The sequence below is a fragment of the Oryctolagus cuniculus genome, chromosome 6 (assembly GCF_964237555.1).
Source record: "Oryctolagus cuniculus chromosome 6, mOryCun1.1, whole genome shotgun sequence".
Taxonomy (NCBI): domain Eukaryota; kingdom Metazoa; phylum Chordata; class Mammalia; order Lagomorpha; family Leporidae; genus Oryctolagus; species Oryctolagus cuniculus.
Genome location: NC_091437.1, coordinates 68,930,649 through 69,002,737, shown reverse-complemented (window position 1 = coordinate 69,002,737; position 72,089 = coordinate 68,930,649). Strand labels below are relative to the sequence as shown.

The window sequence follows — 72,089 nt, the reverse complement described above, 5'->3', positions numbered from 1 at the left end:
GAACTCTATTATCTATCTATCTATCTATCTACCTACCTACCTATCTATCTATGTCTGTCTTCTTCTGCCTCCCTGTAACACTGACTTGAAATTAAATAAATAAATCTTACAAATGTACCCAAATGACTCCTGGCCTCGTTCATGACTTTCTTAATTCCCCAGTCTTATCGCTTGAAGCAGGGAGGACTAGGGCTCTTCCTATTGCTTGGAGGACATGGAAAAGAAAGCAGCTCACCCAAAACTCTAGGGATTATAAGCTAAGTCTAATGCCAAGTCCCTCACTTGACTCCCTAGCGAGGAAAATGATTTCACCCATGTCCTCTGAGATTCTTTCATAAAACACCAAGCAAACCAGACCTGGAAGGAGTCTATTTCCTCAGGCATCCTTAGTATTGCACTCTTCTAAAGAGGCTGGACAATTTGAATGAGCTCAGACCTATTTTCAAATGGATGCCACTCTCTGTGGTCACAATGAAGCTTCCTAGCCAGTATTTGATCCCCCAGCCCTAGTGATTTTCTGTGAGGTCTTTTGCTCTATCGATAAGGTGGCCTGTTTCTGGGGCCCTGCATGCTGAAGATGGGAGATCTGATGCCAATTTGGGGGCATGGCTTTCAGGTGAGCTCTCTCACCTTCTCCTGGAGTTCATGGACATGGCTGCTATCATAGCCAGAGACACTGAACCCGTATTCGGGGAAGATGCGCTTTAAGCTGTGACCTCAACATCTCCCGAAGGGGCAGGATCCACGACTCAAGATGCAGTTTAGAGTCTGTTGGGTCCCTAACCTTGGCTTTTCATGGGTCTCCATACCTTGCTTGTTTCTTAGGGGTTTTCCCGAAGGAACATGCTAGAGTGTTTGGAAATGATACGAAAAGGAGGTTTGGGACCCAGCTGTCTGTCTGTCCGCAGGCTTAGGGCCCTGTCTACATTCAAGTCTCTTGAGGGAGCTGAGGAATGGCACTGTGTTTGTCTCCTTGTGTACAGTTAAGGGGATGATATTGTGGCAGCAGCCCAGAGGGGCCTTGGCATATCTTCTTAAGGGAAAGGCTCCACAGAATGGAACTTTGAAGATGTGACCTCACTTCCTTGGTGATAGAACTTACACTCTGATAGCAACAGTCCTTAGCGGCTCACTTGATGGGAGACGTTCAGGAGAAGACCATGTTCTCTCGTTGCTGCCAATCGTTGCCAGGCTCTGGCCTTTTCCGGCGCTTGAGACATTGGCTCCGCTCTCACACTGGGTGTCTGTGGCCTCTTACTGCAAGGCCACCCCAGGGAACAGAACAGCCCAGGAGGCAGCCACAGGTAGCGGAACAGTCCCGTCCTGGCAGGGGATCACCTGTGACCCCATCTGGGTCTTCTTTGCCCCTCCCTTCACTATGACAGTGGCAGAAGAAGAGGGGCTCTTGCTGCCCAGCAACACGATTCACGTGTTGGAGCCTCCTGTGTCTTGCGTGTTCATACCCTATTTTGTGGACAGCTGGTTGGGCAAGTGGGTGTTGGGGGACCTCCTCTTGTCTTCTGGAGACCTCTCTGGCTGCACAAGGGTACAGAGGCCCTTACTTTCCCGACCTGGGTAACAGAATGCCTCATGGGGGGAATTATTCTCTGTGGGGACAGCCAAGCACGACACTGATGCCTCTGGTCTGGGCTGCCACACACTCTCTTTGCAGAGCTCCACACTCGAGTCCACAGACAGAACACATGAGGAAGTCACAGGCATCGTCAATGGACACGTGAGTCAGGCCAACAACGTGGTTAATGCTGGTGTGGAGTGAACGAGGGGCCCAGGAGTACCCACGTGTTGGGGCACGAGATGACCACGGTGTGCCTAGAACCACATCCTGAAGGGAGGAACGCCCCTGGCTTTTGGCCTCGTGATCTCCCACTCAGTGACTGACCCCCATCCCACTCTCAAAGAAATCTCAGCCCCTTGGCAACTGGGTGTTGGGAAACTCCCTGTTCACACAAGCATCGTGTGTGGCCATGGTGCTGAATGTTTGCCCACCTAGTCCAAGAATCCTGTGCAGTCCTTAGTCAGCTCCACTGCCTTCCAGGTCTTCTCCAAGCTTTAGGACTCAGTGATCCTACCAGGAAGGTTTTCCCACACAAAAGGGCAGAGGGTTCAACCAAAAGGCTGAAGATACCACACAGGACTGGAGCCTGGCCCCCACCTGTTCTATTCCATGGGACGACATTGCCCCTGTGGCCACACTTGCATGGCTGCTGGGAAGCACTGGGATTCAGCTGCATTGCCACGGCAGCGGTGCTGTAGGACACAGACTCACTGTCTCTCACGGAGCACAGTCAGCTAGGCTGCTCAAAGCACAGGAGCCCAGGTTGGGCAGCTCTCCCAACAGGAGTCGCTTGTTCCCATTTCTGGTGGCTGCATGTCAGGGCATGGCCAAGGTGATTTCTCAGGAGGGCTCATTGCCATCTCCATCCCCAGTTTCATTTCCTATGCTCCCCTGGGCTTCTCTGTGCCCCCGTCGCATCTGCCAATGAGCACAGCAAGGTAATGGGATGGGGCCCACGCCATTTCTGGGGGTAAGGTCAATCACCTCCTTGCGGACTACTGGCCCAACTGCAGCAGTCACACTCAAGTGCTCTGGTGTCAGAACAACCCCACGTGTGTGTTGGGGATGGGGGCCACAATTTGGCTCTTAAAAGGCAGTGATGCCCTGCTGAGGACAAACTCCAAGGACCAGGCTGGCTGGGGACTGGCTCTACACATGTGTCGTTGTAATGCCTCAAGTCAGGTCACTTTGCAGAACGCCTGTGGTCATTACGCCACAGGCAGACACCTCTGACTATGGCTCTTTTCAGGATCTAGCCTCCCCTGGGGCTTCATATCCTACTCCGCCCACTTGTTTCCATTCTGCAGTCTGGTGGCAAAGCAAATCACACAGTTGCCCTCATTTCTAGCTCCCCCAAGGGGCACGGAATCATCTTTCACTGCTGGCCCCCTCGCAGGACTTTCTCATCCCTCAGTCCCTGTTCAGCCTCTTGGCCCCAACTGGGGTTTTCTCCCAACCCGGGTGTCTGCTCCCCTGTGCTCACTGGAACTGCCACTGACTCACATCCTTTCTGGTCCTCCCTAGTATGGAAATGGGTCCATGCTCTACTTGGCAGAGGTCTGTGCCATGCGGACCCTACAGCCAGACACTAAAGAGATGCTGCTGGATGCCCTGGTCCAGGGCCCCCTGGGAAAAAGGATCTGCTACTTCAACACCTTCCTGTGTACATACAGCGACTTCTCCACCATTCCGTATTACTTAGACCAGATATTCGACAGGTGGGTAGCTGCCTTTCAGCACTGCAGTGATGCAGAGATGAATCTTACATGTTTTAGATGACCTAAGCGACTTAAGACATGGCGGGCATGGAACGGGTGCCTTTCTCTGTGGACAGGGCTACTGGCACACTGCGTCACACCTCTTGATTTCCTTTCTCTGCACCCTCACGAACCAATGTCTCTACTCAGGTGGGAACCGGCCATGTGCCTCTATGGTTGGAAAACCTCCCAGATGGCGATCCTGCTTTCCCCTTTTTCAAGAATCAGAAATGTTTTCTTTCACAGGCAGAGTTAGACTGAGAGAAAGAGAGAATGCATCCTTCTATCTGCTGGGTCACTCCCCAAATGGCTGCAAAAAGCAGGGCTCTGGGAAGCCGGGCTGAGGAGCCTGAAGCTATATCTGGCCCCCTCAGGGGTGCCAGGGGTCCAACTACTTAGGCCATCATCCGGCACTTCCCCAGGCTCATTAGCAGGGAGCTGGACACCAAGGACAACAGCCAAGACTTGAACTGGCCAACCCTGATATGGCTTGCCAGCATCACATGTGGGCAGGGGCATTGGAAGCTGCTATGCCTTCGTACCGGCCACATTTCCTACTTGTTCCAGCTGCTCCTGTCCTCGATATATGCACAGAACAGCTGCCCTCAGGGTTGGTAGCAGTTGCCCAGACCCTTCATCGACCTGGCAGGTGTACAAGGAATCATTCACTCTACACATATATGGGAAGCCCTTCCCTTGTGCACTTTTCCAGACACTTGCCACAAATCCAGTGAACAAAGCATTCAAGGGCCTCACAGTTGTGGGGAATCAGACCCTCACAGCCGAGATCCTATACAAGTCCTGTCCTGCAGCGGCAGAGCTGAAGCTTGCCGACCTCCTCTGGGAGTAGCTGCAACGTCCCCTACTCTGATCACAAGGAGAATCCCATGTCCCACTAAGATGCGGGGAGATTGGGGTGCAGATGCGGCCTTCTGTCACTCGAAAGAGTGGCAGGAAAATGAGGGCTGAGGCAAGGCAGAGGCAGACAGTAGGTGCAACTCCAACTTCTGGCCCCACCACATGCAAAGGAAGTGCTGAAGAGCAGTGCTATGGATAGGAGCAGACACGTTCTGCAGAGGAGCGGGCATGTTGGGGCTCACAGACAACACCCACATAGCCATGCCCAGGGCAGTTGCTTCCAGCTTTGCCTACCCTCCCTGACCACCCAACCCAACCCACCATCCCAGGAGCAACCTACTCCCAAGTCTGCTCAGAGCCAGAGCCTAGGGGCCTCCACCTGAGAAAACCATGGGAATGAATGGGAAGGCACTGAAAGGAACATGAGAAGGAAGCCATCCAAAGGAAAGCTACTGCCGGCAATGCCAGAATCCCTTGTGGGTGTTGGTTGGTGTCCCTGTTGTTGCAGTCCAGATTCAGCACCCTGCTCGGGGTCTGGGAAAACCAGGGGAACATGGTCCAAGCATTTGGACCTCTGCCACCCATGTGGGAGACCTGGATGGAGCTCCTCACTCCCCGCATGAGCCTGGCCCAGTGCTGTCCACTGCCCATCCGGGGAGTCAAGCAGTGGATGCAAGACCTCTGTCCCGGTGTGTGTCTCTCCCTCTCTCTCTGTAACTCTTGGGATTCACAGTCAAGAAATCACCTTGGAAAACAGCAAAGCATGGCATTGTCTTTAAGAAGCTAGAGTTCACCGGCAGGCTCCGTGCCCCACCCCACACAGGGAGTCCTGGAAGGGCAGCAAGCAGGGTAAGGTCAAGTCTGACTCTGCTGCCCACTCTCCTTCCCCAGGAACATGGCTTCCTGTTTGCAAAGCTGCAAAGCCAAGTACAAGGCCGAATTCTGCGATCGCATGGACCTCCCGCTTCTAAAGATGAAGGTCGGATCCAAGCAGGTCCGCTTGCCCAGAGGAGACCTGCAGACCCATGCGTGCTTTCTGCGTGTCAGGATGGCCTACCCAAATCCCACACAGGCAGAAGCAGTCGGTAAGATGCACTGCACTCCGCGAGATTCTCTCGGTGGGCTTTGGGGCTGGAGCCCCTTTAGAGGCAATGGGATCGCTACTGGCTTTGGAGAGACCATTGGAAAGTGCTTGATGTTGCTGACCCTTTCTCTTCTCCCAGCTCCTGCTCTATTTGCCAGGCTGCAGTCATGCCAAACACTGGCTTTAGAGCCAGATCCCCCACTGCTCACAGAGCTAGAACCTCTTCTGGAGACAGGATCCATTTCAAAACTGAGGCTGCCACCATGCGCAGAATCAGCACCAAAGACAACTACCAAAGTCTCCTGCGCATGTCCGGGACCTGCAAACAACCAGCCTCGCAAGATGGCTAGCATCACCACATTCCCCGCCAAGCTGCTGGCGGAACAGTTCACACTGATGGACGCGGTGAGCAGCGGGCTTGTCTCGGCAGGGCCAGGCCCGAACACCCCTTTGGCACCAGCCTCCCCACAGCTGCCCCGACCAGAATCCAGTGGCCTGGCTGCAGTTCAGGCTTCAGGTCCCACCACCTATGTGACTGGACCAATGTCTTCACTCCCAAGGCTGCCTTTCTCCCATGGCTGGCAGAGAGGGCACCCAAACCACACCAGCTGCACAGTGACTCTCCAGATCAACTGACATGGGCCTGGCAGAAAGTAGGGCTGGATTTGACCCACAGGGTACTGGACAGGCCTAGGTGGAGGGCATCCAGGTCCACGCACTGCCTTCCCATCTGCCTGCGATGCCACAGCTGTCCTGGGTCCTAGCACACATATCCATATCAAACAGCAAGCACCTTGTTGGAGTTGCCACAGGGAGCAGCACTGGCACAGGGTCAAGGACTCCAGGGCAGATGCTGTGAGAGCAGAAGGATGAGATACTGGGCGGGATGCCTGGGAGCACACACCTCTGTCTCTTTCCTCAAGGCTTGGGAGGGTTGGGATCTGGGCTGGCAGGAGCGAGGCGACCTCAGTGGCAGAACACATAGCCCAGCTGCTCCCATGTTGGGGAGCTGCATGCCAAACTACCTGAGCTGCAGCTTCGAGCACTGTCACTTGCCGGGGTGGCTGGGCTTCACTGCATTCGAGCTACGCTGGCTGTGCCCATGGGATACCCTCTTGCCCCCAGGAGCTCTTCCAGAATGTGGTCCCCTATCAGTGCCACAGCTCCATCCGGATCCAGCAGAACAAGGAGGTCAATGCGCAGCTGCCCCCTACTGTTCTCGCTGTCATCATCCACTACCACCACGTGGCCCATTGTGTTACTACCACATGCTTGGGGGACCCCAGCATGAAGGCAGAGGACAGGGCCCGCGTGGTGGAACACTGGATCAAGGTGGCCAAGGTAAGCTGAGGCTGTCCCAGGGGCTCCCTCTCTGCACGGCAGGGACGTGCCACTTTGCTTCCTCAGCTCTCAGGTGTACAGTCTGTGGTCACAGATCCTGCCCAATCCCTGGGCTCTTGGGATCCACGAGGTGGCCTGATCTCACTCACTTGTCCCAGAACTACATGCTCACTTCCCGCCTAGGCCCCTGACATGGGTTGAAACCAATCTAGCCCATGTGAGCGTGGCTCAAGGGGGTCCCATCACTGACCTGCTCTGGCTCCCTGGCCAACTCTCTGATGCATGAGGGGGATGTCAGCACAGCTGGCTGAGCCTGGCTCAGGTGGGGCTCCAAGCCACCTACCTGCCATTCATCCGCTCCCTGCCCTAGGAGTGCCTGGCTCTCCGGAACTACTGCTCGGTCCACACCATCCTCTGCGCTCTGCACAGCCACCCGGTACGCCAGCTGAAAACAACGTGGGGAGAAGTCTCCAGGTGGGTGTGCATCCCTCAAAGCACCTGGTGGACCCGGGACTACCCTCAGGCCTAAGCACTAATCCTCCAAGACTCACAGAGGCTGGTATCCTGGGACACAGGGAGAGGCGTGGACTGCCGGGGGCAGGGGTGGGGAGCACCATCTTTCAGCGGCCCTGGGACATGAGGACTGGGTTTCTGCCTCAGGATGACATTTCCATTAGTCAGGCACATGTGGCTTCCAAACTACATACTTGTGCCTGTGCACCATGCAGCACTGGACCTGCCTGGGCACTCCAACTCTGTAAACACTCACACACACACAAACACACACACACACATACACACACACAATCGAAACAGAAGATACTACCAGGCAGGGTGGATCCTCTGATCTTTGTTCTTAAACCAAAGGGGTTTGATCCACCACCTCACCATTCCATCCAAATATCTCCTGGTTTTCCCCTCACAACAGAAAAAGTGCCAGGAAATTTCAGCGTCTTTGCACACAGGACAAAAAAGTCAACAGAGATGTGCCCATGAAGGTAAAGTGGGGGCTCAGGGACAGGGGTGAGGGCTTGGCAGGAGGGGAAGGGGTGTGGCTGTAAGGGCATCAGGGCAGAGGGGAGCTTTTGGTGTCACTGAAAGTGTGCTTGAAAAGAAAACCTGGGGTGTGCCTGCTAGGACAACAGGCCAAGAGAGGGCTGTCTTCACAGGTCGTGGCATGCAGTCGGGCTCAGAGGGCAATGGGAATGGGCTGCAGCAAGAGCAGCTTGGCTCTCAGAGGGGGCTGTGAGCACCCACAGGTCTCTGGCTCCCATGCTGTTCCTGCTTCCCCCAGGCTGTGAGGTGGATGCGGCAGCAAGGGCTTCCTTCCATCTGTGCTGGGGCCCTAGAGGTCCTTTGGAAACCAGGCCTGCTACAGTGTTCTCTGTAGCCTTCACTTCCCCTTCCATGGGGAGGGCTGCCAAGCCTGCCCCACACATTGCACAGCTTGGGAATGCCAGGGGCTGAGCAGTCGAGTGGGATGCCAAGCATTGGCTCTTACTGGCTGCCCTGGGAGCAGAACTTCTGTCTTCTCGAGGAGAGAAGCAAGCAGCATGAGCCTGTCTCTCAGTCTGCACAGGGAGCCTCATGTGCATCCAGGGAGGCAGGGTATGGGATGCAGGGCCTGGCTTCCTCTGAGGGACACGCTGAGGCACAGGTCAGTCAGAGGATCCTTAGCGCAAGGGGGACCTGAGGTGGGAGGGGAGGCCAGCACCCTCTCCAGCTGAGGAGCAGGCACAGGGAGGCGTGGTCAATCCCCCAAAGCCACCTTCCCAGTGGGAGCTGCATGAATCCATACAGAGCACGTTGTGGGAGGAGGGGAGTGCAGGGTGGGCATTATACCAATGGAAGTGAGCCAGACATGCAGGGCTCAAGGTGGTTTGCACAAATGTGGGCCGGTCAGGAAAGGACTATCTCCCTGAACGTGACCCTGACCCTGGCAGATGGCGATCTGCAGGTTGCCCGCCCGGGAGCAGAACCCCCAGCGAACACAGATGCGGCAGCGGCTGCAGAAGAAGGCAAGTGTGCCTGGGGAGGGGGGGGCAGGGGCTCCTGTCTCCCACTGGGGGCCCATGTCAAGGGAGCAGGGCCTTCTGCCTCCCTTGTTTGCCCACGCCCATCACCACAGTAGCTGAGAGACCCCAGTTGAGAGACCAGAGCTGAGGGCCTGAGCTGAAGGGCTCCCAGCAGACTTGGGCCTGAGCTGGGGCTGGCACCCCACAAGCTGACTTGTTATCATGCCATCAGGGCTCCCAGGGTTGTCCGATTCTAGAGGCAGTTGGCTGGATGCAGGGAGAATTGGGAAAGGCACTTTAGGGGCGGGGAGCTTCCCAATGGGGAATGTGGCCAGGGCTCCAGGAGCTGGGGTGGAGTGCATCTCAGGGGCCGGGCCTTGGTGGCACCTGAGAACAGCTGCTCACCACCACCACCACCTCTTGGCACAGGGAGCCGTCCCCTTCCTTGGCACTTTCATCATGTATCTGGATAGGCTGGACATCGCCATGAAGGACTTCGTAGATGTGAGTGAACTTGCCATGGGTGGGACAGGCTCCAGGACCCTGAGGCTTGGGGGGAGGGTCCTGGGCTGAGCTCTCAGCCCCCAGCTCCTTGCTGCCCATGTCTCCGGAGGCCTCACAAGCTGTCCCAGGGAGGAGGGCTCACCTGCATATCCCCTCTGAGTGCGGGAGCCTGCAACCAGGTGCCCATCCCTGCCCCCCAACGGTTGAAGCTGCATAGCCAGAGTCCCTGACTGCAAAGCTGCACAAGGTCTTGGCTGAGCCTGCTCAGCCTCTGAGTTGGGTGGCACCCAAGGGAAGGAGAGAAATTGGGCCCCTGTGAGGTCAGGCAGCACCCACATGCCTCAGTGCACCCATCCATTCCCAGGCCTCACTTTCCCTGCCTGCCATCAGACATGGTGGGGACAGCAGTTCCCTGAGCCTCAGCCACCATGTCCCCTTCTGCAGAGCTAACAGCCTGTCCCAGGGACACCTTCTTTTCCTTCCTCTTACCCAGAGGGGAGGGCCAGGGGCTAGTCACAGGCCAGGGGCTGTTCTGATGGACTCTGCCTTCCAGGGAAAAAACAACATGCTGAAAATGACAAAGGTGAGCAGCTCTGCCCTATCTTCCAGGCACAGAGGGGATGGAGGGGTCAGAGATGCCCTGGGCAGAAAGCCCAGGCTCCAGCCCATGCGTGTCTGTCTGCTCTCTCCACTGGGATGGATACACACAGAAGGAGGAGAGCATCCCTAGGGAGGCTGTGGCTAAGGGACTGGAATCCAGGAGAACTTCCTTCCTGGGCGAGGGGCTGTGTGTATGCTACTCAGAAGACAGCTTGGAGCCTGGAAGGGATGGCCAGGGAAGGCTTCTCTAGCTAAAAGACCCAGAGGCCAGCCCCCTGCCCCTGCCACAGTCTGCCCCTCCAGCAGTCCCAGTGCAGGCCTGTCAGCATCCTCTCTGCCCCTCTTGCCCCAGGAGATAAAAGTTCTCCAAGAAATGCAGCGGCTCCAGGTGGCAGCCAGTCAATATACTTTGCTGCGCGACGCAGAGTTTGCACTGTGGTTCCAATCCATGGAGAGGCTCAGTGACACTAAGAGGTGAGTGCTGGGCAGGGATTGCGGGATGTCCAGGGTGGCAGATGGGGAAGGTTCTCCTGTTGTGCACTGAGGAGAGGGCTACCCATGGCTCCTTGGTCAGCAGAGGGCCTTACCCATGGGCAGTGCGGGGCTCCAGGACTGCGGCTGCAGGGCGGGCCCTGGAGGGAGCCTGAGATGAGCAAGAGTGCACTCATGGCTGCTTCTGTGTCCTGCAGCTACAACCTGTCCTGCCTACTCCAGCCCCTCTGCTAGAATGTCCACCTCATCCTCAAGGCCAAGAACATCAGGCCTTGGAGAACATCAGCATGACTGAGTCCCCCATGCAGGCAGAGAGTGGGGGCTACAGAGTTCATCTGTGGGCTCGGGGACTGCACCGTGACACTCGCTCCGTTCCCCGCCGACCAAGCAACAACCCAGTGCCTGGGAGACTGGCCTCCCTCTCTCAGATGGGTGGTCACATCATCGCCAATTTCACGGATTCCTCCTAGATTTTCCTATGTATATAGTTCACCATGATTAGTACCAGTTGGTTAGGCCTTTCATTAAAGTAGTATACATGGTAGACCATGAGTGTCCTTCTTCCTCTTTATCCCTTCCCTGCCCTGCTAATTAGAGACCATTCTCTAGATCCACAGACAAAGACATTCATGCAGATTCGAGAGGGGTGTGTCTCCCCATGCAAGGATGCCACACCATGAGTGCTCTTTCAGTTCTGAGGCTCCTACATGGAGCCCCATGCTGTCTCGTGGAGAGAGTCCCTCAGGGTCTGTTCTGAAGCGCAATTCATACATCCATCGGTATCTGGCGAGAACAACGCTCTCACTGCTTCTACACTTGCTCCCACGAGCTTTGGGAGTTTGCTGCTTAGGGCCCTTTAGGCTCAGATGGTGGTCCCCTCTATACAGTGTTTTCCAAATGATGTGTGTCACCAGTGACCAGCAAAATGTCCCAAGAACACAACTCAGCCCTAGTCACTAGAGAGAATTCCCTGTGAGATTCAGTGGGAAATGCACATAATAAAAGTGCACAATCTTGGGAAGCCAACACTGACAAAAATTTCATCGATGTATACATATATATACACAGAGATTTGTATGTATTCAGGTGAAGTATCCACCTGCAGCAAAGGCATCCCACATGGGTGCCCGTTTGAGTCCCAGCTGCTCTGCTTCCTACCCAGTTCCCTGCTAATGGCCAGGGAAAGACATACAGCCTGGGAGACAGGAAGTGATATTTCAAACACCTGGGTCCCTGCCCCGCAGGTTGGAGACACATGCTGCATTGGAGACACTGTACTTGACTCAAGTATTTGGGGACCGAACCAGCAGCTGGAACATCTCTGTGTCTCTGCCTTCCAACCAATGAGTCAGAATTCTTTCAAACATGAAAGCACAGGGGCTGCCACTGTGGCATAGCAGGGAAAGGTGATGCCTACAGTGCCGACATCCCATGGGGCCGCCTGTTCGAGGCCCGGCTGCTCCTCTTCTGATCCAGTACTCTGCTATGGCCTGGGAAAGCAGTAGGGTTTGGCACAAATGGTTTGGCCCCTGCACACTTGTAGGCTTTCGATTGGCTCACTCCCAGCCATTGCAGCCATTTGCAGAGGAAACCTGCAGATTGGAGGTCGCTCTCTCACTCTCCCAGCCTCCCTGTAACTCTGCCTTTAATAAATATATCTTGAAAACAATTAAAATACAAATAATGTACTAAAGGAGTAACTTGAGCCAAGAAAACCAAAGATCGGTCTAGTGGTCATGGTAAAACACTACCACAGAAACCACAGGTGCTCTAAATATATGCCATGATCATGGGAAAGATATCTCATGTTCCTATTTAGACAAATGAACAGACATTGGACAATGTATGCCGAAACTGCGAAAATGTACAGTTTATACTGATATGGATTTGCCTTCTGGAAGCCTGGGATTCTAGGACAGGGTAGGAAGAAAGAACACCGAGTAGGAGCCCCAGTCAAAACCTGCCCATTGAATAGCTAGAGCTCTCCAAGAAGAGCACAACTTCCATAGCTTGTCCATGTTAGGTGAATCTACTGGGAGACGAGCATGGGGAATTGATGACACAGCTTCCTCTCCTTTCCCTATAGCCCTGAGATGCCTCTACACCACATCTCCAGTGTCCTACAGATGAGCAAACCTGGGGGTGGTCCTGGCGACACCTAGAACCCCACAGATCCAAAACACTTGACAAACGCTAAGCAGAAAAACATACCAAAGCACGTCCCAATTAACTGCTGAAAACCACTAGCAACACCAAAACCTTCAAAGATCAAAAATGAGAAGCTTCAGCCTGACTCACAAAATCCTTGAGCTGAAAGACAATGCATCAGTGCCTTCAGAACTTGGGAAAAACCATTTCCAACCTAAAAGTACATACATGTTTTCAATCCTACATTACAGGACAGTAAGATCAAAGCATAGTTAGAGATGCCAAGCATCAAAAACGCTTCTGTATGCCATTGCTCAGAACCTGCCAGAAGATGTGCTCCAGAAAATCAAGCGTGGAGGGGCCTGCACCCTAGCTCACTTGGTTATTCCTCTGCCTGCGGTGCCAGCTTCCCATATGTATGCTGGGTTCTAGTCCCGGTTGCCCTCTTCCAGTCCAGCTCTCTGCTGTGGCCCGGGAGGGCAGTGAAGAATGGCCCAAGTGCTTGGGCCCTGCACCCGCATGGGAGACCTGAAAGAAGCACCTGGCTCCTGGCTTCAGATCAGCACAGCGCAGGCCATGGGGGCCATTTGGGGAGTGAACCAACAGAAGGAAGACCTTTCTCTCTGTCTCTGTCTCTCTCACTGTCGATAACTCTACCTGTCAACTAAATAAATATAAATAAATACATAAAACTTTTTACAAAATCAAGCGTGGAAAAAAAAACTCTGAGGAAAACATGAAATGTAAGATCAAGGAGCACCATCAGCAAAAAAGTGAACACATTCCTAGAATGATGGGGAACAGAAACCCCAGGGTGACAACATCCACAAAGAGAAAAGCATCTTGAATCCACATTGGAGCAACTAGGAGGTGGTAGGGAAACATTCACCAAGAAAATGAAACTGAGAGAAAGTCTGTTAAGTATAGAAATGTTTATGAGACTGTAAGACAATGAAGAAATATGAGGATTCTATGAATGTTCAGCAAAATGACCTAAGAAAGGGTCAATATGGGGAGCAGGTGTTTCACGCATTGGTCAAGATGCCACTTGGGGATGCATACACCCCAGGGCAGAGGGCATGGGTCTGAGTCCTGGCTCCAATTCAGATTCCACCTTCTTGCTCATGTGCACCCAGAGAGGTGGTCAGAGAAGCCTCAAGTACCTGGAGCCCTGGCACACAAGTGCTAGACCCAAATGCAGTTTCAGGCTCCTGGATTCAGCTTGACCCAGCCCTTGGCTGCTGTGAGCTATCAGGGAATGAACCCAGCAGATGGACAATCTCTGGGCCCCACTGCCTTTCACACAAATACATTTTTTTAAAACAATCCAAGTAACACAACTCATTGTTCAAGAGCATCATGATAATTAGCACTGGTCTTGATGATCAAGATTCCTTATGGAATTACAATGATGTAAATGCTGCATACTCAACTAAGCAAACCCTGACATATCTGTACTAGGGCCCTGGAGGGACAACCAAAGTTCATTGCCTAGTTGGCAGTGGAGAGTCAGGGGGGAGAGAGCTCCATATTTCCCCATGTTGAGAAGCACAGCACCAGCATGTGAGTTAAGGACCAAGGTGTGGAGCTCAAAAGAAAGCTCTGAGAGTGAAAAGGATGATCCCTGAGAAGGAACGGTGGGAGAAACACCAAAAGGCCTTGATGAACATATGTTATAAAAGAATAGGAGTTTCTGAAAGGATCCATTCTTACCTTAGCAAACTCAGAGAGCCTGTCATCACTCGTCAAAGACTGCCGACTTGCACAAGAAGCACAGTCTGAGGGACCCACGGCACCCTTGCCATCTTCAAGTTCGTTACATTCACCAGCACCTTCCCTGTCCCTGTCGAGCTCCCAGTCAGGGAAATGCAATTCACCTAAAAAGGCACAAGTTGCAACTTACTTCATTTCAAATCATTAAATGGTTTACAACTATTTGTATTCTCAGTAGTTATTGTAGCCCTGTTCCTGAATAAAGGTTAAAACTACATTCAGACAGTGAAAAAGTTATCCCTGGCCTCTTTTCTAGTCACTTGGTTTCTCGCATCTCTTAACCCCACCCAATCAAAGTTAACCACATTTGTTAGCTCTTGGATACCCTTGCCGAGTCTCCATTGCCTGTGCAAGTAACTAGCTAACTGTGCATGTTGTATTTTGCCTCCTTTTGTACAAACCATGATCTTTTTCACTTCACATCATTAAGGTGATTTTCCTTACCACTAAACAGGGAATGCCCTCAGTCCCAAATGTCCTTGTAAAAGGAGGATATTTTCAGCTCAGAAGACCCAGCAGATATCAAAGGAAATAACTCAGCCAAGTGCAAAAGCAAAAAGAATATTGGCCATCTTCTAGAGAGGCTGTCTCTACAAACCTAACTTGTTCATATTAAGCGTAAGTCGCCAATAGGAACAGTGAGGATGAAAAGTTACCAGCTTACTTTGAGTGCATTAAGATGTCTAAATAGTCTAGTTAAGCTATCTCTTTTAAGATTTGGAAAAGTACATGATTTCTACAATTCTTGTCTGTGTCTATCAACTGGGGTGTGTCCTTCAGGGGATGCCTCACCTCAGAAGACCTCTTTGGGAGTGTCCACGGGGACTGATGCTGTCACTGTAATATACTGGGGAGATGTTGGAGAAACTCTAAAACTTTCTGCAACACACAGGAACGTCCTCCTCCTCACGACAGAGGTATCTGGACCCAAGCGATAACAGTGCCAAGACTGAGAAACGCTATTTTCAACTGTCTAAACCATGAGGCAACACAAACTACTCACAGCAAACAAAACTGGTGAAAGTTACACTCCCATCACACATGCACTGTTCTAGTCTTGTCCCAATAACCACAAGTTAGCCAGGCAGTAGTGTGGGTGTAGCATTCGGTAGGAGTTCAGAGAACTGGCTTTGAACTCAAGGGGATCTAACAATGAACCCCAACAGAGTTTACACATCCAAACTCAAGTTGTTACCAATAATACCAGTCCTAGCTCTTAGTCGTTACTGTAAGAAACATTACATCAGAAAGCATTTCGAAAGGCTTGGCACACAGGCTAAGCCTCACAAAAACATCAAAACCTATAATAACTTTGAGAATGAATTCTTCACCCAATAATGAATCCAATATGGAACAAAACCTGACTTTCTGACAACATTAGAAACTTACCATCATTGGCCCCATCTTCTGGACCCAAAATATCCCCGTTCCAAAGCCTCTACATTCTAGAACCGTGTCCATTATCCCTATGTGATTCAGAGTGTGTCTTCACTTCATTTGACACATCGCTTCCATTGGAACTCCAAGTTATGTCAGTCAACACACTGTTACTCTTCGAAGTGAGAGTTTCTGACAATGAAAAAAGAAAACACATCAGTATGTCAGCCACTGTGGTCATTTATCTAAAGGAAATTGTAAGCATGCTACTTGCCACAATCACAAAGATACAAAACTCTGACAATACTGAAAGCAATGTCTTATGTCCAATCCTCTTGCCTCAAGTTTGAAGAACAACCTAAGATTCTTTGAGTTAAGGCCAAGTTACAACAAGAAAAAAAAGGAAAACTGGCTGAGATAGATTATCAATTGATAGTAGAAATGAAAGATCTCCGTGAGTGAGATCCCAGGGGAAAGAAGGAGCCATCCAAGAAGGAGGTACCTTCTTTCTCTGAATGCTGGAGAGAAATTCCGCTTGAAGGATGGCCTTACCTAAACAAGGGCAGAGTTTGTGAACTCAAGAGGCATCCATACCCTTAGCAGCTCGTCACAAGAGCCTCGGCTGATCACTGACATCATAAATAAGAGTGTCAATTGTTAAATCAACAACAGAAGTCACTGTGCACTTGCTCCTCCTGTAGGAACTCTGTCCTTAATGTGGTGTACTATGAGAATTCACGGTAAAACTAGCCTTCAAACATTACTTTCCACTTTGCATGTCAGTGTGGGTGCAAGCTGTGAAAATCTTTACTGAGTATAGAGTTGGTCTCTATATAAAGATAATAAAAAATGAATCTTCATGAAGAATGGGATGCGAGAGGGAGTAGGGGCTGGGGTGGTTTGGGGGTGGGAGGGCAGGTAGGTGGGAAGAACAGCTACAATCTGAAAGCTGTACTTATGTAATTTATCTAGTAAATAAAAGCTTTCTATAAAAATAGATACTAGATATTAATAAATAGAGCACAGATATAATAACAATAATAATAACAATAATAATAATAGAAAGAATCAAAACAGACTGAATGCTCCAACATGGGAAGTATTGCATATAGCAGCCTCCCAGAATGACAATGACCTCAAATAACACCCTGGCTCAGAATCAACCCTGAAGACATTCTGATGTGGCTAAAACACCTATGAGAGCATGTCAGGCATGGGAAGACAAAACACTGTGGCACACAGGGTTCCCCATGAAGCACTTCTGTGGGTAGACCCCAAGAGAAAGAAGTGGTCATCCACAAAGGATACACTTTATTCAGAAGGCACAAAAGAACTTCCTCTTCCCCGTGGCCCTGTCTAAATATGGAAGGAGTCAGTGGATTCCACAGGCTTCCACAGCTGAGGCAGCTCAGGTCAAGATCCTCAGGTGTTCGCTGATGTGCTAATTCTGAAATTCTCAACAGGGGTCACTGTGCACTGACTTCCCATGCAGGACCTCTCTGCTCAAAGAGTTGAGGTATGTGAGTTAACAGTACCACTTGGTCACAAAGATCTACCACACTTTCACGTGAATGACACCATCTATGGATTATAAGCTAGAAGAATGTCTCATGCTCGCAAAAGTCACACCGCCCTTGGGTTCTTCTCCAAAGTTAACTCACTCCACCGCAACAGATACTATAGACATACGTAAGTCAAATCTCAGAAAGCCTTACTTTCATTGAAACAAAAGCACTTTCATCTCTTGTTTGTTGTAAAAACAAGCCTGCCGGTGTCCTAGTGCATAGTAGGGTAATAATACTTCACCAAACATACAGTCTTTTCTCAAAAGCTAGAAGAAAGACTTCTGAATGTACATACTACAAAGAAACCTTGAATCCTGATGTGGTGGATGCAAATGACCTATTATGATCATTTAAATGTATGCATGTAGGGCAATTTTACATTATACCACATCAATATGTACAGCTACTCTTTGTCAACAAATAGAGAAACACATCAAAAAGGAAATACATCATTGTTCAGTTAAATGCTTCTCCAAATGCTCACTCTTTTTCATAGAAGTATATGCCATTCCAAAGTTTCCAAATACGTATAGTATTCAGCCCGTCATGTTTTGTTAATAAGTTCTAGGTAAATTCTACTCCTGTCAGAGAAGATGCCCCTAAAGGAGACAGAGGAGGAAGAAAGGTGGGAGGGCTGCTGTGAAGTTAGGTATGGTGGGAGAATCACTATGTTCCGAAAGCCGTGTTTAGGAAATGCATCAAGTTGGTATAGCTTCCATAAAAGGTGTCTGGGAAAAACTGGAAATAAAATAATCCAGGATTCCATGGCTGGCTGTGCACTGTGTAGAGAAAATCAGTGTCTACAGGGGCTCTTTGCTGTACACCCAGGGCAACGCTCTTTCCGTCTTTTCTCTAAAAGATCCCACTTGGGAAGAAATTATGGACATCTAGTAGTCTATTTTCCTGTCTCGTCTAGTAGTAGAGGGTGCACTGCGCTTCCAACAAATCCAAGACTGATGCTTGCTTTCGTGGAGTGGGAAGTAAGGGTGTGACAGTCAAGGGATACTCTTAACAAAAGAAACATGGGTTGAGAAGGAATTTAGCCTAATGTTTAGATGCTTTGATGGTGAGTTCAGATGCCCATTTCTCATATCAGAGTACCTGGTTTTGATACTCATCTCTGGAGCCTGACTCCAGTTTCTTACTAAAATACCTCTGGGGAAACAATGGTTCCTATAACAAGTTCCATGCTATTCACATGGGCGACCTGGGTGGAATTGTCAGTTCCCAGTTGCAGTCTGGCACATCTCAAGGCACTTGCAGGACTGGGAAGTGAATTAGCAGTTGGGAGCTCCTCTCTTCTCTGTCTCTGTTCCTTTTTAATGTTATGATGGGAAGCGTGGCAAAGGCCCTGCCAACTCGGAAACAAAATGCGTTAGTTATAAATGAAAAGGCTGTTATATTCAGCCACACACAAACCTTAATTCATGCATGGCAAACCAAGATAAAGGAAAAACAAATACCAACTAGGAAAGTGTAGGTGGTCTGCCTAGTATATCAAAACGAAAGAAACCTAACGTACACATTGTTCTTGGAAACGAGGGAGAAATGGCCAACATTCCAACAGAAAGATGGGCAAAGGACAAGGACAGCTGACAGGAAAAGGGACACAAGTGGCTTTTCTTCCAATGGAAAGAGCGCCACCTTTCTCCTGTGCAGGGCAATGCAAATAGAAACTGCACATCTCTCATTTGGCTACAATTCAAGTACTTGGCAGCATATATTGGAATAAGAAGACACTCCTCGAGGAGTGGTAATGAACATGCGAAACCATGCAACCTCTATCAAAGGGGAATCTAGCAATAGAGTTCTACAGTAGATCTGCCATTTGCACTGGCACTGTCACTTCTGGGAGTTAACTCCACAAGTATAGGGGCATATGTGGTTTCTGTGTTTGTGTTGCTAACACTCAATGCCTGAGACTGGATAATCTGTGAAGACCAGAAATTTATAGTTCTCACACCTAGAGCGCCTGGGAAGTCCAACATCAGGGCATCAGCATTCCTTGTCTGATGAAGGTCTTACTATTGCATTGTCACATGGTGCAAGGCTGAAGGCAGAAGGGCCAGAGAGCAAATCAGCTGAATACCACATGAAGCCTGTTTTACAAGGGCTCCAATCCCTGGTGAACTATGGGTGGGGAATATTTTTACAACCAAGGGCCATTTAGATATTTATAATATCATTCTCAGTCTGTACAAAATCATCAGATTAAAATTAGTTGGCTGTATGTTTATTTAATTTCAATTATCCTAGATCTACCTTGGCAGGCCCAGGCCAAATGATTTCCTAGGCTGTTTCCCACCCATGCTAAACTAACAAATTGCACAATCACACAAATCCTTTTAGCCTTCCAAATCTGGTCTTCCATAGAGTATGCACTATCATAGGGAAATTTGCCTAAAAGTTCCTTTGGTAATTAAACACAGGTAGCAAATTATTTAGTGTTTCCTTCTCTTCCAAAGCTAAATTTACTATACTTACTTTAAATCTCCTAAAAATAGGAAACATCTTACCTATATACAGAAAAATAAAATGTTTTTGCCATATGTTATGAAGATTCACAAGTCAAAAGTAAGTTGATCCTTCAATTTCTGAGCATTTGCCATAAATAAGAAGAAAACTGAAAGTCTGCAATTCACCTGCTAGACTGGTATTACAAAAAGAAGTGTGCTCCCTTATGTTATAAAATAGTGTTTTATAAACTGAAAAAAACATTTTAGAAATTTGTTTTTCTTTTTTTTTAACTTTTATTTAATGAATATAAATTTCCAAAGTACGATTTAAGGATTACAATGGCTTCCCCCCCATACCGTCCCTCCCACCCACAACCCTCCCCTTTCCCACTCACTCTCCCCTTCCATTCACATCAAGATTCATTTTCAATTATCTTAATATACAAAAGATCAGCTTAGTATACATTAAGTAAGGATTTCAACAGTTTGCTCCCACACAGAAACATAAAGTGAAAAATAATAGATGATTTTTTTTAAATGATGATGAAATCAGATCAGACCTATTGTCATGTTTAATCCCAGTGAGAGTCAAGTTGGGAATTGATAATTTCTTTTTTTCTTTTTTACAGAGGATCAGTTTAGTATGCATTAAGTAAAGATTTCAACAGTTTGCACCCCCATAGAAACACAAAGTGAAATATATTGTTTGAGTACTCGTTGTAGCATTAAATCTCAATGCACAGCACATTAAGGACAGAGATCCTACATGAGGAGTAAGTGCACAGTGACTCCTGTTGTTGACTTTACCAATTGACACTCCCGTCTATGGCATCAGTAATCTCCCTATGCTCCAGTCATGAGTTTCCAAGGCTATGGAATCCCTCTGAGTTCTCCGATTCTTATCTTGTTTAGACAAGTTCATAGTCAAAGTGGAGGTTCTCTCCTCCCTTCAGAGAAAGGTACCTCCTTCTTTGAAGACCTGTTCTTTCCACTGGGATCTCACTCGCAGAGATCTTTTGCCAGAGTGTCTTGGCTTTCCATGCCTGAAATACTCTCATGGGTTTTTCAGCCAGATCCGAATGCCTTTAGGGCTGATTCTGAGGCCAGAGTGCTGTTTAGGACATCTGCCATTCTATGAGTCTGCTGAGTATCTCGCTTCCCATGTTGGATCACTCTCCCCTTTATTTATTCTATCAGTTAGTATTAGCAGGTAATAGACTTGTTTATGTGCTCCCTTGGGCTCTTAGTCCTTTCATTATGATCAATTGTGAACTGAAATTGATCACTTGGAATAGTGAGATGCAACTGGTACATGCCACCTTGATGGGATTGAATTGGAATCCCCTGGTATGTTTCTAACTCTACCATTTGGGGCAAGTCAGCTTGAGCATGTCCCAAAATATACATCTCTTCCCTCTCTTATTCCCACTCTTATGTTCAACAGGGATCACATTTAAGTTAATTTTCAACACTTAAGAATAACTGTGTATTAATTACAGAATTAAACCAGTCATATTAAGTAGAACAGACAAAAAAACTACTAAGAGGGATAATATATTAAGTTGTTCATTAACAGTCAGGGCTATGCTGATCAAGTCACCGTTTCCAGTAGTGTCCATTTCACTTCAACAGGTTTCCTTTTTGGTGTTCAGTCAGTTGTCACCGATCAGGGAGAACATATGGTATTTGTCCCTTTGGGACTGGCTTATTTCACTCAGCATGATGTGTTCCAGATTCCTCCATTTTGTTGCAAATGACTGGATTTCGTTGTTTCTTACTGCTGTATAGTATTCTATAGAGTACATATCCCATAATTTCTTTATCCAGTCTACCGTTGATGGGCATTTAGGTTGGTTCCAGGTCTTAGCTATTGTGAATTGAGCTGCAATAAACATTAGGGTGCAGACCGCTTTTTTGTTTGCCAATTTAAATTCCTTTGGGTAAATTCCAAGGAGTGGTATGGCTGGGTCGAATAGTAGGGTTATATTCAGGTTTCTGAGGAATCTCCAGACTGACTTCCATAGTGGCTTCACCAGTTTGCATTCCCACCAACAGTGGGTTAGTGTCCCTTTTTCCCCACATCCTCACCAGCATCTGTTGTTGGTAGATTTCTGCATGTGAGCCATTCTAACCGGGGTGAGGTGAAACCTCATTGTGGTTTTGATTTGCATTTCCCTGATTGCTAATGACCTTGAACATTTTTTCATGTGCCTGTTGGCCATTTGGATTTCCTCTTTTGAAAAATGTCTATTGAGGTCCTAGGCCCATCTCTTAAGTAGGTTGTTGGTTTTGTTTTTGTGGAGTTTCTTGATCTCTTTGTAGATTCTGGTTATTAAACCTTTATCTGTTGCATAGTTTGCAAATATTCTTTCCCATTCTGTCGGTTGTCTCTTCACTCTCCTGACTGTTTCTTTTGCAGTACAGAAACTTCTCAATTTGATGCAATCCCAATAGTTGATTTTGGCTTTGACTGCCTGTGCCTCCCGGGTCTTTTCCAGAAATTCTTTGCCTGTGCCAATATCTTGAAGGGTTTCTCCAATGTTCTCTAGTAACTTGATGGTGTCAGGTCGTAGATTTAGGTCTTTAATCCATGTTGAGTGGATTTTTGTGTAAGGTGTAAGGTAGGGGTCTTGCTTCATGATTCTGCACGTGGAAATCCAGTTTTCCCAGCACCATTTATTGAATAGACTGTCCTTGCTCCAGGAATTGGTTTTAGATCCTTGATCAAATATAAGTTGGCTGTAGATGTTTGGGTTGATTTCTGGTGTTTCAATTCTGTTCCATTGGTCTATCCATCTGTTTCTGTACCAGTACCATGCTGTTTTGATTACAACTGCCCTGTAGTATGTCCTGAAATCTGGTATTGTGATGCCTCCGGCTTTGTTTTTGTTGTACAAGATTGCTTTAGCTATTCGAGGTCTCTTTTGCCTCCATATGAATTTCAGCATCATTTTTTCTAGATCTGCAAAGAATGTCTTTGGTATCTTGATTGGTATTGCATTGAATCTATAAATTGCTTTTGGGAGAATGGACATTTTGATGATATTGATTCTTCCAATCCATGAGCATGGAAGATTTTTCCATTTCTTGGTATCCTCTTCTATTTCTTTCTTTAAGGTTTTGTAATTTTCATCGTAGAGATCTTTAACGTCCTTGGTTAAGTTTATTCCAAGGTATTTGATTGTTTTTGTAGCTATTGTGAATGGGATTGATCTTAGAAGTTCTTCCTCAGCCATGGCATTGTCTGTGTATACAAAGGCTGTTGATTTTTGTGCATTGATTTTATACCCTGCTACTTTCCAAAATCTTCTATGAGTTCCAATAGTCTCTTTGTAGAGTTCTTTGGGTGCCCTAAATAAAGAATCATGTCATCTGCAAAGAGGGATAGTTTGAGTTCTTCCTTCCCAATTTGTATCCCTTTAATTTCTTTTTCTTGCCTAATAGCTCTGGCTAGAACCTCCAGAACTATATTGAATAGCAGTGGTGAGAGTGGACATCCCTGTCTGGTACCAGATCTCAGTGGAAATGCTTCCAACTTTTCCCCATTCAATAGAATGCTGGCTGTGGGTTTTTCATAGATTGCTTTGATTGTATTGAGGAATGTTCCTTCCAAACCCAGTTTCCTTAGAGTTTTCATCATGAACGGGTGTTGTATTTTATCAAATGCTTTCTCGGCATCTATTGAGATAATCATATGGTTTTTCTTCTGCAGTCTGTTAATGTGGTGTATCACATTGATTGTTTTGGGCACATTAAACCATCCCTGCATACCAGGGATGAATCCCACTTGGTCTGGGTGGATGATCTTTCTGATGTGTTGTTGCATTCTATTGGCCAGAATTTTATTGAGGATTTTTGCATCTATGTTCATCAGGGATATTGGTCTGTAATTCTCTTTCAGCGCTGCATCTTTTTCTGGCTTAGGAATTAAGGTGATGCTGGCTTCATAGAAAGAATTTGGGAGGATTCCCTCTTCTTCGATTGTTCTGAATAGTTTGAGAAGAATTGGAGTTAGTTCTTCTTTAAATGTCTGGTAGAATTCAGCAGTGAATCCATCTGGTCCTGGGCTTTTCTTTGTTGGGAGGGCCTTTATTACTGTTTCAATTTCTGTCTCAGTTATGGGTCTGTTTAGGTTTTCGATGTCTTCCTGGTTCAATTTAGGTAGGTTGCATGTGTCCAGGAATCTATCCATTTCTGATAGGTTTCCCTGTTTGCTGGCATACAAGTCCTTGTAGTAATTTCTGATGATTCTTTTGATTTCTGTGGTGTCTGTTGTTACGTTTCCTTTTTCATCTCTGATTTTATTGATTTGGGTCTTTTCTTGTTTTAGTTAGTTGGGCCAATGGGGTGTCAATTTTGTTTATTTTTTCAAAAAACCAGCTCCTCGTTTGGCTGATTTTTTGGAATGTTTTTCTTGATTCAATCCTGTTGATTTCTTCTTTGATTTTAAGTATTTCTCTTCTCCGACTAGATTTGGGTTTGGTTTGCTGTAGGTTTTCTAGATCCTTGAGTTGAATTGAAAGCTCATCTATTTGGTGCCTTTCCAATTTCTTGATGTAGGCACCTATTGATATAAACTTTCCTCTTAACACTGCTTTTGCTGCGTCCCATAAGTTTTGGTATGTTGTGCTGTTATCCTCATTTACTTCCAGAAAGTTTTTGATTTCTCGTTTAATTTCTTCTATGACCCATTGTTCATTCAGGAGCATGTTTTTCAATCTCCATGTGTTTGCGTATGCTCTAGGGATTCCTGAGTTGCTCATTTCCAACTTCATTCCTTTATGGTCTGAAAAGCTGATGGTATGATTCTAATTCTTTTGAATTTGCTGAGACTTGCTTTATGGCCTAGTACGTGGTCAATCCTAAAGAAGGTTCCATGTACTGCTGAGAAGAATGTAAAATCTTTAGCTGTAGGATTGAAAGTTCTGTATATATCTGTTAGATCCATTTGGGCTATAGTGTCATTTAAATCTACTGTATCCTTGTTGATCTTCTGTCCTATTGATCTGTCTATTTCTGAGAGTGGAGTATTGAAGTCCCCCAGTACTACTGTATTGGGGTCTAAGTCTCCCTTTAAGTCCGTTAACAAATCTTTTAGATAAACCGGTGCCCTGTAGTTAGGTGCATATACATTGATAATTGTTATATCTTCCTGTTGAATTAATCCCTTAATCATTATGTAGTGCCCCTCTTTGTCTCTCTTAACGGTTTTTGTGGTAAAGTTTATGTTGCCCGATATTAAGATGGCTACACCCGCTCTTTTTTCATTTCTGTTGGCATGGTATATCTTTTTCCAGCCTTTCACTTTCAGTCTGTATGGATCTTTGTTGGAAAGATGTGTTTCTTGTAAGCAGCAAATAGATGGGTTTTGTTCCTTTACCCAATCAGCCAATCTGTGTCTTTTAACTGGACAGTTCAGGCCATTCACGTTCAATGTGACTAATGATAAGTGGTAACTTTGCCCTGCCATTTGCCAAAGATAAGTTCTAATATATGCTTTGAATTCCCTGTGATCTTTTGCTGTGAGGTTTCCTTCCTTGGTTTCCTTCCTTTACCTTCTTTCATATTGATGACCGTGTTTCTGTGTTTCTGTGTGTAACACATCTTTAAGCATCTTTTGCAGGGCTGGACGACTGGCAACAAATTCTTTCAATTTCTGTTTGCTATGAAAAGTCTTTATTTCACCTTCATTCACAAATGATAGCTTTGCAGGATATAATATTCTGGGCTGGCAGTTTTTCTCTCTTAGTACCTGGGCTATATCTCGCCATTCCCTCCTAGCTTGTAGAGTTTCTGATGAGAAGTCAGCTGTGAGTCTGATTGGAGATCCTCTGAGAGTAATCTGACGTTTCTCTCTTGCACATTTTAGGATCTTTTCTTTCTGTTTCACTGTGGAGAGTTTAATTACAACGTGTCGTGGTGAGGATCTCTTTTGGTCGTGTTTATTAGGGGTTCTGTGAGCTTCCTGTACTAGGATTTCTCTGTCCTTCTCCAAACCTGGGAAATTTTCTGCTAATATCTCACTAAAAAGGCCTTCTAATCCTTTCTCCCTCTCCATGCCTTCAGGAACTCCTAGAACCCGAATGTTGGTTTTTTTAATAGTATCCTGAAGATTCCCGACAATATGTTTTAGATTTCTAATTTCCTCTTCTTTTCTTTGGTCTGACTGTATCCTTTCCTGTTCTCTGTCTTCTAAGTCCGATATTCTCTCTTCTGCTTCACCCATTCTGTTTGGAAGGCTCTCTATTGTGTTTTTCATTTGATCTATTTAATTCTTCACTTCAGTCACTATCCCAGTTTCCTGTTGTACTAGTTGTTTCATTTCATTTTGATTCCTCCTTAATATTTCATTTTCATGAGAGAGATTTTCTATCTTGTCCATTAAGGATTTCTGTAGTTCAAGAATTTGTTTTTGAGAACTTCTTAATGTTCTTATCAATTTTTTGAGATCTGCTTCTTGCATTTATTCTATGTCATCATCTTCATAATCTTGAATTGGGGTGTCTTTTTCATTTGAGGGCGTCATGGTGACTTCCTTGTTTTTATTACCTCAGTTTTTGCGTTTGTTATTTGGCATATTGGAGATATTTGGTTTCTTCACTGTGGTGCTTTTTCTTGTTATACTATGACTCTAGATTAAGTGGACTATCTGTTTTTGATGGAGCCTTAGGGCTTGAGATGGGTGTGGCCTGAGAGCTCTGTTTGGTGTGCCAAAGGTGACATTCCCAGGTTAGGCGTGGCAAACCTCTCTCTCTCTCTCTCTTTTTTTTTTTTATTCAAAAGGGAAGTAATTCTGCACAGCTGAACGAAGTTGGAGGTAGTTAGCAGGCAAATGATATACCCACAGGAGCCAGAGATCGGAAGCTCTTTCCCAAGGACCACACAGGGAATCTGTTCGGCCCTCAGAGTGGGCTCAAATTCTCCTTCAGTCTCCCACTGGGTTGCCAAAGTTATGGAATTGTAGCGTCTCTGGAGAGTGCTCACGTGAATTCCGTGAGTTCTCTCCCCCACCGTCTCTTTTTTCACAGTCTCAGTTCAGTAGCACCACAAATTTACTAGGTCCTAATCTCCTGTTAATTCGCCCCACCCAGAGTCAGGTTTTTCTGCTAGGCTCAGGGCTGGTGCAGACCTGAGGTCACTCTGCTTATGATGTATGTCCAAGATGGCACCTGCTCTTTGTCTTGCTCGCCCTTGAGAGGTGAGCGGAGAGAGAGAAACCCATGTCCGTACCAGTCACCTTTTTTTTTTTCCTCTCTCTCTCTCTTCGTTAGCCTGGTGAACTTCCCCCCCCCCCGGGGGTCGTTCCCTCTAGTCTCCTCTCTCCGCTTGTCTGCTGGTGTCTCGGGCTATTGAGGTTCAGCTCACCTCGCATTCCAGCGCTGGTGTGTTGAGTCTGCCTGTTTTTCTTTTCTACAGAAAATCTCTTTAAGTATTATTGAAATACTAATGCAGTTAGGATATTTGATATCTTAGTCACAGAAACTTTTTCTATGCTGTACAAGAGAGGCTCTCATTTAGCTCTTGCCACTATCAGAATTAACAAAGCTGCTGCCATCAATTTAGTATATATGTGTACACAAAGTATTTTGTTTTGGACATAAAATGCTTTCGACAAATTATTTTATGTTTTTCTCTTGAACTCACACAATAAAAGAACACAATGAGGCACACACAAATACGCTCATTTCCCAATCACAAACACTGAAGTTCAGAGTACTTAGTTTGGTCCCCCGAGATTATACTCAGGACACAACAGGACCCCTGCAATTCAAGTACATTTTTCCCACTTGCTCACAGCAGCAAAACTAGTGGCTTACCTGATAGCCACCCTCTCTCTTCTTCATTACTAATAAACCCCCATTTCATCTGGGTAGCAACATATCTTTAAAAAATTTCTAATTTCACTACCCATCTTTATTGGAGATGAGCACATGTAACATGTTCTGGCCAAAGGTTGGCATCCAAGGAAAGGCATTCCTTCCCAAAAGAAACACAACTCTCACTTGGTGAAAACCTTCAGCACCTACACTCCTACCATGAATTCAGCCTGGAGAATTTAGCTACCATCTCACAGCCATGAAGACCAAACCCACATTATGACTGTACAACTTGGAAAAAATACTGGCCTTCTGCCTTTCTTCATGCAGGAGTTACATTCAACCTCATTTGTGCAGACACTAGTGGGGAAACAAGAGTTTCCTACTGTTGGTAGCTGGAAAGACTTCCCTAATGAATTCACCAAAAACTTCATAACCTGAATCAGTACAGTTCTTATATAACACAGCTCATAAGTTTATAATTCCCAGCCAGATTTCCTTTTAAACCCTGGGGTTATGAGTCTGGGCTCTGTTATAAAAGTGAAGGGTGGCCAGCGCCGTGGCTCACTAGGCTAATCCTCCACCTGCAGCACCAGTACTCCCGGTTCTAGTCCCAGTTGGGGCGCCGGTTCTGTCCGGGTTGCTCCTCTTCCAGTCCAGCTCTCTGCTGTGGCCCGGGAAGGCAGTGGAGGATGGCCCAAGTGCTTGGGCCCTGCACCGGCATGGGAGATCAGGAGGAAGCATCTGGCTCCTGGCTTTGGATCAGCACAGCATGCTGGCTGTAGTGACCATTTAGGGGGTGAACCAACAGAAGGAAGACCTTTCTCTCTGTCTTTCTCTCTCACTGTGTAACTTTGCCTGTCAAAAAAAAAAGTAAAAAAAAAAGTGAAGGGCATGCAGAAAATGTTAATAATTACCCATAAGGCCAGGAAAAATGGGGCATATGGTGACAAAGATGGAGGTAAGAGGTCTCAAAAATACACTTTTACATGGTTGTGATTATTTTCACCATGAATACATTGTCTACTCAAACCTTGTTAAATAACTTTTCAAAAGAAAGGAAAGGAAAAACAATCATAAGAAGCTATATTAGTCTATATCTTCTGCATCCAGAAATCATCAAAATGATATTACCTTCCTTGGGTCTAGCGGATAATTCAGGATACTATTCTGTAATGGTCTTCCTTTCAGCTGTCAATGACTGCAGGCCAAATAAGAATAACAGTGATGGAATGTATGTAATAGCTAAAAATCTAATTTGTAAAATAATTCAATTCTTAAATTACACCCTCCTTAGCACATTCTTATTTTCTTCTTTTGGTTTTTTTTTAACTTTTATTTAATAAATATAAATTTCCAAAGTACAACTTTTGGATTATAGTGGCTTTTCCCCCCATAACCTCCCTCCCACACACATCTGTCCCTCTCCCATCCCATTCACATCAAGATTCATTTTCAATTATCTTTATATACAGAAGATCAACTTAGTATATACTAAGTAAAGATTTCAACAGTTTGCACCCACACAGAAACACAAAGTATAAAGTACTGTTTGAGTACTAGTTATACTGGTAATTCACATGGTACAACACATTAAGGACAAAGATTCTACATGGGGAGTAAGTGCACAGTGACTCCTATTGTTGATTTAACAACTGACAGTCTTATTTATGACGTCAGTAATCACCGAGGCTCTTGTCATGAGATGAGCTGCAAAGGCTATGGAAGCCTCTTGAGTTCGCCAACTCTGATCTTATTTAGACAAGGCCATAGTCAAAGTGGAAGTTCTCCCCTCCCTTCAGAGAAAGGTGCCTCCTTCTTTGATGGCTCATACTTTCCGCTGGGATCTCACAGAGATCTTTCATTTAGGTCATTTTTTTTTTTTTGCCACAGTGTCTTGGCTTTCCATGCCTGAAATACTCTCGTGGGCTTTTTAGCCAGATCCGAATTCCTTAAGGGCTGATTCTGAGGCCAGAGTACTGTTTAGGACATCTGCCATTCTATGAGTCTGCTGTATATCCCACTTCCCATGTTGGGTTGTTCTCTCCTTTTAAACTCTATCAGTTAGTATTAACAGACACTAGTCTTGTTTATGTGATCCCTTTGACTCTTAATCCTATCATTATGATCAATTATGAACTGATACTGATCACTTTGACTAGTGAGATCGCATTGGTACACGTCACCTTGATGGGATTGAATTGGAATCCCCTGGCACGTTTCTAACTCTACCATTAGCGGTAAGTCCGATTGAGCATGTGCCGAACTGTACATCTCCCCCCTCTCTTATTCCCACTCATATTTAACAGGAATCACTTTTCAGTTAAATTTAAAAACCTAAGAATAATTGTGTGTTAATTAAAGATTTCAGCACATTCTTGTTTTCCTTATATTCACCAATTTAAGGATTATTAAGGGACATACTCTTTACAGACTTACTTTTTTATATTTTCCAGAATAAACAGAGTAGACTGATTGAAACATTTCATGTTAAACATTCAATGTTAATAACTTCATTTATAGAACTCTGAAACCTAGGTCTTAATTACTGTACCCAAATTATATTGAGAGTTTATTACAGCAATTTTCTATGAAGACTGTATGTAGTCACATAGACAAAAATTAACAGTATCTCACTGGTAAAAAAAAGTTGTGATTATGTTTGTTTACAGCCCTTGTCTCTACTGCTGAGGAACTGTGTTTTTGGTTTTACCCCTCATACTATTTGTTGAATTCTTTACTTACTATAGGGTTAATTTTATGCACATAAAGGAAACTGAAGAGATCTCTTAGCAAAAATTAAGAGTGGGAAAAGGAGAGAAAGGAGGAAGAATGATGGGAGTGTGGGCAGCAGGGAGGATAGAGTGAGAAGAATTACTGTATTCCTAAATTTGTATGTATAAAAACCATGAAGTTTGTATACCTTAAATAAATTTTTAAAAAAGATTTTTCAGGGATGGCATTGTGGCATGATGGGTAAAAGCTGCAACCTGCAGTGCCAGTATCACATTTGGGCACCAGTTTGAGTCCAAGCTGTTCCACTTCCAATCTAGCTCTCTACTATTGTGCCTGGGAGACCAGAAGAGAATGGCCCAAGTCCTTGGGCCCCTGCACCCACATGGAAGACCAAGAAGAAGCTCCAGACTCCTGGCTTTGGATTGGCCTAGCTCCAGCATTTGCAGCCATTTGGGGACTGAACAAGTGGCTGGAAGACCTCTCTCTCTCTCTCTCTCTCTCTCTCTCTCTCTCTCTCTGCCTTTCTGTAACTCTGCCTTCCAAATTAATAATCTTTGAAAAAAAACAGAATATTCTAATCATTTCACAATATATTTCCTGTGAAGACTAGCATGCACTATGGCTTCAACTCTGAGAACGCTCTCAGAATATAACCTCAGCTACAAATAAGCAGAAAGGTTCTGCATGACATAAAGCAGTAATACTGACCTGCCACAATTATTAAAGGAATTCAAGGAATGAGGGGAGGGAATCATGCATCAATCATAGTGTCACTGAAAGAAAATAAAGAATTCCAAAGAAATATAATTGCAATGCCTAAACATACAGAAATCTGAGGTTTCTTTTATAGTATTCAGGGAAAATATTTCAACAGCTACTTTACTGGAGTTCCAGAGGCAGCTTGTTATCCTCCACACCTGCACCATGATTCTGAAAGGGAGACAGCTGCTCCTCCAGTCCTGATACCTGCTCCTCTGCACTGCAGTGGCCTGTCTTTAGGGAAGGATGGATATTCTATACCCCAATTCCTTTTTCTCCTAGGTGATTTTCAAGAACAGAAAAACTAAATAAATTTTATTAAGTAAACATTAAGATGACAACAGACAATTTGAAACTCCAGTAACAGCACCAAAGGCACCATTTTTGAAACTCTGTGAATCTTCACATAAAGATAGAGCACCTGGATCAACAAAACCAAAAGCATGTAGACTGCATTTGCAAGTAGTCAAGAAATACCAAAATCCAAGCAGGTGAGAACAAACTACAAACCCTGTGAAGTTCTGTGAACTAACAGGATCTCTGGTGAAGGAAGCTGAGAGAAGCCAGAGGGGAAAGCAGGCCCTGAGATCCTAGCCATCCAGGGCTCACAGGGAAGCAGAGCGGACCTCAGCCTGAGGACAGCACCTGCACCAGGTAAGGGCATCATCCTAAGGGGATGAGACAGGATGGGACAGCCTGGGATACTCTATACTAGTCAGGGTCCCATGCTGAGAAAGTGTTGGGGTGGAATCCACTCAGAGTAGTGACAACAAGAAAAAGAAAAGGTCCTGATGGAGGAGTGTGACTGAGCAGAGCCAGGGAGTATCTACATATAAACAGGTGGCCATGTTTTTGCAAACTGCAAGGAAAAAAAAGGCACACAAGCTATGCTGAGTCAGTTATCCTTCTCAAATTTCAGGAAAAGTATGACATTAATATAAATACAGGGGATGGGCATTTGGCACAGGGGTTAAACCACCATTTGGGACAAGCATCCCATATCAGACCGAGCGCCTGTGTTCAAGTCTCAGCTGCAATTCCAATTTCAGCTTCTTGATAATGCACAGATGATGTCTCAAGTAGTGGGAGACCTGGATTGAGTTCCCAGCTCCTGGCTTAGGCTGTGTTGTGGCATTTGAGGACTTAACCAGCAGACAGATGTGTGTGTGTGTACCCCTTGTTTGCTCTCTCACTCTCTGCCTTTCAAGTAAATTAAAAAATGCAGGAAAACATCAAATCCTATACACCTATTAGGGAAAAAATACAAGAAGCACAATAATATCCTGTCGCTCCCCCTCTTCATGGAGGAACGACACAGGACACTGCGCTGTTCTTTTGTCTGCTCGGCCCTCCCCGGGTTTGCTGCTGGTTCTTCCCAGGTTGGCTACCGTCCCTTCCACCTCCGTGGAAGGGCGGTTCCCCCTGCCACTTTCCCCACTTCCGCAGGGGAGCAGCACACCGCTGGCTGGCTCTATCGGGGGCTGCACAGGTGTTCCTCAGGTGTTCCCAGTGCATGTTGTCTCTCTCCTCCTTTATAGTCCTCTTCTGCCAATCCCAACTCTGCTACCCACACGCCGAGTACGCTGCTCTCCTCCAATCAGGAGCAGGTCCTGCTGTTTATTGGTTGAACTGGAGGCAGCCGTGTAGAAGCTGTTTCCTCCTCTCCCAGCGCCATATTGTGGGAGAGCAGATGCATAGAATAAGTCTTAATTCCAGTAACTTAGTCTAGTCCGAGTTGCTCCCCACAATATCCTGATATAGAAAACAGATGAAATGGCTGCTGAGTCAAAATAACAAAGTATTCAGTCATAAAAACTCAGAAATGTTCTGATGAAACTTAAAAACAAAGCAAAATACAACAAAAATAATTTGAAGACCAGGCATTTGACAGAGCAGTTAAGACACCTGCATCCCATATCAGAGTACCTAGGTTCCACTTCTGGTTCTGGCTTCTGATTACAGCTTCCCTTCATTGAAGACCCCAGGGGGCAGGGTTTCTGCCACACATGTTAGAGACCTAGCTTGAGTTCCTGGCTCCAAGCCTTGGCATCCACCCAGCCTTGACTGTGCGCATTTGAGGAGTAAACCAATGGATGGGAACTCTCTTTCTCTCTCAAATTTAATTAAAAAATAAAAATAAAAAAATAAATAACTTGAGAGAAAGAGGCCTAAACCAAAGAAATTCAACTTAAATAGATTATCACAGATAACATCAAGAGAAATAGAGGGTGAGGAATGGGCATTAAACAAAGTGGTTTAAATACCACTTGGGACACTTACATCCATGTCAGAGTGCCTAGGTTCAAGTTCAAGCTCCATTTCTAATTCCACCTTCCTAAGGTACACCCCGGGAGGCCGCAGTGATGGCTCAAGTCAATGGGCCCTGCCCCCCATGTAGGACACCCAGAAAAATTTCCAGATTCCTGGCTTTGGCCTGGCCAGCCCCAGCTCTTGCAGACATTTGGGTGGGGTTTTAAAAGTCAAAAATGAGCTGGCACCGCGGCTCACTAGGCTAATCCTCCACCTTGCGGCGCCGGCACACCGGGTTCTAGTCCCGGTCGGGGCGCTGGATTCTGTCCCAGTTGCCCTTCTTCCAGGCCAGCTCTCTGCTGTGGCCAGGGAGTGCAGTGGAGGATGGCCCAAGTGCTTGGGCCCTGCACCCCATGGGAGACCAGGATAAGCACCTGGCTCCTGGCTTCGGATCAGTGCAGTGTGCTGGCCGCAGCGCGGCGGCCATTGGAGGGTGAACCAACAGCAAAGGAAGACCTTTCTCTCTGTCTCTTTCTCTCACTGTCCACTCTGCCTGTCAAAAAAAAAAAAGGATGGAAACTGGTAATACATCACAATCATGGTCCAGTTTTATTTTATTAATCATTTCCCACTCAAAAATGAACAATGGGGGCCAGTGTTAGGGTGCAGCAGTTAACGTGCTACTTGTGATGTCAGTACCCCTTATCAGAGGGCTGCTTCAAGACCTAGATGGCCAATTCTGATTCCAGCTCCTGCAACTGGGAAGGCAACAGAAGATGGATCAAGTTGTTGAACTCTGCCACTCACATGGGAGACGTGGACGGAGTTCCTGACTCTTGGCTATGTCTGGTCCAACCCTAGTGTTGTGGCCATTTGGAGAGTGAAACAGCAAGTGGAATATCTCTTGTTCTGCCTCTCTCTCCTTTTCTCTCTGTTGCTCTGCCATTCAAATAAATAAATCTTTTTAAAAAACTGAACAATGAATTCATGTTGGTTCTTTCCCATTCTTGCTCCCACACTGTTAAATAGCGACACAGAGCAACCTAAGAATTGATCACACTATCAAGCACATCATCAAGATCCCTTCAAAGGCCACAGACTCAATTCTTGCTTCTCACTTCTTCCAAGTTTCTGACCAAATCTGTATGCTAGTGGTTCACTGCTAACCTCAGAGGAGGTTATTTTTTTATATTTTTCACTAGTCAGGTATTTAAAAATGAAAAACATTATGAAGATATCTCAGAAATCTGAAAATAGATCTATAAATGACCCATCTATCGCAATCCTAGGAATTTACCCAAAGGAAATGAAATCATATGAAAGAGTTATCTATACCCCCACATTTATCACAGCTGAATTCACAATAGCTAACATTTGGAATCAACACAAATGCCCATCAACTAATGGCTAGATAAAGAAAACATGACATATATACTCTATAGAAAACTACTCAGCCATAAAAAAGAATAAAATCCTGTCATTTGCAATAAAATAGATGCAAGTGGAAACCCTTATGCTTAATGAAATAAAGAAGTCTCAAAAATACAAATATCAGCCGGTGACTCGGCTCACTAGGCTAATCCTCTGCCTTGCAGCGCCGGCACACCGGGTTCTAGTCCCGGTCGGGGCACCGGATTCTGTCCTGGTTGCCCCTCTTCCAGGCCAGCTCTCTGCTGTGGCCAGGGAGTGCAGTGGAGGATGGCCCAAGTTCTTGGGCCCTGCACCCCATGGGAGACCAGGAGAAGCACCTGGCTCCTGCTATCAGATCAGCGCGGTGCACCGGCCACAGCGCGCCGGCCGCGGCGGCCATTAGAGGGTGAACCAACGGCAAAGGAAGCCCTTTCTCTCTGTCTCTCTCTCTCTCACTGTCCACTCTGCCTGTCAAAAAAGAAAAAACAAAACAAAACAAAAAAAATACAAATATCAGCATTTTCTGTGTTTTCCTTGATATGTGGCAGTTAATATAGAATACAAAAATGCACAGGAATGAAACAGATATTTTGTGATAAGATTGTTGCTTTTCACCCTTGTTTATACTCCCTGTGGAACTGTGGTCTTCCTACCTTTTATTTTTTATTTATTATTTATAAATATCTATTTGAAAGGCAGAAATACAGGGAGGGGAGGAGTGAGAAATATTCCATCTGCTGGTTCACTCCCCAAATGTTTGCAATGGCCGGGGCTGGCCCAGACTGAAACCAGGAACCACAAACTTCAGCCATGTCTCCCATATAGGTGTAGGAGTTGAAGACTTGGGACATCCTCCTCTGCTTTCCCAGGTGCATCAGTAGAAGTGGAGCATATGGAATGACCTAGGTTGGCAACATCAGTATTACATAAAATCAACTTTAAAATAACCACTATTATCTGAGACAAGAAAGAACAGATTGTATTTTTTTTTAATGGCATATGGTGCAGTGGCTTAAGCCATTGTCTACAACACCCACATCCCAGATCACAGAACTGGTTTGAGTTCCAGATTAGCTTGCTGCTAATTTGCCTAGGAAGGCAGTGGAAGATAGCCCAAGGACTTGGGCTCCTTTCACCCAAGGAGGGGACCAAGATGGAGTTCTTGACTCCTGACTTCTGCTTGGCCCTGCCTCAGTCATTTCAGCTACTTGAGGAGTGAGCCAGCATATGGAAGAGATTCATTCTCATTCTCTCTCCCCCCCCTTCCTCCATAGCTGCCTTTCAAACAAGTAAATAAATAAATCTTTTTTTTTAAAAAGGGGCCAATCTGGGCTGGCACCGAAGCTCACTTGTTTAATCCTCTGCCTGCGGTGCTGGCAGTCCATATGGGAGCCGGGTTCTAGTCCTGGTTGCTCCTCTTCCAGTCCAACTCTCTGCTGTGGCCCAGGAAGGCAGTGGAGGATGGCCCAAGTGCTTGGGCTCCTGTACCCACATGGGAGACCAGGAGGAGGCACCTGGCTCCTGGCTTCGGATCAGCACAGCGCACTGGCCGTGGTAGCCATTTTGGGGTGAACCAAGGGAAGGAAGACCTTTCTCTCTCTCTCTCTCTCTCTCTCTCTCTCACTAACTCTGCCTGTCTAAAAAAAGGGGGGGGGGTCAATCTATCAAGAAGATATAATAATCTAAAATAAACACAATTCTATTAACATAGGCTTGGAACATATTAAGCAAAAACTGATAGAATTGAAGGAAAAACCTGGTAATTCCACAATACATGGGGACTTCATTATCCTACTTACAATAGAATCAGACAGAAAATTAATAAGGAAATAGAGGTGTTGAACACCTACAATTGTCTAAATTTTACAGACATATAAAGAACACAACATATAATGCCAACAAAGACTGCTTTTTCTCAGGTGTACATGGAACATTCTCTAGCACAGACTACATATATGCCACAAAACACTATTCAATATATCCTAAAATTATGAAATCATACAAAATGTATTTTTTGAACAGAGTGGGATGGAACTAGAAATCAACAACAAAAGGAAAAACTGGGAAATTCGCAAATAAGGAGAGGTTAAACAACACATTTTAAACAGTGAGTGAAAGAAAAAAGAAGAAATAAATTAGAAAGCAATAAGGTAGCCAGCGCCGCAGCTCACTAGGCTAATTCTCCACCTCGTAGCGCCGGCACACCAGGTTCTAGTCCCGGTCGGGGTGCTGGATTCTGTCCCGGTTGCCCCTCTTCCAGGCCATCTCTCTGCTGTGGCCCAGGAGTGCAGTGAAGAATGGCCCAAGTGCTTGGTCCCTGCACCCCATGGGAGACCAGGATAAGTACCTGGCTCCTGCCATCGGATCAGCGCGGTGCGCCGGCTGCAGCGCGCAGGCCGTGGCGGCCATTGGAGGGTGAACCAATGGCAAAAGGAAGACCTTTCTCTCTGTCTCTCTCTCTTACTGTCCACTCTGCCTGTCAAAAAAAGAAAGAAAGCAAGCAATAAGGAAATGATTTCAAAACCATGAAAACGAAAATACAACATACCAAAATCTAGCAGATAGAGTGTTCACAGAAGAATTTACAGATGTAAACATCTTAAGGAGATAAAAGACACCAAAATGAATAACCTTACACATGAAGGAACTAGAGGGGGGGAAAGGCAAACTAAATCTAAGGCTAGCACACAAAAAATGGAAATAATAAAACTAGAGCAGAGATAGATAACATAGATAGTAGAGAGAATCAATGAAATAGTTAACAGAAATTGTTTCTTTGGAAAACATAAAATTAAAAAATTTAACTGAAGGAAATGAGATATAAGATTTAAGTTACTAAAATAGAAAGAAGTGGAAAAATTACTACCAAACTTGGGGCCGCCGCTGTGGCGTAATGGGTTAACACCCTTGCCTGAAGCACCAGCATCCCATGTGGGCACCGATTTGAGACCCAGGTACTCCACTTCCAATCCAGATTTCTGCTATGGCCTGGGAAAGCAGTAAAAAATGACTCAAGTCCTTGGGCCTCTGCACCTGTGTGGGAGACCTAGAGGAAGCTCCTGGCTCCTGGCTTCAGATCGGTGCAGCTCCAGCCATTGCAGCCATCTGGGGAGTGAACCAGCAGATGGAAGATCTCTCTCTCTCTCTCTCTCTCTCTAACTCTGACTTTCAAATAAATAAACAAATCTTTTTAAAAAAGAAAAAATACTACCAAACTTAAGAGAACACCAATAAATAATTAAACAACAAAAATAAGGGAACTTAGATAAAACAAACTCCTGTAACACAGAAACCACCAGAACAGACTCAAGAAGAATTTAAAAAATCTGAACACATCAAAAGTAAAGTGACTTAATCAATAACTGAAAGCCTCCCAACAAAGAAAAGTGCAGGACTAGATGAATTCAGTAATGAATTTCATCAAACATTGAACGAATGAACACCAATCACTCTCAAACTTCTCTAAAAATACAAGAGAGTAACACAACTAACTCTTCTGAGGTCAGCATACCCAGATAGTAAGCTACCTAAACATATCCCAAGAAAGTTATAAACTAATATCCTTCATTAAAATAGTAAAAATCCCCACCAAAACACTAGGAACTGAATCTAGCACAAGATTACGAGGACTATACATCACCACTAAGTGGGATCCATACTAGGCATGCGTTAAGGGGTTCAATTTCTCAAAATCAATGACTGTAATATACCACATTTATTGAAAATAAGAAAACAAACAGGTATTCTATTGATGCAAAAATGTTTTTAAATTTCCAATATGTTTTCATGATAAAAAAATTTAACAACTAAATACAAGGCAATTTCTTTATGTAACACATTGCTTTTCTGAAAGGGATTCCTTAAGATCAGGAACAAGACAAGAATAACCACTTTGGCCACTTCAGTTAAACACTGTACTAGAAGTTCTAGACAGAGTAACTAGGCAAGAAAAAAGAAATAAAGGCATCCGAATTTGACAGGAAGAAGCAAAATGATCTATATTTATAGATGACATGATCTTATATACAGAATGAAAATAAACCCACACAAAACTACTAGAGCTAATACATTCAGGAAAGTTGCAGGACACAAGAGAAATACAGAAAAATGAGCTGTATTTCTATACATCAGCAATAAACATTCCAACAAGCAAATTTTTGAAAAAAAAATCCTCTTATTATATCACCAAAAATATAATTTACATAAGAATAAATGTATCCAAGTATCTATAAGATTTCTACATGGAATACCATAAAACACTGTTGACAGGAATTTTTAAAAAATGGAAGAATAGCTTGTGTTAACAGATGAGAAGACTCCATATTATTAAAGTGGCAATAATACACAAAGCCCATATCTATGGGCTCAGTGTAATGCCTAACAAAATCTCAACAACTACTTGTGCACAAATGTAAAATGTTATCCTAAAATTCATAAATTGTAAGTCTTGAATGCCCAAATCAATCTTGAAAAGTAAAGACAAAGCTGGAGAACTCACATTCCAGTTTGAAAATTTACTGTAAAGCTGACTATGAAATAATCAAATCAATATAGTACTGGTATAACAAAAGACCTATCCATTGAAATAGAATTCACAGTCCAGAGTTAAATCCAGATATCTATGGCCTACTGTTTGGTGCAAAGCATGCTATGACTATTCACTATCAGAGTCTCTACACCAAATGGTGCTGGACCAACCGGAATCACATACAAAAGAATATACAACACAGAGATTAAATCAGTGCTTAAAAGCTTCCACAAAGAAAAGCTGTAGCTCAGATGTCTCCAATGGTGATTATAATAAACATTTTAAAAAGCACTAATGAGGTGAATGCTGTGGCACAGCGGGTTCAGCCTCGGCTTAGGACAACCACATCCCATATCGGAATGCCAGTCTAAGTCTCAGCTCCTCTGCTTCTAATCAAGCTTCCTGCTAATGCATCCAGGGAAGAAGCAGATGATGACTCAAGTCTTATGTCCCTGCTACTCACTTAGGAAATCCAGATAGAGTTCTTGGCTCCTAGTTTCTATCTGGCCCAACACTGGCTGTTGAGAGGATTGGGGGAATAGAACAGTAAATGGAAGAGCTCTCTCTCTCTCTTGACCTCTCAGCTAAATGAAAAATATGTTTTAAAAAAAACCATTAATATAATCCTTCCCAACTCTTCCAAAAAAAAAAACCAGAAGAAACATTTTCCAATTCACACTACCACATTATTCTGATAACTAAATCAAAAACATCATAGGAAAACACAGACCAGTATCACCTATAAATATGTAAAAACCTGTAAGAAAACTCTAGCATACTGGATTCAGTAATATGTAGAAAGGGTTATATACCAAGACCAGTAGGAATTTTTCCCAGGAATTAAGAATGATGTTAAAATCAACAATTTAATTAATGTAATATGTCATATTTATAAGAGACAAAAATCACACTGCTATTCCAATAGATGCAGGAAAATAATTGGCAAAAATCAACAACTTTCCATACTAAAAACATTCAACACATTAGCAATAGAAGGGTATTTTCTCAACTCCATAAAACAATACATGCATCTGCAAAGAACTCCCAACTGACATACTATAGAATAGTGAAAATGCTGAATGCTTTATCCCTAAGAAAAGGAACAAGAAAGGGATGTCAATTCCTGCCACCTGTTCTCAACGCTGTACTGGCTTAAGCCACAGATAGGCAAGGAGCTGAAACAATAGACATCTAGATTAGAAGGCAAAATGAAAAAATTATCCCATGACATTATCTTATATGTAGAAAACCCCATGGGTCCACATAAAGAATTGTATTGGAACTAGTATGACTTTAGTCAAGTTGAAGGATATGGGGCCTGCACTGTGGCACAGCAGGTTGAATACTCGTATGGGTGCCAGTTTGAGACCCAGCTGCTCTGCTTCTGATCCAGCTCTCTGCTATGGCCTGGGAAAGCAGTAGAAGATGGCCCAAGTCCTTGGGCACGTGCACCCATGTAGGAGACCCGGAAGAAGCTCCTGGCTCCCAGTTTCAGGTCGGCACAGTTCCAGCCATTGTGGCCAACTGGGGAGTGAAGCAGAGAATGGAAGACCTCTCTCTCTCTCTCTCTCTCTCTCTCTGCCTCTCCTTCTCTCTGTAATTCTTTCAAATAAATATATAAATCTTTTTTTTAAAAAAAAGTTGTAGGATATAATCACAATACTTAAAAAATTCAGATATATTTACCTATATACTAGCAACAAATGATCCACAAAATGGTTTTTGTCAAAAATGAACTCATAACAGCATCAAAAATACTTAGGAATAAACTAAACCAAAGTACAAGATTTTTACACTGAAAATTATAAAACATGGTTGAAATACGTGAAAGATCTATCAGGAAAGGGGAACCTTTTTCTGCCAAGGGCCATTTGGATATTTTTAGCATACTGTGCAGATTATGCAAAATTATCAACTTAAAAGTTGTTCTGCTATTCATATATTAAATCTCGAGTCCCACCTGCAGTTCCCTTGGCAGAGCCAGGTGAAATGATTTTGTTAGCAAGTTGGACACTTCCCACCACTGATCTAAATTAATGGAAAGACAATCAAGCCCATCAATTGAAGAATTAATATTAAGACTGAAATACTTTCCAATTTTTCTACAGATTGAACCCAATCAAGTTTGCGGATAGCTTTCTGCAGAAACTAACAAGTTCATGTTATTATTCGTATGGAAATATAAGAACCCAGTGTAGTCAAAGCATTCTTTAAACAAGTTACATACTCATACTTCTTGATATCAAAATTTACTATACCAAACTTCAATAACTAAGACCTACTGGATAAAAGATAGATCTCATAGGGCAGGGCATGTGGTACAGTGGTTAAGACAGTGCTTGAGACGGGCACATCTCATGAGAGTACCTGGGTTAAAATCCCAGGTTGATCCTGATTCTAGCTTCCTGCTTCTGCACAAGATGGGAGATAGGAGGCAAGAGCTCAAGTCCACCCTGTACCCACTAAGAAGATCCAGATTGAGTTCCTGGCTTCAGCCTGGACCATCCTTAACTGTTACCAACCCTGACTGCTACATGTCTTTGGACAGTAACCTGAGGAGAGGAGATATCTATCTACCTCTCTCTCTGATTCTGTCTATACACATTTCAAAAATTTTTCAAAGGAAAGATATAGAACAATGCAATAGAATTCATAGTCCAGAAATAAGTCCTTATTTGACCCTTATGGTAGGTTGATTTTAAAAAAATGAAAACAGTAACAGGGCAATTCTACAAGTAAGAACAATCTTTTCAACAAACAGTGCTGGAATAATTGTATGTCTATGTGTATAAGAATTAAACTAGGCCGGCGCCACGGCTCACTAGGCTAATCCTCCGCCTTGGCGATGCCAGCACACCAGGTTCTAGTCCCAGTTGGGGCGCCAGATTCTGTCCTAGTTGCCCCTCTTCCAGGCCAGCTCTCTGCTGTGGCCAGGGAAGGCAGTGGAGGATGGCCCAAGTGCTTGGGCCCTGCACCCCATGGGAGACCAGGATAAGCACCTGGCTCATGCCATCGGATCAGTGTGGTGCGCCGGCCGCAGTGCTCTGGACGCGGCAGCCATTGGAGGGTGAAACAACGGCAAAGGAAGACCTTTCTCTCTGTCTCTCTCTCACTGTCCACTCTGCCTGTCAAAGAAAAAAAAAAGAATTAAACTAGACTCACATGCTACATAAAAGTTGATTCAAAATGAATGTATGAGCTAAAATTATAAAAATTATTGTAAGAAAACATAGGTAGGAGTTTTTTTGACAGTGATTTAGGCAATGATTCCTTGGATATGACACAAAACAAATACAACAAAAGAAAAACTAAACTGACTTTCATCAAAATTTTTTAACAACTTTTGTGCTTTAAATGATACTATCAAGAAAATAATAAGACAACTCAAAAAATTGGACAAAATATTTGCAAATCATGTATCTGATGAGGAAACTGTAAACAGACCTTACAGGAACCCTTATAATTCAATAAAAAGATTTTATAAACTAGTAAGAAGTGTAAGGAATACATACAACTCAATAATAAAAAGACATAAATAAAAAAGGTGATAAATTGAACAGACATTTCTTCAAGAAGGAACACAAAGGGCCAAAAAGCACAGGAAAAGATACTCAACCCTATGAGTCATTAGAGAACAACAAATAAAAACTTCAGTGACAATAAAAGTTCACATTCATTAGGAAGGCTAAACTCAAAACACAGACAATAACGCATTTAAGCAAGGATATAGAGACATTAAATCCTCATTTCTCATGGATGAGACTATGAAATGGTAAATCTACTTCCACAAATTTTTTTAAATATTCATTTATTTATTTGTAAGTCACAGTTACACAGAGAGATGAGAGGTGGAGAGGGAGAGGGAGAGGGAGAGGGAGAGGGAGAGGGAGAGGGAGAGGGAGAGGGAGAGGGAGAGAGATTGGTCTTCCATCTGCTGGTTCACTCCCCAGTTGGCTGCAATGGCCAGAACTGTACCAATCTAAAGTCAAGAGCCAGGAGCTTCTTCTGGGTCTCCCATGTGGATGCAGGGGCCCAAGGACTTGGGCCATCTTCCACTGCTTTCCCAGGCCATAGCAGAGAGCTGGATCAGAAGTGGAGCAGCCGGGTCTCGAACCAACACAAATATAGGATTGCTGGCGCTTCAGGCTTGGGCGTTAAACTGCTATGCCACAGCGCTGGCCCCTTCCTCAAAATTTTTAGCCAGTTATTATATAATGTAGTAATTCCATGTCTAGAGAAAGAAAAAAATTATATCTACTCAAAAGTGTATATACAAATACCAAAGTAGCATGATTGCTAATAGCCTTAAAGTGGAAATTATCCAAATGTCTACTGATACATAGTTTTAAAATGTGGTATATCCATAGAATGGAAAATTATTCAGCCATAAAGAATGAAACATGAAAGGTGTTAAATCACAGATACACCTTTAAAATATTATACCAAGAAGTCATTTATAAAAAGACCATATAAATGATTATGTTTATAGGAAATGTCTTTAATAGGCAAATTCACACACATAGAAAGTATTTGAGTTGGAGTTGCCAGGAGATGGGAAAAGAAAAAATGGGGAGTGACAGCTAATAGCTAATAGCTAACATTTTCTGAGCTAATGAAAACATTCCATGCCTAGAAACATTTGCACAATTCTGTAAATATACTAAAAACCACTAGATTGTACACTGTGTCTGTGAAATGGAATCACAATACCAATGGGACAGTAAAATTTTACAGCCATTCTTGAAAAGTCTGTCAGTTTCTTACCAAATCAAACATCTGACCTAGCATGGACACCCTTGGACATTTATCTCAGAGAAATGTAAACTCATGATCACACAAAAACCTTTGTTCAAATGTTTGTAGCAGCTGTATTTATAACAGAAATAATCCAGAAACAGGTGTCCTGCAATAGTAACCTGTTAGGCCAAGCTGTGGTATATTCATTCTGTAAAAACAATAAACAGCAATGAAAATGAAGAAACTAGCAGTATGCCAAATTTGCTAAATCTCCATGGATTTGTGCTAGGTAGCAAAAAACATCCTAAAAGGTTACATTTTAGATGATTCTTTTAGGTAGCATTTTTGAAATGACAAAATGCTTACAATGAAGACTTCAGGGATGAGAGGAGGAAATTACTAGAAGCAAGGAATGTGATTATGAAAGGGACCCTCAAGTTGATAGAACTGTTAAGTATTTTGACTATGGTAGTGGATACACAAGTGCATGTTTCATAAAATCATGTACAACTGCTGTGGTCCGAATGTTTGCATCTGCCTAAAATCCATATGCTGAACTCCTAACCTCTAGGGTATTAGGAGGTGGGGCCTTTGGTAGGTGATTTACATAGATCAGGATGAGTGAGTGCCCTACTAAAGAGACCCTGCAGAGCTCCCCCACATCTTCCACCATGTCAGGACACAAGGAGGAGACAGCTGTGTATCAGCTAAGAAGGGTCGCTCACCAGGGTCAGAATCTGTCACTGCTTTGATTAGCACTGCCCAGCCTCCAAAACTGTGAAAAGCAAATTTCTGTTTTTAATGAGCCACTGATAGTTTGTTACAGCAGTCAAATCAGACTATGTCAGAATTACACACACAAACACCTTGGGAAATTTGAGAAAACTAGCTTGTATTTATCAATATGTTATGTTATAGATTTTCAAAGTGTTCTCACTGAAGGAAACTGGATAAAAGAAAGGTGAAATCTCTGAGTATTCAGGATTCTATGTGAGCCTACAATTATCTAAAAGATAAGGCATAGTAGGGCAAGAATTTCTGGTTTTCAAGGGGAACTTTTTCACCCTCTTTTATCTATCTGTGAGCATATTTTTTTGGATGAAAAAGAAAAACACATTTCCTTAAATGAGGCACTCTATGTGATGTACTTGACATACAGAAAGTCATCAACAAGAAAGTGCACTTGGTTTCCCTTCCATTTCAAGTATAAGACAACTCCTGGACCAAGATGTTAACACTAAGTAGTCTAATTCTGAGTATGGCCACAAATAAATCACACAGGGTAATTGCTTAGGCCTCAAACTTTGGCTATCTGGTACTGCTGCCAGGAGAATCTCCTGCCATCACTTAACAGCCACAAAACTAAATCCTCTTTAAGTTCCTGTTCACAGGCTGACAGAGGCAATTTGAGAGAAATCTAGAGGCAAAGTATGGGAGGATGTTCAGTAACTTTCTTAATACAAATTTCATTATCATGGTATTTTATTGATTAGTTCCATTATAACTAACATTTATCAAGTACTTCCATGCTTAATGTCTCAACCCTTACATTCTTATTTAATTTTCACACCAACTCTTCGGCAAGTATCATTCCTATTTTGCAAACTACTATTCAGAAGTGATAGAAAGCCAATAATCAGTATGTCAGGATTTTCCCCATGTCTAATTTCAGAAATGAAGATTCCAGGTGATTCTCCATTATCTCACTTAAACAAAACTGCCTATAAATAACTATGATGAGCATTTGCCACACACATGACCACCAGTGAGCTTGTGGTTGAGCTCTAAGTATCTGGCAATCCACTGGGACATCACCCCACACACTATGTGAGCATCACTAGCTCGTTTGTAACCATGTCTGCTCTGCCATTCTGTACTCCATGGCCAAGTACTTAAGGTCTCCATGCACTACAACTGCTACCCTTCGAATAACTAATTACCAGCCCAAGAGCTACTGTAAAGAAAAGGGAGGAGGTGAAAGACAGCACTGCCCTTGATATTTTCTCTTATATATCCTTGGTCACTATGGGTGAACACTAGCTCATTTCTTAGCCCTCCACACACCAACACACACACACACACACACACACAGGCTCTCACTCTCCTTTACTACCTGGGCCTCACAGCTCAAGTGTTCACATTTTCCCTAAGAGACAAAGAACAAACACAGATAAGTCTGAAATAAAGTACTGCATATTGAAGAAGCATAAGGAATAACAATATGACAGTGGTGTCTATAACAACATCATCTCTGCAGATGAAATGTCAGCATCGTAGCTGATACCATACATAAATATTCCAAGCATGAAGTACTTAGGGTATGACCTAGGATAACAGAAATAAAAAGAAATTCCTGGGTCAAAACTTTTATCGTGGCTGATGTCGTGGCTCACTAGGCTAATTCTCTGTCTGTAGCACTAGTACTCTGGGTTCTAGTCCCAGTTGGGGCACTGCTTCTGCAACAGTCACTCCTCTTCCAATCAAGCTCTCTGCTGTGGCTCCGGAAGGCAGTGGAAGATGGTCCAAGTGCTTGGGCCCTGCACTGGCATGGGAGACCAGGAGGAAGCATCTGGCTCCTGGCTTCTGATCGGCACAGCACACCAGCTGTGGCAGCCATTTGAGGGGGTGAACCAATGGAAGGAAGACATTTCTCTCTGTCTCTCTCTCTCACTAACTCTGCCTGTCCAAAAAAAAATTTTATGGTAGCCAGCTTCCCAAATGGTCCCTATTATGCCTACCATGTGTTGTTCATACTCTTTATGGTCACTCTCATGTTGTCCAAGATTGGTCTGTATGATAAAGGGAAAGAAGAGATAGATTGTCACTTCTCAAGTTAGGTTATTAAAGACACCAGGGCCTCTGCTTTAGATTGTTTCTGCTCTTGCTCTTGGCAAAACCAGTTACAAGTTGTGAACTGCACTTTGGAAAGGGCAAGGAACTGAGACTTCCCAACAACCACACCAGTGGGCTTAAAAGTGCATGCTCCATGTCCAGTGACCTTTTATTTGATGGAAACCTTCCAGGAGGCCTTGATCTAAACTATGGAGTTGAGCCATCCTCAGGTATTGACCCTCAGAAACTGGATGAGATAATAAACATTTGTTCTGAGTGCTTCAGTTTTTAGGCGGTACATTACAAAACAATACAACTAGTGAAAAGAAAAACAGAGTATTAAAACCTGAAAGTGTGAATGTTAAGTCAAAAATACTAAGAATTCTAAGTTGGAGTGCAGGGAGCATTTAGGGTATGGTGGACTCAGGGTGAGAGAATGATTTCATGATACATCGAAATTAACTGAGCTCCAGGGAAAGGTCAAATACAGCTCTGAAAGTCATTTTTAAAACAGTCACAGTTAACGTCAAGGTATAAGATTCCCCAAGGCAAAAAACACAAAGGACAAAATCAGAGCATGGCAGGGAGACAGTAAACAGAAGTGACCAAGCAGTGCTGAGACAGACAGAAGCAGACCAACATCAGACATGCTCAGAGGGCAAACACGGCAGATGCTCCAGGGACCAGGTAAATAACCCATAGTGGATGAGGCAACTTCACTTCGTTTCTTAATTTTTTTCCCCACATTTTAGTGTTTCTGAAATCTGGATGTGTTGTCAAATCAACAGGTGTGTTCAAAATGGGTTTCCTTTAGTCCCTAAAATCAGTTTAAAAATTGACAGCATGCTCTGATAATCAATGGTATTGGAGAAGGAAGATTGGCACAGACAGGGAAACTAAATCAGTAAGTGTGGGCGGGCGGTGGGGGGGAACAGTTTGAGTAAAACAGCTGTCAGGAGGGAAGCACTATGATAGCGTTTTAGATCTTTTTGTATGAGCCAAACATGTAAGCAAAGAGCTTAGAAGGGACTTTTAAGAAGACAAAGGACATACACCAAGAAAAGTATAGTTAACAATAAAAAAAAAACGATGTCTTCACTTGGAGGCGGCAGCATTTAAGCCTCATTCACCCAACAGCACCCACACACTGCGAGAGGCTCTGGCACAGGGACCAGGAGCCACTGGCTCCAAGTACCTCTCCCGCTGTAGCCGGTAGAGAACGATCTAGAGAAAGCTTGGGTGCAATGGAAAGTGTGGCAACCTACACATCTGGGAAAAACGGGCAGCGCCAGTGAAAACCTGCTGCTCTCAGCTCCTGAGACGACAGAGGTAAAAAGACACAACTCAAAAGCAGCCACCACCAGCGAGTAGGGATCTGTCTCACAAACTCCTCACAGACTCGACTCTCAGGAGCCCACTCTGCCTGGAAAGGGCTCGCGCGTGCCCGGGCAGGAGCCCGACCCAGGGTGGACCCAACGGTAGCTGCCTCTCCCGGGCTCCCTCAACGGCCGTGGGTGCCCGCCAGCCACAACACCCACAACTCCCACTCTCTCAGTCCCGCGCAGGCCACGCGCTACCGCCCGCCGAAAAGGGACACAACAGGATAAAGCTGCGTACCCTATGGCGCGGAAGGAGCCTTGGCCTTGGCTCAAGCCACAAAGCAAACGTTAAGTCCACAAACGCGGAAACCACGGGACATCTGCACGGGTGCCGCCGCTTCTCGGTCGCTTAACGGTCTCCAGAAGGCGCGCGCCGCCGTTTCCACCTTGACGCGCCGCACCGCGCGTCGCGATTGGATGATTCTCCGCGTGTGGTCACCGCCCAAGCGGGCATGCGCGACCTGAGCTGGGTTCTGGGCGCCTTGGGGCAGGAGGGGTCTAGCGGTGTGTTGCGTTTCGGGGTTGCTGTTTATTAAATTTTTTATCCGTTGTCAGACAGGAACTGACTTTACACACGATTAAAATGAAAGCCAGAAGAAGGCTGCGAATGCAATAATCAGTAGTTAAGTCGCAGTTGCTGGTAAACTGGAGAAAAGACTGTTACTACTGCCTTCGTTGGGAATGAGGGCAAAGTGGTGACATTTACCTGTTGCATGCTGACATGCTCAAGAGACATCCAGGCCAGCGCCGCGGCTCACTAGGCTAATCCTCCGCCTTGCGGCACCAGCACACCGGGTTCTAGTCCCAGTCGGGGCGCCCGATTCTGTTCCGGTTTGCCCCTCTTCCAGGCCAGCTCTTGCTGTGGCCGGGGAGTGCAGTGGAGGATGGCCCAAGTGCTTGGACCCTGCACCCCATGGGAGACCAGGATAAGTACTGGTTCCTGCCATCGGATAAGCGTGGTGCGCTGGCCGCGGCGGCCATTGGAAGGTGAACCAAAGGCAAAGGGAAGACCTTTTTCTCCGTCTCTCTCTCTCTCACTGTCCACTAGCCTGTCAAAAAAAGAGAGAGACATCCAAATCACCAGAAGGGTTTGGGATTCTGCAGGTCTGAGCCGCGCCCAGAGAGCTTGGAATTCTAACCAGTTCCCATACCTGACCAGGGATCACTCCGAAAACTGGAGGCAGCTGACCTTCCTTAGCCCCTCAAGTGAATATGCTGGGGCCTCAGCCTTTGAGAAGTAGACTTCAAACCAAACACAATGTAAAAAGCCGGGACTGAGCAGATGGTGGATTACTTTGCAAAGACTAATTGGTAGGAAGATTCAGTAAAAAAGTGTCTACTGGATGAAAGAAAAGAAAAAAGCTAAAACAATAAGCAAGTTGGAAACAGTTTCAGCCTGGGGAGGAGGAAAGAATTCATAAGGAGTGGTGCTCTCAGAGTCATGCAGAAATGTAAATTAGACTTTGGCTTCAAAAGCACTCTTTGTACCTCTGTAAGAATACATTGTTGGTGAGGGACACACATGTGGTCTTTTCCTCCTCCCTAGTCGCTATTCTTCCACCTTCTCCTAAAACCTAATGACTAAAACCTAATGACTAGTGCCTAAAATCACAAATGACTTTTGGTGTATGCTAGAGGTCACCCTGCAATAACTGAAACCATGAAGTTTAAAAGGGGTATGTTGGGGGGGGGGTGCTTAGCTTAAGAAAGAGTATTGCTGCCAACATTTGGAAATATAGTTTCAGATTTAGACTATTGGGCTTCTGACTGGGAATCCAGCAAGAAGAGAGATTTGCCTCTGCTGGGCCAGCCAGTCTTAGCAGCTTACTGACCAGCTCACCATTTGTGTCTTGTTTCTCAATTTCATATCAGCAGCCACATCTGTCTGTGCAGCTCCCATTCTAACCCCAGTACACTGTTCTCTTCTATCCATTTGGATATCTTCTTTTGCCTAAAGGTTTCTTTTCCAAAACTTGGGTCTATTCAGATCTCTCTCTCTCTCTCTTCCCCACCCCTCCCTCTTTGTCCCAGTAATGACACTGATGTCTTCTAGGAAGTTCATGCAGAAACTTGGGAATTTTGTGAACACTTTGTGTCTCCTACCAAAGTCCTGTCTGTCCCATATCCCACGTGTAAATATCTCTTCTGGTCACCTTGTGTCCACTGCCATCAGTGTTTTCCAGGCCCCGACATCTATAGCCTCCCAGTGCATGTCTTCTAATCCTCTCTTTCAACTGGTCCATCTCACACATATAATCCATTGTCCACATGGACCTTCCAGTGGTGATGATGCTCTCTGTACTGCCCTTCCTTCTCATTGTCTTCCCATGGAGCCTCAGGGTCTAAGCATTTGTACTTCTATTTGCCTTAAAGGCCCTAGCCTCCCATTACCATGCCAATTCCTGTGCACCTATCAAGTCTGAACCCAGTAACGTTAGTTTCTTTCAACTTTCAAATCTGAAACTTCCTGCTCTTGACTTTCATGGGAACTTCTGATCCTTTGATGATGGTATTATAACTCTAAACTAAATACAATAATTTGTGTAATTATCTGTTTACCATTGGTTCCACCTCTGTGCTGTAAGGTGGTGCCACATCTAGCATCTTCACTTTTACATTCCTTGCACTTATCACAGGGTCATCCACATATGAAGTCTTCAAATGATTTATATATATATAAATAATCATTATGAAAAAGAAATAGCTGGCCAAGGTTGCATAGCTACTATGTGTTCAGGATTAGAACCCGCATCTGAAAGACCATGCTTTCTATACTATGCCATCACTACTAAAGTGACAAGGAATTATTTATTAATAACCATACTCAGCCAAAAAAGGAACTGTCTCTTAGGAAGATGAGTCTGTACAAGAATGCATTCTTGCATCCTCTCCAGCTTCATTACCTCCTCAACAAACAATTACATATACCAAAATAAGCAAGAACAGACTTATTTTAACTTCTTCCTCATCAACCTTTTTGACTCACTTTTTTTTCTGCAGTTGTCTGTGGCTTCACTCTGCTTATGATGATTGTTGGGACCCCACAGCAAGGGAGGACAAACCTTGAGAGCACTCTGCTGCATCCCCAGGACAACTCTCCTTCCATCAGAGGGTCAGACTGTGTTTAAAGAAAGGTCTCATGTGGAAAGAAACTCTTGACATCTACTAGTCTATATTCCTTTCTAGTCTAGTAGTAAACAGTGCTCTGAGCTACAAAGATTTAAATGTGTGTGTTGGAGGTTTGGGAAGAACTGCCAAGGTACAATATTATAATTAAACATGGACTGAGAATGCATTTAGCCCGATGGCTAATGTGCTAAGATACCAAGTTAGGATGCCCACACCAGAGTACCTGCATTCAATACCTGGCTCTAGCTCCTTATATTAGCTTCTTGATAATGCAGACCCAAAAAATTGTTGTGATGACTCAAATTATTAGTTCCTTGCTACCTACATGGAGACCTGGGTGGAGTTCCTGGCTTCAATTTGGGCCCAGCCCAGGCTATTTTAGGCATGTGGGAAGGGCACCAACAGATAGAAGCTTTCATCTTTATCTCTTCCTCTCTGTCTCTCTATCACAGAAGAAAAGAAATCATGAGCAGTTCATTTACTATCTAAGTGTAGGAAGTGCAGAAAGTCTTCCCCACTGTGACTCACAATTCATCAGTCATAAAATAAAAGCTTGATTTATGCAACCATATAAACACTCTAATTCGTGCATGATAAATCCAGATAAAGCACAAGCAAAGACAAATAGCACAATATACCAGGAAGTATACCTGGAATTCATAGCATATCAAAACAATCTATCCCTAACATACAGATTGGTCTTGGAAACTAGGGGGAAATGACCTAAAGCCCAATGGAAAATGGACAAAGGACAAGGACAGTTAAAGAATAAGGAACACAAATGGCTTTTATTCATATGGAAAAGGTGCCTCCCTACTTATGATAAGAGAAATTACTTAAACTTCAAGTAATTAACAGCACATATTGAAGTACAACACTGTCATATATTTCTATTGGGGTATATAGAATCATTCAAATCTAGCAAGTGAAATTTGGCAATATTATTCAAAATCATGTGTGTTTGCCATGTTAGCTAGCAGTGTCACTTCTTGGAATTAACCTCACAGACATAGCTGCACACATGTTGTCTTAGTCTGTTTATGTTATTCCAGCAGAATACCTGAGACTGATAATTACCATCAGAAATTATTTTACTTTCTCACAGTTTTAGAGGATGGGGAGTTCAAATTCAGGGCATCAGTATTCATTGTCTGGTGAGGGCATTCCTATTCCATCCTCCCTTGGCAGGAGACAGAATGGCAAGAGAATAAGCTAGCTGAACACTGCACGAAATCTCTTTTACAAGGGCCTTAATCCTATTAATGAGGAAGGAGTTCTCATAGCCTAATTACCTCTTAAAGGCTACATATCTTAATTCTAACTTTTTGGCAACACCTGAATTTTGGAGAGGACCCATTCATACCATAGCAAAGATGACCTAATGTGTGTACAAGAATACTTATTGTAGCATCATTTGTGATAGTAGGTGACTAAAGCAACCAATTTACAAAAGGGGACTGATAAATAGTCAGTAGACTGCCTAGATAACAATATCTAGGTTGAACTCAATGAAAAGAAACATTTGGCAAAATAGGAGTCAGTGTTTTTGCCTTTCCAGTGTAAGAAAAGAAGGAAAGGATATATATTGTTTACAAATATGTTGTTTGTATTTTCATGAAAAAATGCATGGTACATACAAAAATAAATATGTATAAAAGTGGTTACCTAGCAGAAGGGAGGAAATAGTGGTTTGAATGAGAGTAATAAGATTTCACCATATCTATCTTTATATATCCCTTAATTTTTGAACCATCTCTATACTTATTTTAAAGAACAGATTAAAAATTAAGAAAAAAAGTGCCCTCTAGAATAATGATTTCTGTACAATTCTTCTTTAGGAAATATTTATTTATGTGTTTCAAAGGCAGAGGGATAGAGATAAAGAGAGAGAGAGACAGAGACAGATTTTTCCATTCACTGGTTAACTTCCCAAATGGCCTCAAAAGCAGGGCTGGGCCAAACTGAAGCCAAAAGCCAGGAACCCCATCAGGTCCTCCATATGAGGTGGGGTGGGAGTACTCAAGCACTTGGGCCAACTTCTGCTGCCTTCCCAGGGAGCATTACCAGGAAGCTGAATTGGAAACAGAGCAGCCAGGACTACAAACAGCACTCCAATATGGAATGCTAATATAACAAGCAGTGGCTTAATGCAGACTCTGATTGTTGAACAATTTTATAAATATGATAAAACCCACTTATTGGTATACTTTAAAGGATGACCTTTGGGTACTTGAATTATATCTCAAGAAAACAGTAATAAAAAAGTTTGACCAAGGACTGGCATCATCAGCATCATCTCTAACAGAACATCCTCAGAGAAACTGTATTCAAGTATAAATGTTGCTGCACTGCAGAAATACAGTGAATCACTTGAAAATAGAAGAGACAGCATTGATGTGTATGAGATGGCAAAGAATAAATTGTGATGATAGAGCACTCCCTCAGTGTTGCTGTAGCAGACTAAATGCATGTGTTCTTATAAGGGAATAACCTCCAAATATCTAATGTAGTGAAAAGTCATCAAGGCAGAGAAGGGTGCACACACCTAGTTTCATTTCAATAAAACTGCTAACAAGACTAGTCCTACATACAGATTATGGATAAATACAATTAAAACAGAAAAGGAATTGGAACGATACTTTTATCAGTTGTGATGTACATCTGGGGAGATATCAGAAGAGATGGAATGGACCTGGATGGCAGTTAAAGAGATTTCTGCTTCACTGTCCGCATGGAAACAAGAAAATCTTAGATTGCAGAAAATCTTAGATTGAGAAAATGTTTCAAGATTGTGTTATTTAGCTTTTTGCTTTAATTTTGTTTTTTGTTATTTGTATTTAATTAATTCAATTTCATAAAGTTTAGTACATTGGATGTAGACAGAAGCCAATTGTAAAAGTGTCATAAGAAATCATAGGGGTCTCTCTGTGTAACTGTGACTTTCAAATAATAAATAAATCTTTTTTGAAAAAAAGAGAGATCATAGGGGGAGTACTAAGATGGCAGAGTAGGAAGGAGCAGATAGTTTTTAAAAAAGTGCAGATAGTATAGTCTCAGGGAAGAGTTGGGGAAAAAAATAGCCAAGGAAACTCTATTGAAATTAGAGGGACATGGTAGCCCTATGTGGAGGGTGTGGGCGCCCACAGCTCCAGACTCCAACAGTGGAGAGCCAATGCACCAGCACTGGAAAGTGAGGTGAGACTAGACTGCAGTAGCACAAGCCACTGGTGAGAAAACAGCAGGAAGAGCCTAGAGGGAACCAGGCATGGAGTCCCATGGGGGAAAGTGTACCAGTCAAACTAGAGGAGAGAAAAAAAAAGGATGGTGCAGACATGTTTCTCTCTCTCTGATCACTTTACAAAGGCATACTGTAACAAGCAGATAGAGTGGACACCATTTTGGACATATTATCAGCTGTATCAGCTCATGTCTGTACCCAGTAATCAGCTGAGCAGAGACTCCTGACTCCGGTGGGGAGAAATAACAGGGTACTAGGAGCTTGTGACTGTGTAAAGCTTCAGAACTAGGACTGTGAAAAAAACTGAGGGTGTGTGGGAGGACTCATGGTGTGGTTGGAACTTTGAGCAATCTCAGTGGTAGACTCCACAAGCTCAGGGGTTCCTGGTTACCTGGTGAGAGCCATTGCTGTGAAATATGAACTTACACTGAGGACTGCACAAATCCTTTGGTCCTTGGGACTGATCAGATGAATATTCTACCCACTGTGGCAAGTGCTCAGGCTCTGGCCTCCACTGAGGAGAGCTCAGTTGAACAGAATGTACCTCTCTTCTGATTGAGAGAGAGAGAGAGAGAGAGAGAGATTTACCATGTGAAACCTGAGTGTTTCACCATAGGCATGCTCTTAACCCTGGAGAACTGAACAGAGGTCTCTGGCCACACCCACTATAAGCCTCTAGAGATTCACTGAAAGCAGACATTCCACTTATCTACAGAGCCATAAAATGATAAAAGCTGCTACAGCAAGAAGAAGAGAGGAGGAGGAGGAGGAAGAAACAACCAAGGGTTATCTCCACAAATGGTGAACAAACAAATGCACCAATCTAAGAAACAAGAATAAGAAAGATAACCTGATGCCCGCAAAAAAAATGACACTTCAATACTAAATTGTGAAGATGAGGAGATAAGAGAAATGAAAAAAAAATGGAATTCAATAAGAGAGGGAAGAGATATATAATTTGGGACATGCTCAAGCTGACTTGCCCCAAATGGTAGAGCTAGAAACATACCAGGGGACTCCAATTTAATCCCATCAAGGTGGCATGTACCAATGCCATCTCACCAGTCCAAGTGATCAATTTCAGTTCACAATTGATCATAATGAAAGGACTAAGAGTCAAAGGGAGCACATAAGCAAGTCTAGTACCTGCTAACACTAACTGATAGAATAAATAAAGGGGAGAGTGATCCAACATGGGAAGTGAGATACTCAGCAGACTCATAGAATGGCAGATGTCCTAAATAGCACTCTGGCCTCAGAATCAGCCCTAAAGGCATTCGGATCTGGCTGAAAAGCCCATGAGAGTATTTCAGGCATGGAAAGCCAAGACACTCTGGCAAAAGATCTCTGTGAGTGAGATCTCAGTGGAAAGAACAGGTCTTCAAAGAAGGAGGTACCTTTCTCTGAAGGGAGGAGAGAACCTCCACTTTGACTATGACCTTGTCTAAACAAGATAAGAATCAGAGAATTCAGAGGGCTTCCATAGCCTTGGAAACTCATGACTGGAACATAGGGTGATTACTGATGCCATAGACAGGAGTGTCAATTGGTAAAGTCAACAACAGGAGTCACTGTGCACTTACTCCTCATGTAGGATCTCTGTCCTTAATGTGCTGTGCATTGAGATTTAATGCTATAACGAGTACTCAAACAATATATTTCATTTTGTGTTTCTATGGGGGTGCAAACTGTTGAAATCTTTACTTAATGCATACTAAACTGATCCTCTGTAAAAAAAAAAAAAAAGAAAAGAAAAGAAACTATCAACTCCCAACTTGACTCTCACTGGGATTAAACATGACAATAGGTCTGATCTGATTTCATCATCATTAAAAAAAATCATCTATTATTTTTCACTTTATGTTTCTGTGTGGGAGCAAACTGTTGAAATCCTTACTTAATGTATACTAAGCTGATCTTCTGTATATTAAGATAATCGAAAATGAATCTTGATGTGAATGGAAGGGGAGAGGGAGTGGGAAAGGGGAGGGTTGTGGGTGGGAGGGACGGTATGGGGGGAAGCCATAGTAATCCATTATTCGTACTTTGGAAACGTATATTCATTAAATAAAAGTTAAAAAAAAATGGAATTCAAAAAATTGATGATAAAATTACATGGAAGTAATCAAAAGCAAATGCACAGACTACTGAAATCTGTGCAGAACATGAAAGAAAATCTGTCCCATGAAATTGAGATCTTAAACAAAAATCAAAATCAAATAAAGAATTCAATAGAACATGAAACTGAGATCTTAAACAGAAATCAAAATGAAAAAAAGAACTCAGTAGAACAAATAAAAACTGCAGTGGAGAGCCTTAAAAACAGAATCAGTGAAGCAGAAAAGAGAATATTGGACTTAGACGATAAAGCCCAGGAAGGTATACAGTGAAACCAAAGATAAGAGGCTGAAATTAGAAAAACTGAAAAACATTGTTGGGAATTAAAAAATGAATATACAAGTTCTAGGAGTTCCTGAATGCATGGAAAGAAAGGCCTTTTTAGTGAAATAATAACAGAAAACTTCCCAGGTTTGGACAAAGAAAGGGACATACAAGTACAGGAAGCACAGAGAACTCCCAATAGACGTGACCAGAAAAGATCCTCACCACGACACATTGTAATCAAACTCACCACAGTGAAACATAAAGAAAAGATTCTAAAATATGTAAGAGAGAAACGCCAGATAACTTTCTCTTTTTTAAAACTTTTATTTAATAAATGTAAATTTAGAAAGTACAACTTTTGGATTATAGCGCTTCTTCACCCCATAACCACCCTCCACCCGCAAGCCATCCCATTTCCTACCCTCTCTCACATCCCACTCTTCATGAAGGTCCATTTTCAATTGTCTTTATATACTGTTCAACTTAGTATATACTGAGTAAAGATTTCAACAGATTGCACCCACACAGACACACAAAGTTAAAGTATGTTTGAATACTAGTTTTACCATTAATTCTCATAGTACAACACATTAAGGACCAAGATCCTATATGGGAAATAAGTGCACAGTGCATCACATTATTGGTTTAAGAATTGGCATTCTTATTTATGATGTCAGTAATCACCCAAGGTTCTTGTCATCAGCTGCTAAGGCTATGGAAGCCTCTTGAGTTCACAAACTCTGACCTTATTTAGAAAAGGCCATAATCGGAGGGTGAACCAACGGCAAAAGGAAGACCTTTCTCTCTGTCTTTCTCTCTCACTGTCCACTCTGACTGTCAAAAAAAAAAAATTAAAAAAAGAAAAGAAAAGGCCATAATCAAAGTGGAAGTTCTCTCCTCCCCTTCAGAGAAAGGACCTCCTTCTTTGATGGCCCATTCTTTCCGCTGTGATCTCACTCACAGAGATCTATCATTTAGGTCATTTTTGCCACAGTGTCTTGGCCTGAGAAACTCTCATGGGCTTTTTTTTTTTTTTTTTTGACAGGCAGAGTGGACAGTGAGAGAGAGAGAGACAGAGAGAAAGGGCTTCCTTTTGCCGTTGGTTCACCCTCCAATGGCCACTGCCGGCACGCTGTGGCCAGCGCTCCGCGCTGATCCGATGGCAGGAGCCAGGTGTTTATCCTGGTCTCCCATGGGATGCAGGGCCCAAGCACTTGGGCCATCCTCCACTGCACTCCCTGGCCACAGCAGAGAGCTGGCCTGGAAGAGGGGCAACCAGGACAGAATCCGGTGCCCCGACCGGGACTAGAACCTGGTGTGCCGGCACCACAGGTGGAGGATTAGCCTAGTGAGCCACAGCGCTGGCCCTCAAGGTCTTTTTAACCAGATCTGAATGCCTTCAGGGTTGATTCTGAGGCCAGAGTGCTGTTTAGGGCATTTTCCATTTACTGAGTCTACTGTGTATCCCACTTCCTATGCTGGATCATTCTCTCCTTTTTAATTCTATCAGTTATTATTAGCAGACACTGGTCTTGTTTATGTGATCCCTTTAACACTTAATCCTATCTTTATGATCAATTATGAACTTAAACCGATCACTTTAACTAGTAAGATGGCATTGGTACATGCCAACTGAATGGGATTTGGGGTCCCCTGGCACGTTTCTAACTCTACCATTAGGGGTAAGTCCGAGTGAGCATGTGCTGAACTGTACATCTCCTTCCTCTCTTATTCCCACTCTTATTTTTAACAGGGATCAATTTTCAGTTGGATTTAAACTCCTAAGAATAATTGTGTATTAATTAAAGAGTTCAACCAATGATATTAAGTAGAACAAGAAAATACTAAATAGAATAAAATAGTAAGCTGTTCCCAACAGTCAGGACAAGGGCTGATCAAGCCATTGCTTGTCATGGTGTCAGTTCCACTTCTATAGGTTTCCTTTTAGGTGCTCAGTTAGTTGTCACAGATCAGGGAGAGCATATGATATTTGCCCCTTTGGGATTGGCTTATTTCACTCAGCATGATGTTTTCCAGATTCCTCCATATTTTTGCAAATGACTGGATTTCATTTTTTTAACCGCTGTGTGGTATTCTATAGAGTACATACTGCATAACTTCTTTATCCAATCTTCTGTTGGTGGCATTTATGTTGATTCCATGTCTTAGCTACTATGAATTGAGCTGTTTAGGAATTAAGGTGATGCTGGCTTTGTAGAAAGAATTTTGGAGGATTCCCTCTCTTTCAATTGTTTTGAATCCTTTGAGACTCATGGCTGGTTCTGTGTCCTGTAGCTACAATCTGTCCTGCCTATTGGAGCCTCTGTTCTAAAATGCCAGCAACAGCCTCAAAGCCTTGATAGGGCCGTTGAGAATGTTATCCTGACTTATTTCCCCATGCAGGCAGGGGCAAGTGGCTGCAGAGTTGATCTGTGGGCTCTGTGACTGGACCATGGCACTCAGTTCCCAGCCGACCAAGAACCAATCCAATGACTGGGAGAATGTCCTCCCTCTCTGAAATGTGAGGCCTCATCATCACAAATTTAATCTACTCCTACAATATATTTTCCTTGTTTCCCTATATTTACAGATAACCATGATTAGTATCAGTTTGTTAGGACTTTTTACTAAAGGACATATAAATGTTATATTGTGTCTGTCATTCTTCCTCTTCAAGTCTTCTCTGTCCTATTTGGAAACCGTTCTCTGTAACCCACAGACCCAGGCAATTCATGCAGATTTGTGGGTGGTGTCTACCCATGCAAGTATGCCATACCCATGAGTGGTCTTTCAGTTTTGAGGCTCCTACATGGAGCTCTATGCGCTGATTGAAAGATTCTTTGAGGATCTTTTCGTAAGGGAATATCATAGATAATTTGGTGTCTGGTGAGAACACTGTTTCACTCCTCCTACTTTCTCCCATGGGATTTTGGACTTTGCTTGTCAAGGCCTCTGTGACTCGAATGTGGACCTCTCTTTATTCTGCTTTCCATGTGATGTTTGTCACCAGTTATCAAGTTAATGTCCCAAGAATACAGCCCAGCTTTAGTTACCAGAGATTACTCACTGACATTCAGTGGTAATGCATATAACAGATGTGAAAAATTTTGTGAAACAAACAGTGACCAAGTATTTTATGTAAAAATATATATACATCTATGTGCATATATATGTATATATATATACACACACTTGTGTGTGTTTATATGTAAGTATATACTTGTTGAGTATTTTGTTATGAAAATAATCAGATTCTTTCTGTGTTTTGCTGGACAAAGGGAGACACTCAAAAGCAGAGAAAATTGTCATAACCAAATGAATTTCTATAAGATTATCAGGTTTTTCACCAGAAACTTTACAGGTCTGAAGCTTGTGCAAGAATATATTTGCAGAACTGAAGGAAATATCTGGCTAAACTGTCCTTGAACAATGAAGGGGAGATGACTACTTTCTTCAACACGTATGTGTTAAGGGAGTTCATCAACATTAGATCTCCCTGTCAAGAATGCTACATTACCCTCTAGTGGAAGCAAAAGGATACTACATAGCAACACAAAAAATGCAAAGCTTCTAGTGTAAGATAAAATGTATAGACAAATACAAGCTCTTCACTACTGCAATGGTACATAAATCACCTTTAAAACTTGCATAGAATTTTAAGATAAAATCACAGAACTTACAAGTATATTCATGTGTATTATAAAATGTAATTTGTGAATGTAACTTGTATGTGGTTGAAATTAATATTAATGTCTAAAATAGACCTTTATATGTGGGAAAATTTTCTGTATTCCCCATTGTAATGAGACAGAAGATACTTATAGATGATACACAAAAGAAAATTATAAGGAACCAAAGTATGTTAGTACAGAAATATCAGCCAAACACAATGGACAACAATAAAATAGTGAAGAAGACAAAAAACCACAAGACAGATAAGAAGTAGTTAATAGGAGTTGGCACTGTGGTATAGTAGGTTAAGCATCCACCTGTGGTGCCGGCATCTCGAATAAGTGCCTGTCTCTCCCTCTCTCTATCTATAACTCTGCCTCTCAAAATAAATAAATGTCTTCTTATTTATTTATTTCAGAGGTAGAGTTACAGACAGTGAGAGAGAGAGAGAGAGACAGAGAGAAAGGTCTTCCATCCTCTGGTTCACTCCCCAAATGGCTATAACGGCCGGAGCTGAGCTGATCTGAAGCCAGGAACCAGGAGCTTCTTCCAGATCTCCCACATGGGTGCAGGAGCCCAAATACTTGGGCCATCTTCTACTGCTTTCCCAGGCCATAGCAGAGAGCTGGATCAGCAGAGGAGCAGCCAGGACTCAAACCAGCACCCCTATGGTTTGGCGGCACTGTAGGGAGAGGCTTTATCCCACTATGCCACTGCGCTGGACCAATAAATAAGTCTTAAAAAGAATTAATTAATAAAATGATAGTATACAGTACTGCCTTTTAACAATTATTTAAAAACAAATGGATTAAACTCACCAATGAAAAAGCATAGGATGACTAAATGAATTTTTAAAAAGCAAGAATCAACTACACACTATATATGAGTTTCACTTTATTCTTATGAGCACATATAAGCTGAAAATGAAGGATATAAAAATATGCCCAATGCAAATAGTAACCACAATAGATCATAGGCAATCATAATTCTATGATATAAAAATGAATTTATGTCAATGATTATTATATGAGAAAAGAAGAACATTAATAACAAGTAGGGATCATCCCATTAGGAAGATATGACATTTATATATACATCTCACCAGAGAACCCAAGACAGGAAGCAAACACTGGCACAATTTTAGACAAAAATAGACAATAGAATATAATAATAGAAGATTTCAGTATCTTACATTCAATGATGAATAGAACAAACAGGTCAATAAGTTAACAGAGTATTTATACAATCCTATAGGGTAAACCTAAAAGATGTATGACACAACACTCCACCCAAAAAGAGAACAGATATTATCTTAAACATTCTCCAGAACAGGTGAATATGAGTCCACAAAACAAGATTGAACAAGGCTGACAAGATTGAAATCATACCAAGAATGTCTTCTCAGTGCATTTGAATGGCCCCGAAAATCAGAACCAACAGTAGAACTAGAAATTTCAGGAAAATGTGGAAATTAAACATCACACTCTTGCAAAAACACTTTACCAAGGGGTAATTCATAAGGTAAAGCCAGAAAATAAGTTGACACAAATGAAATCACAGCACACCAAAACTTTTGGAATGCAGCAAAATCAGAAAACTAAGAGAGATGTTTATAATGATAAATGCCTACATTAAAAACAAGAAAGATCTTAAAATAATAAGATAATTTTACATCTCAAGGCAATAGTAAAGAAAGAACTAAAAACAAATGAAATCAATAAAAGAATATAGAATAGAACAGAAAGAAATGAAACAGTAAAAAATACACATAGATCTGAAAAAAATTGGCTTTGTAAAAGGATTGAAATAGAGTAGGCACTTAGACTAAGGGATTTAGATACCCACATCTCCTAGTGAAGTGTCTGAGTTTAATTCCCAGCTATCAGTCCTGACTCTGGGACACACGGTGATGGCTCCACTAATTGGGTTTCTGCCACCCTCGTGGGAAATCTGTATAGCAGCCCCAGCCTCTGGCTCCAGCCCTGGCATTTCAGGAATGAACCAGTGGATGAGAACTCTGTTTCTTGTTATCTCTTTCTACTGCTTCTCAAAGAAAATGTTTAAGTTAACACAATGTACAGACTTTTATTTAGATTAAACAAAAAAGAATACTTAACAAAATTAGAAACATTAGAGCTGATGGTACAGAAATCTTTTAAAAAGGATTGTAAGAGGTTCCAATAGACAATTTAATACCAACAAGTTCAATAACCTAGAGAAAAAAGATTCCACTAAGGCTGAGTCAGAAGAAAAACAAATCTGAACAGACATAACAGTAAGAACATTGATTCACTAATCAAAAACTCCCAAACAGAGAAAAACCCATGAATAGCTGATTTCACCTCAGGACTCTACCAAATATTTAAGGAAGTAGTAATTGCAATGGAATTCTAACTCAGCAAGCAAAAAGCAGTAACATTTCTATATGTCAGTGACAAAATTTTTGAGTTAAAAACTATACCATTTACAAATGGCTACAGAAATGTAAAATAAAATATCTCGGGCAAATTCAAGCAAATAGATTAAAAAAACTCTACGGTTAAAATTATAAAATGTTGATGAATGAAATTGAAGAGAATACAAATAATTAGGAAGATATCTCATGATTGTGGATTAGAAAAATCCCAAAGATATCTACAAATTTCTTCTCTGCTGTTGATTCTCTCCATTGCAATTTTTATTTCATTTATTGTATTCATCAGGTTGATATTCCTGTTGGATATTTTTTATGTCAACCTCTGTTAAATCCATCTTTTAGTCTGTGTTATTTAAATAGCTAGTTTGAATCCTTGTCAGAGCATTCAACTATATCTGTCTCTTGGATCAGCCACTCGCTCATTATTTTGTAAGTTTAGAGACATAATATTTCCATAATGGAGGATAAGGTATCTACATAACTCAGGGAACAACAAGCACTTGTCATTTTCCCTACCCCTCCACAACAGAACCTGGCAATCAGCAGGGAGAACGGGCTTTTTTGACAACAGTAGTGAATGTGATGGTTTTTGTTTGAGTGTGTGACCTGGGGATATTACCTGAGGGAAAAAATCTGCATTCCTCATTTTGAGTCTGGCTGGGAGAGTTGACAGGGGGCTGGGCACCCAAGTAGGACTGTGAGGCGTCCCCAGTCTCTCAACATATCACTGGCTCTGAGGCTCAATTCACCAAGGCAAAGCACCTTGGGTAGCTTGCTCTGGGACATCTCTACTGTCTCTGTGCACAGACAGGCTAGTGAGGCTGGTGGATCCTCTGCATCCTGAGATTGCAGCACTCTGTGTGCTGAGACTCCTGATCAAAAGCAGCACATCTCTTCCCTATTCAGCCATCTTGGAAACTACCCAAGATTTAGTTTTGAATGACTTTTTTTCTAATTGGGAATAGGGAGGAATCCAGTTGTATTTCTTTAAATTATTCAATTAACTTCATCTACTTGAAAGGCAAAGTGACATAGCAACAGATCAAGATGGGTTATGGAGAAGGATAGGAAGATGGATGAAAGACTGATTTTCCATCAGCTGGTTCTCTCCCCATTTGCTTAGAACAACCAAGACTAGACCAGGATAAAGCCAGGATGCCAGAAACATCCCCTACGTCTCCCATGTGAGTGAGTGGAAGAGACTCAAATACTCGAGCCATTATTCAGTACCTACTCAGTCACATTAGCAGGAAGTTGAATGGAAGCAAAGTAAGACACTGTGCCATAATACCTGCCTGATGTTGAAATTTTCTTCAGAGTATGATACTCTTTAGTAAGATATAAGTTATTGATTTTATTTACATATTCATCTTCTGGCAATGCTTGATGTATTTAGTGAAAGCAGCTATTGAACAAATGGTTATTGAGTGTATCATGTGTACTAGACAGTGTTGTCAGCACTGGTCATTCAGGTGTGAGTCAGCAATGTCCTCATTCTGCCATTTACAATTAATACATCTACCTTTATTTGTCCCCACTAGCAGTCCTTCTCCTTTGGGAATCCACCCTTCATTCACCCTGTGGTCATCATTTCCAGTCTTCTAATTGTGTAGGAATTGCTTATTTTGCCTGTTTCAGGTGAGAGACCCATGATTACAATGAGGTGATCAGAGACCCCTAATCCAATGGTCATAGTTCTCTGTTCAGAAATGAATGAGCCTGCATCAAATGCTAGGGCACCCGGCCATTGCCTGAGCTTTTATAGTTTTTGAGATATGGGCCAGGTGAGAGCCCCTGTCTACAAAATAGAGCTAATCTGAGCAAAAAACCTGTATCTTGTACCTACATGCAATTTAGTCACTACATAGGAACCATCGTGTTTCCTTTCTGCTTAAAATGATCTGCACAGAGTTTTTCCTCATTTGTCACTGGCCAGCAGTAAGAGGTGGAATTCCTTTCTAATATTTATTCATTTGTTTTAAATGAAGACATACAGAGAGAGGAGGAGAGAGAGAGAGAGAGGGAGAGGGAGAGGGAGAGGGAGGGAGAGAGAGAGAGAGAGACTCTCCCCAAATGGCCATAATCCATAATGGCTAGGGCTGGGTGAGGCCAAAGCCAGGAGCAAGGAGCTTCATCTGGGTCTCCCTGACATGAGTGCAGAGTCCCAAGTACTTGGTACATCTTTCACTGCTTTTCCAGGCATATTAGCAGGTAGCTGGATCAGAAGCAGAACAGTCAAGACTCGAACTATCACCCATATGGGATGCCGGCACTGCAGGCATTGGCTTGGCTTTCTACATCACAGTGCTGACCCCAACAGATGGAGTTCTATACTCAATTATCCCTCTCCTGATTGCTTCCCATGAGATCTTGTCCTTTCCATTCCTGTCTTGTTTACTCTTTTATTTAATTTTAAAATTAATTTAAAGTTTTAAATTAAAATAATTTAAATTAATTTTAAATTCTTGTTTTTTATTTTATTTTTTCTATGTTTATCCCTTTAGTTTCATACCCAACTCATTCCTACTTTCACACCCCCCAGCTCTACAAGCCATTATTTTTTTCATTGTTATAATATTTCCCATCAAGAAACATTATGAACCTGTTACTCAACCTTTCCCCATCCCATCCTCTTCCAGCCTCTTTCTTCTCTACCCTCTTATAACCACCAGGATACTTTTATGTGAGATCGACTTTTTTGAAGACTCCACTTATGAATGAGATCATGTGATACTTGTCTTTCGATGCTTGGCTGATTTCACAAAATGACCTTAGTTTCCATCTATTTTGTTGCAAATGACAAAATTTCATCATTTTTAAAGGCTGAGAAGTAACCCATTGTGGATTTGAACCACATTGTCTTTGTTCGTGGATCAGGTGATGGATATGCTGAAAGTTTTTGTTTCTTGGCTATTGGGAATAATGCTTCAAACAACATGATACTATGGATGTCTCTTCAACACACTGACTCCGTTTTCCTTGAATATATATCCAATAGTGGAACTGCTAGATCTTAGGTACTTCTATGTTGAGCTTTCTTAGGAACCTCCAGACTGTTGTCCAAAATGACCATATTCATTTACATTCTCAACAACAGTGTGCATGCATTTCCTTTTCCTCACATCCTTGCCAACAACACAACTTTTGTCATTTTGATAATAGCCAGTCTAACTGAAGTGAGATGATCTCTCATTGTAGTTTTGATTTGCACTTCCTAATTGATAAATTCTGTTGAGCTTTTATTTATGTATGTGTTGGACATTTTTACACCTCCCTTTGAGAAATATGTTTATATCTACTGCCCTTTTGTATGGGTTTATTTGTTATTTTTGTCATGGAGTTCTTTGACTTTCTTACATGTTATTAACACTTTGTTAGATTATAGCTTACAAATATTTTCCCATTCTGTAGGTTGTCTCTTCTCTCAGTTGATTACTTCCTGTGTTGTGCAGAAGCTCTTTCATTTGATGAAAGCCCAATTGTCTATTTTGCTTTTTTGCTTGAATTTTGGAATCGGATCCAAAGAAATCCTTGCCCATCCAATATTCTAAAAGTGTTTACTCTATTTTTTCTTCTAATAGTTTTTAAGTTTCTGGTCTTTCAATTAGTTCTAATTCATTTTGAGTTGATTTTTGTGGTGAGATACAGTGGTCTAGTATCATTCATCTGCATGCGGATGAATGCATATGCAAGTTACTCAACACCATGCATTGAAAAGATTATGTTTTATCCAATTATGATCATAACACCTTTGTCAATGATCAGTTGGATGGAGATGCATGGTTTTGCTTCAAGGTCTCTATTATGCTCTATTGGTCTATGGATCTGTTTTTATGCCAATGCCCACAATTTTAATTACTGTAGCAATGTCAGTAAGCGTAATGCCTCTGTCTTTGTTCTTTTTGCTCAAGATCTTTGGTCATTCATAGTCTTTTATTACATACAAACTTTGGAGCTATTTTTTTCTAGCTCAGTGATAAATGTCATTGGTGAGGATTGCATTGACTCAAATTTGCTTTGGGTAGGATGCATATTTGAATGATATTGATTCTTAGAATCCGTCAACGCAGGATGCCTTTTCACTTCTTTGTGTGACGTTTTCAATTTATCAGTGATTTATAAAAATTAAAAAGAAAATTAGAGAGAAATTTATCTTTTTGATTCATTTATTTTATATTATTTAATTCTTTTGCCATTAGAAATGGGATTACTCTGTTGATTATTTTTATAGGATTCACTGTTGATGTATAACAATGCTACTGGTTTTTGCATGTTGATTTCATATTCTACAATTTTTAGAATTGATTTTCTAATTCTAATACCTTTTTGGTAGAGTGAAGTTTTCTAGGTAGAAGATCTTGTCTTTTATAAACAGTGACAATATTAATTCCACCCTTCTGATTTGGGATTCCTTTATTTCTTTTGCTTGCTTAAATTGCTCTGGCTAAGACATCCAACATTATGTTGAATAAAAATGGTTAAAGTGAGCATCTTGTTGTCTTGTTCTAGTGGTTAAAGAGAAAGCCTTTAGAATTTTCTCCATTCAGGATATTAGCTGCTGCTTGTTATATATGGCCTTTATTATGTTGAGGTAAATCTGTTCTATACCTATTTTGTTCAGAGATTTAACAACGAAGGAATGTTGAATTTTATCAAAGTCTTTTTATGAAACTATTGGAATGATCATATAATTTTTGTCCCTCATTCTGTTGATGTGTTGTGTCATGCTTTTTACTGTGTTATTGAATTCTGTTTGCTGCTATTATTTTGAGGATTTTCTTCATATATTTTTATCGAGAATATTAGACTACAGATTTCTCTTTTCTGTGTATCCTTGCGTGGTTTTGGCATTAAGATAATATTTACTTCATATAATGAGTTCAGAAGAACCTCCTCTTCTGGTATTTTTGTAATAACTCAAGAAGTATTGACATGAATTGTTTTTTAAATTATGGTAGAGGAGCCAGCACTGTGGCATGGAGGGTAAAGCTGCCTCCTGCAGTGCTGGCATCCCATATGGGTGCCAGTTTGAGACCCGGCTGCTCCACTTCCAATCCAGCTCTCTGCTATGGCCTGGGAAAGCAGTGGAAAACGATCCGGGTCCTTAGGCCCCTGCACCCACATGGGAGAACTGGAAGAGGCTTCTGGCTCCTGGCTTTGGATCGGTGCAGCTCCAGCCTTGTGGCCAATTGGGGAGTGAACCAGTGGATGGAAGAATGATCTCTCTCTCTCTCTCTCTCTCTGCCCCTGCCTCTGCCTCTGCCTCTGCCTCTCCTTCTCTCTTTCAAGTAAATACACAAATCTTTTTTAAAAATTATGGCAGAGGGGCCAGCGCCATGGCTCACTAGGTTAATCCTCCACCCACGGCACTGGCATCCCATATAGTCACTGGGTTCTAGTCCTGGTTGCTCCTCTTCCAGTCCAGCTCTCTGCTGTGGCCCGGGGAAGCAGTGGAGGATGGCCCAAGTTCTTGGGCCCTTGTACCTACTTGGGAGACCAGGAAGAAGCACCTGGCTCCTGGCCTCAGATCAGCACAGTAATGGCTGTGGCAGCCATTTGGGGAGTGAACCAACGGAAGGAAAAACCTTTCTCTCTGACTTTCCCTCTCACTGTCTGTAACTCTACCTGTCAAATAAAAAAATTTTTAGTAGAATTCATCTGTGAAGCCATCCTCTGTTGGGCTTTTATTTGATGGAAAACTTCTTATTACTTATTCAACCTTGCCACCCATTAATTTTTTAAAACATTCATTTATTTATTTATTTGAAAATCAGAGTTACACAGACAGAGGAGAGGCAAAGAGAGAGGGAGAGAGAGAGAGGTCTTTCATCCAATGGTTCACTCCTCAATTGGCTGCAACAGCTGGAGCTGCGCTGATCTGAAGCCAGGAGCCAGGAGCTTCTTCCAGGTCTCCCACATGGTTGCAGGAGCCCGAGGACTTGGACCATCTTCTACTGCATTCCCAGGCCATAGCAGAGAGCTGGATTGGAAGAGGAGCAGCCAGGTTTCGAACCCATGCCCATACGGGATGCCGGTGCATCAGGCCAGGGCGTTAACCCACTGCACCACAGCGCCAGCCCCACCACCCATTATTGATCTGTTTAGGCATTCAATTTCATCATTATTAAATCTTAGTAAGATGTATGCATTCAGGAATTCTATTCATTCTATGCTACAAAATTTGTTGCCATATTGCAGTTTGTAATAATTTATAGTGATCATTTGTATTTCTGTGGTGTTCATTGCAATGTCTCCTTTATCACTCTGGTTTTGTATATTTGAATCTTTTCTCTTTTTTTCTAGTCTTGCTAAAGTTTGCCAAATTTCTTTATATTTTCATTTCATTAATTTTTTGTATGTTGTTAGTCCCTATGGCATTGATTTGTAGACTGAATTCATTATTTCTTTCCCTACTAATTTCAGTTTATTTGTTCCTTTTTTTCCTTGAAATGCAATAATACATAGTTTATTTAAGATATTTCTGCTTTTTTTTATTAGAGCATTGCCTGCTATAAATTTCTGTCATAGTACTACTTTTGCTTTATCCTGCCAGGGTTGTTATATGGTATTTGTTTTTATTCATTTCAATACATTTTTTTATTTATTTGACAGATAGAGTTAGATAGTGAGAGAGAGAGACAGAGAGAAAGGTCTTCCTTCTGTTGGTTCACCCCCCAAATGGCCGCTACGGCCAGAGCTATGCAGATCCAAAGCCAGGAGCCAGGTGCTTCTTTCTGGTCTCCCACACAGGTGCAGTGGCCCAAGCACTTGGGCCATCCTCTACTGCTTTCCCGGGCCACAGCAGAGAGCTGGACTGAAAGAGGAGCAACCAAGACTAGAACCTGGTGCCCATATGGGATGCCGGTGCCATTGGTTGAGGATTAACCAAGCGAGCCATGGCGCCAGCCCCCATTTCAATACATTTTAAATGTACTCATTAATTTCTTCATTGATTCACCAGTGGTTCAGGATTTAAGATATTTAATTTGTATATATTTATGTAGTTTTCAAAGTTTTCTTATTATCCTTTCCAGTATTAGTATAGTGATAAAAAATTTACTCGTGTTTTTAAAAATTATTGAGACTTGTTTGTGACTTCCCATTGGATCTATACTACAAATGTTCCATGTGCAGTTGAGAAAAAAAAGTATATTCTGCAGTTATTGCCAGGAATGTTCTGTAGATGTCTCTTAGGTCCAGTGATCAAAGGTGCAATTTAACTCTGCTGTTTCTTTTCTGTCTAGATGATCTGTCCATTTCCAGAAGTGATGTGTTAAAGTTCCCTCTTTTACACTATTGGAGTCAATCTCTCCCATTTAGTATATTAATATTTGTTTTATATAAAGCAATATTTAGGTATTCCAACATTATATTTTTGTAATGTTGTTTCCTCTTGCTGGGTTGAACCCTTTATTACATACAGTGCCATTCCTTGTCTGTTTTTTTTGCTTCTGATTTTTTTAAAATTTTATTTATTTATCTGAGAGGTAGAGTTACAGACAGTGAGAGGTAGAGACAGAGAGAAAGGTCTTCCATCCATTGGTTCACTCCCCAAATGGCCAAAATGGATGGAGCTGCGCCAATCTGAAGCCAGGAGCCAGGAGCTTCTTCCAGGTCACCCACGCGGGTGCAGGGGTCCAAGGACTTGAGATATCTTCTACTGCTTTCCCCGGCCATAGCAGAGAGCTAGATTGGAAGAGGAGCAGCCAGGACTAGAACCGGCACACATATGAGATGCTGGCACCACAGGCGGAGGATTAACCTACTGCACCACCGTGCCGGCCCCCACATCTGATTTTAAAACTTATTTTATCTGATAGAAGAGTGGCAGTTCTTTCTTTCTTTTGGGTTCCATCTGCAAGAAATATCTTATTTCATTTTTTCACTTTCAGATTCTGTGTCCTTTGTGGTGAATGAGGTTATTGTAAGCAACATGTAGTTAGGTTGTTTTTCATCCATTTAATCACTCTAGGTCATTTAATTGGGAAATTTAATTCATTTACTTTTGAGGTAATTATTGATAAGTAAAGTCTTACTACTTTCATTTTGATATTTGTTTTCTATGTAGGTTTCTTTTTCTCATTCCTTTCTTAATTTTTCCTTCTCTTGGTTAATTAAGTTTCTCTTAGTCTATACTTGGTTTTCTTGCTTATCGTTTTGGGAAGTTTATTATAGGTTTTTATTTCATGATTACCATGAGGTTTAGAAAAATATTTTGTTTGTTTTTATAGATTTATTTATTTATTTGAAAGGCAGAGTTACAGAGAGTCAGAGGCAGAGAGAGATGGAAAGAGAGAGAAAGAGGTCTTCAATATGAAGGTTCACTCCCCAGATGGCCACAATAGCTGGAGCTGTGCTGATCCAAAGCCAGGACACGGAAGCCTCTTCCAGGTCTCCCACATGGGTGCAGATACCCAAGGACTTAGGGCATCTTCTACTGTTTTTTCTAGGCCATAGCAGATAGCTGGATCAGAAGAGTGGCCAGGACTTGAACCTGCGCCCATATGGGATGCTGGCACAACAGGTGGCAGCTTTACCTGCTACGCCACAGTGCTGGCTCCTTCTTCTAGTTTTAGCAAGCTACTTTGAAATGGTAGCAACATAACATTGATTTTAAAAATACAGAAAAAATAAACAAAAATAAAAGCATAAGAAATAGTTAGGGGGTCCTCGGAAGATGGTGGAATAGGGAAGGAGCACACCGATGGTCCGGGAAGGAAAAGTTCGATGAGAGGGTGAGAATTTGTAGTTTTGGGGAAAGGGAAACTCTTCTGAGACTGGGGATACGGGGTGGACCTGCAAGGAGGACGCGGATGCCTGAAGCGCAGGACAAGTAAAGGACCTATCCAACAGGAAGACATTACTATTATAAATGTATACACACCTAATTACAGGGTGCCTGGCTACTTGAAAGAATTACTAAAGGATTTAAAGGGAGATATAGATTCAAATACAATAGTAACAGGGGACTTCAACATCCACTCTCACCAATGGACAGATCAAGCAGACAGAAATTCAACAAGGAAACAACAGAGCTAATTGACTCTATAGACCAAATAGACCTAATAGATATCTTCAGAACTTTTCACCCCGCAGCCACAGAGTTCACATATTTCTCCCCAGTACATGGAAAGTTCTCTAGGATCGACCATATGGTAGGCCATAAAGGGAGCCTCAACAAATTCAAAAAAAATTGAAACTATACCAAGCAGCTTCTCAGACCATAGCGCAGTGAAACTTGAAATCAACAACCCA

The 72,089-nt window shown here is 43.0% G+C and overlaps 1 long non-coding RNA gene across 1 annotated transcript; it reads right to left on the bottom strand.

The window, feature by feature from the left end:
- Positions 1–12,569: 12,569 nt before the first annotated feature.
- LOC103347575 (uncharacterized) lies at positions 12,570–48,389 on the bottom strand. Its single transcript, XR_011389925.1, has 4 exons — positions 48,233–48,389; positions 28,498–28,564; positions 15,538–15,717; positions 12,570–14,252 (listed from the first exon to the last, which is right to left on the bottom strand). It is a non-coding gene; the product is annotated as an uncharacterized lncRNA (long non-coding RNA).
- Between the last annotated feature and the right edge of the window lie 23,700 nt (positions 48,390–72,089).